The following is a 64,267-nucleotide window of genomic DNA, read 5'->3' on the forward strand; positions in this document are numbered from 1 at the left end:
TATTATAAATATTATTGGAATGGTTTAGTAGAAAAATTTTAATAATAATAATTATTATTATTATCATTATCAGTTTTATTATTATTATTATTTTTTTATGTATTCTCAATGAAATAAGTTTCATAATTCTTGCTATGTTAATATAATAAATAACAGTGAATAAAGGGGAACAACGTTATGCAGTGGAACAATTTTGACGGAAAACGTCATCATCATGTTTTGCGTATTTTTAGCTCACCTGTCACAAAGTGACAGGATGAGCTTTTGTGATCGCTTTTCGTCCGGCGTCCGTCCGGCCGGCGTCCGTCCGTAAACTTTTACTTTAAATGACATCTCCTCATAAACCACTAAGCCAATTTCATCCAAACTTCACAGGAATGTTTCTTTGGTGGTCACCTTTAAAAATTGTTCAAAGAATTTAATTCCATGCAGAACTCTGGTTGCCATGGCAACCAAAAGAAAAAACTTTAAATATCTTCTCTTAAAAAACCCTAAGAGCTAGAGCTTAGATATTTGGCATTAAACATCTTCTAATGAGTGTCTACCAAGTTTGTTCAAATAAAAGCCCTGGGGTCAAAATTGGCCCCGCCCCAGGGGGTCTTTGATTTTCCCTATATGCATATAGTAAAAACTTAAAATATCTTCTTTTAAAGAACCCTAAAAGCTAGAGCTAAGATATTTAGCATGAAACATCTTCTATTGAGTGTCTACCAAGTTTGTTCAAATAAAAGCCCTGGGGTCAAAATTGGCCCCGCCCCAGGGGGTCTTTGATTTTCCATATATGCATATAGTAAAAACTTAAAAAATCTTCTTTTAAAGAACCCAAAAAGCTAGAGCTAAGATATTTAGCATGAAACATCTTCTAATGAGTGTCTACCAAGTTTGTTCAAATAAAAGCCCTGGGGTCAAAATTGGCCCCGCCCCAGGGGGTCATTGATAATCCCTATATGCATATAGTAAAAACTTAAAAAATCTTCTTTGAAAAAACCAAAATAGCTAGAGTTAAGATATTAAGCATGAAACATCTTCTAATGAGTGTCTACCAAGTTTGTTCAAATAAAAGCCCTTGGGCCAAAATTGGCCCCGCCCCAGGGGGTCTTTGATTTTCCCTATATGCATATAGTAAAAACTTAAAAATCTTCTTTGAAAAAACCCAAATAGCTAGATTTTAGATATTAAGCATGAAACATCTTCTAATGAGTGTCTACAAAGTTTGTTCAAATAAAAGCCCTGGGGTCAAAATTGGTCCCGCCCCAGGGGGTCATTGATTTTCCCTATATGCATATAGTAAAAACTTAAAAAATCTTCTTTTAAAGAACTAGAGCTAAGATATTTAGCATGAAACATGTTCTAATTGGTGTCTACCAAGTTTGTTCAAATAAAAGCCCTGGAGTCAAAATTGGCCCCGCCCCGGTTGTTATTGATTTTCCTTATATTTGTATAGCAAAAACTTAAATATATTCTTTGAAAAAACCCAAATAGCTAGAGTTTAGATATTAAGCATGAAACATCTTCTAGTAATTGTCTACAAAGTTTCTTCAAATAAAAGCCCTGGGGTCAAAATTGGCCCCGCCCCAGGGGGTCATTGATTTTCCCTATATATGTATAGCAAAAACTTAAAAAATCTTCTTTGAAAAAAAACCAAAGAGCTAGAGCTAAGATATTTAGCATGAAACATGTTCTAATGGATGTCTACCAAGTTTGTTCAAATAAGAGCCCTTGGGTCAAAATTGGCCCCGCCCCGGGGGGTCATTCATTTTCCTTATATGTGTAAAACAAAAACTTAAAAAATCTTCTTTGAAAAAACTCAAATAGGTAGAGTTTAGATATTAAGCACGAAGCATCTTCTAGTGAGTGTCTACAAAGTTTTTTCAAATAAAAGCCCTGGGGTCAAAATTGGCCCCGCCCCGGGGGACATTGATTTTCCTTATATGTGTATAGCAAAAACTTAAAAATCTTCTTTGAAAAAACCCGAATAGCTAGAGTTTAGATATTAAGCATGAAACATTTTCTAGTAAGTGTCTACAAAGATTGTTTTAATAAAAGCCCTTGGGTCAAAACTGGCCCTGCCCCAGGTGTGTCATTGTTTTTAACTATATGTGTAGAGAAAAAACTTGACCAGCTAGACCTTAGATGTTTAGCATGAAACATCTTCTAATGGGTGTCTACCAAGTTTGTTCAAATAAAAGCCCTGGGGTTTAAACTGGCCCCGCTCCGGGGGCCTACATACAGGTGAGCGACTTCAGGGCCATCATGGCCCTCTTGTTTTAAGTTATAAGAAGATATGCAATCTAGAAGTCACCTCAAGTGTAACTCGACAGAGACCTGACCGCTCGGTTTTTGTCAAAATTACCCGACTATTAAAACGGCAGTTTATTCGAAATGAATGGATATTTTTTTGTATTGAGCATATAAATATATAACTCAAAATATATTATTGTTCAATCAAAACATCATTTTTTCCTATATGTCAAATTCCAAATCGTAATGCAATTAATGGTTCTGCATAGTGCTCTTCTCTTTATTTTTTTGTACAGAGTATTTTCATTAGTCTAAGGTTTTCACACGACCAATGAAAATTCTCCATACGAATGCATCCGTTTATACATGTGTACTTTCATTTTTGATGCAAAGGCGGCCGAGACACATTCTTCGAAAAAGGTATTCGGGCACAATGACATTATGAATGGAATTTCATAAATGATTGCCCCAACATTAAATGAGTCTGAGGCCAGAAAAACTGTTTTTTTTTCTGAAAGCAATACAAAACATAAGGGGTATTGCACTTCTGTGGTCTAAATATGCGTATTTTATCATTGACATGGTGGGGAATCATTGATATGGTGACCACGTTACATGGTATCTTAAAGTCCCATTATGCATTTGTAACTTTCATTTGAAATGAAAGAGTATTCACTCCATTGACATCAAGTAGAATTCTGATGTAACTAGAAATGTGTCCATAGGACAAGGATGCCCCCACATGCCACTGTTCTGTCAATCTTATGACTCTAGGTCAAATATTTTTTGGACTATATGTGCCACAAGTTGAAAACTAAAAATCAACAAAGGGCCATAATTCTGTTAAATTTGGTCGAAGCAAAAATTCCTTCCTTTACTACCATCTACACATTAAGGTTGTTCATCCCTGGAAGTTTAAGCAAAATCTGCCATCCGGTTTAAGAGGAGTTGCGTTCACAAAATTTCTACAAAGTATATAGTGAAAAAATCAACAAAGGGCCCTAATTAGTCCCCTACCGGTTTACCGGAGGGGACTTTAGGTTTACCCTCCGTCCGTCTGTCCGTCCGTCCGTCCGTCAGTCAGTCCGTCTGTCCGTCCGTCAGTCCGTCCGTCCACAAAACTGGATCCCGCGATAACGCAAAAAGTACTGAAAATATTTTAATGAAACTTGATATATGGATAGATGGCAGTATGGAGGTTATGCACGTCTTTTTCTTTTCTTCCTATGTTGAAAATTCTGGTTGCTATGGCAACAAATAGACTGAAAATATGACAAATTTTACACATAAACTGGATCCAGCGATAACGCAAAAAGTACTGAAAATATTTTTATGAAACTTGATATATGGATAGATGGCAGTATGGAGATTATGCACGTCTTTTTCTTTTCTTCCTATGTTGAAAATTCTGGTTGCTATGGCAACAAATAGACTGAAAATATGGCAAATTTTACACATAACCTGGATCCAGTGATAACACAAAAAGTACTGAAAATATGTTTATGAAACTTGACATATGGGTAGATGGCAGTATGGAAATTATGCACATCCTTTTCTTATCTTCCTATGTTGAAAATTCTGGTTGCTATGGCAACAAATAGACTGAATTTCAAGATTTCTTATTCTAGTTTTTAAGTTTTTTCACTATAAGTTCTTTATTTCTTAAGGTATTTTCTTCAAAATTTAAATATAAGTTGCTTGTCATCAGCCATATCATATGTGGCAAGGTTTACAACTCTAGTACAAAATTTATCAGAATTACCTCCCTTGAACTTAAAATTTTCATGAAAAAAAACATTGTTTTTTTTTAATAACTTCTTTTTCTAAATGTATCTACTTCAAACTTCATATAAATGTTTCTTATTGTCACTCAACATTTGTGAGTGTTCAATACTCTAGCAAGACTATTTCCAGAATTATGCCCCTTTTTGAACTTAGACTTTTTTTTGAGAAATTGGTAATTTTTACTCCAACTTCTTCAATCATGATAGGATTTTAAAAATGATATATTTTGATAACAGGGATGTTTAAAAAATAACTTTAGAGTGTCCTTCAGTACGTCTGTCTGTACATAAAAACTGTTTCCTGTGATCACTTTTAAAGAACTTTTTCAACAAATTAACTTAAAATAGGAACATAAGTGAATGGCCCTTCAGAATGTTGCTTGGGCTCTTACCGGTAGGGGACTTATGGATTGCTTGCAATACTATGATAATTGCTTGTTCTGTTAAATTTGGTCGCAGCGAAAATTCCTTCCTTTACTACCATCTACACATTATATAAGGTTGTTCATCCCTGGAAGTTTAAGCAAAATCTGCTATCTGGTTTAAGAGGAGTTGCGTTCACAAGATTACGGGACGTATGGATGGACAAGTGCAACGCTATAATGCTCCCACTTTGTGGGGGGCATAAAAATTTGCATTTGATTTATTAAAGACATGAAAGAAAATCTTCAAAATACGCGATAAATATATTGCGCCCATGTAGTGCAAATGTAATAATTGGAGGTATGTTTGGATAAAAATAATTTCTGACGAAAAGTAATGCGGAAATGAGCCATTTTCTTCAATAAGAGGACAAGTATGATTGAAATTTTACTCACAAAAGCATTATGTTCCTTTAAACTTAAAATTGGTGGATTCTCCTGAAAAAGTACAATATTATTTATAATGTCACTGATAGCTACTGCAAGTCCTGTCAGTTACGCATACTCTGCATGCTCTCAACAAAATATTTTCTGTTAAACAAAAGATATTGACAAAGATTTCTCACGTGGACACCTGAATCTGAAAGATTATCAATTGCTGCGATACCATGTCATGTGGTCTCCATATCATGTGATTACCCACCATAATTGAAAGATTTGTTTGATAGACTACTAGCAGATTTTTGAGAAAATTATGTGTTTTCAACAAAAACAAAAAACAAAATTCAGTACCATTTTTGTTCCAATAGAATTAAAAACAACCTATTGTTTTATCTATCAAAATATATGTTTGAAATCTTTGTTAAGTTGTGCTACTTAATTATTAGTTTTTAAAAAATCCAGACTCAAGCTGCTATCTAGGCTCAAGCTCCTTTCCAGGCTCAAGCTCCTATCAAGGCTCAAGCTCCTATCCCGGCTCAAGCTCCCATCCGGGCTCCTGCTCCGAACCAGGCTCTTGAGGAGAGTGCACCAGATTGTGAGTACACCATGCAACCCAGCTTAAGAAATTTTTTTCAGTTCTTTTTGTAGCTAAATTGTGTTCATGGTGAGCTATAATTGTTGTTTCTTCATGAAACTTGGTTATAATGTATGGCTGAAATCTCGGCAAAGTTCAAAGCTGGGTCATGTGGGGTCAAAAACTATGTCACCGGGTCAAATCTTAGAAAAAGAATGTGAACACATTAGAGGCCACATTTTTGGCCCATTCTTCATGAAACCTAGTGTAAATGTTCATCTCTATGAAATCTAGAACATGTTTGAAATTAGGTCATGAGGGGTCAAAAATTAAGTCACTAGGTCAAATCTTAGAACATTTTTGGTCCAATTTAAATGAACCTTCAGTGTTCCCACTTCTATTTTTCATTGTGGGTATTTTTACCCCTCACCTTTGAAATAAAAAATTTAGGGGGTTCATAAATTTGTACAATAATTATATGAAATTAAAGGATAATTCCAAAACCATACATCAGACAACTAATCTATTTTCTTCAAGATTCACTCCACCCACTCCCCACCCCCTTTAAGTAAAATTCATTGTGACCAACACATACTGGCATAATTATACCTCCATCTCAATAAATGTAACCATTATTTAAGTTATTTTAATTTATCAACAGCATATAAATCGTTACTACACACCTTTGAACAAAACAAAGCTTCCTTTTTGGATAACAAAATTGGCATCGCGAAAATATGTGACAAATGAAAATGTGTCTGTTTTCTGCAGAAACATTCACAATTCCAGTTGTTGCTGATTACAATTATATTAGAATTAATATTTTTTAATATTTCAAGATTGTTTTCATCGGCTATTCTTACAGGCATCATAAAACAAAAATTTCAAATTTGTAATTTACGGCAATAATTCCCAGTGGGGGGTCTGGCAACTTCATTTCGAATTTGGAGATTTTCTCACATTTCATCAATTTCAATGCACTTTAAGTGATTTTTGTTTGAGAAATTGCTCAAAATAATAATTTTTGAATTATACATGATTAAGTTTCCGACTTTCTGTGCGTATTTTTACCCTCTTGCCTAAATTTCTGTACGTGAAAATTTGGCATTTATGCGTAAAATACGCACATATGTGCGTAAATGGGAACACTGACCTTAATAAAGTCTGACACGCGCTTAAAGGTAATAAAAATGCCCTCTATTTCAGGTGTAAATGTGGAAGTGGTGTCCAGGTTTGACCGCAGAAGGAGGAAGAATGTCCTTTTTAATGACTTTTTGTGTTAAATTTAATGATAAAATTAAATAAGAAGTGTTGTAAGTTTTTAGCTCACCTGAGCTGTGAGCACGAAGCTATTGTGATTGGTGAATGTCTGTCTTTGCAAGTCTCAGGTGTCCTCAACTTTTAGTGTTTTAACACTCTAAGAGGCCACAGATATGGTTCAATCATAATTATGCCCCCATTTTGAAAAAAAGGGGGTATATTGCTTTGCACTTGTCGGTCCGTCGGTCCGTAGACCAAATGGTTTCCGAGTGATAACTAAAGAACCCTTAGGCCTAGGAACTTCAAACTTGGTATGGTGATTGGTCATGACCAGTAGATGACCCCTATTGATTTTGGGGTCAAGGGGTCAAAGGTCAAGGTCACATTGACCTTGTAGGTAAAAACGGTTTCCGATCAATACCTTAAGAACCTTAAGGCCTAGGAACTTCAAACTTGGTATGGTGATTGGTCATGACCAGTAGATGACCCTATTGATTTTGGAGTCAAGGGGTCAAAGGTCAAGGTCACATTGACCTTGAAAGCAAAAACAGTTTCGATCAATAACTAAAGAACCTTAAGGCCTAGGAACTTCAAACTTGGTATGGTGATTGGTCATGACCAGTAGATGACCCCTATTGATTTTGGGGTCAAGGGGTCAAAGGTCAAGGTCACATTGACCTTGAAAGCAAAAAACGGTTTCCGATCAAATAACTAAAGAACCTTAAGGCCTAGGAACTTCAAACTTGGTATGGTGATTGGTCATGATCAGTAGATGACCCCTATTGATTTTGGGGTCAAAGGTCAAGGTCACATTGACCTTGTAAGCAAAAACGGTTTCTGATCAATAACTAAAGAACCTTAAGGCCTAGGAACTTCAAACTTGGTATGGTGATTGGTCATGATCAGTAGATGACCCCTATTGATTTTGGGGTCAAGGGGTCAAAGGTCAAGGTCACATTGACCTTGTAAGCAAAAACGGTTTCTGATCAATAACTAAAGAACCTTAAGGCCTAGGAACTTCAAACTTGGTATGGTGATTGGTCATGATCAGTAGATGACCCCTATTGATTTTGGGGTCAAGGGGTCAAAGGTCAAGGTCACATTGACCTTGTAGGTAAAAACGGTTTCCGATCAATACCTTAAGAACCTTAAGGCTTAGGAACATCAAACTTGGTATGGTGATTGGTCATAATCAGTAGATGACCCCTATTGATTTTGGGGTCAAGGGGTCAAAGGTCAAGGTCACATTGACCTTTTAATTAAAAACGGTTTCTGATCAATAACAAAAGAACCCTTAGGCCTAGGAACTTCAAACTTGGTATGGTGATTGGTCATGATCAGTAGATGACCCGTATAGATTTTGGGTTAAGGGGTCAAAGGTCAAGGTCACATTGACCTTTTAATTAAAAACGGTTTCTGATCAATAACAAAAGAACCCTTAGGCCTAGGGACTTCGAACTTGAGATGGTGATTGGTCATGATCAGTAGATGACCCCTATTGATTTTGGGGTCTAGGGGTCAAAGGTCAAGGTCACATTGACCTCTTAGGTAAAAAGGTTTCCGATCAATAACTAAAGAACCCTTAGGCCTAGGAACTTCAAACTTGGTATGGTGATTGGTCATGACTAGCAGATGACCCCTATTGATTTTGGGGTTAAGGGGTTAAAGGGCAAGGTCACATTGACCTTGTAGGTAAAAATGCTTTCCGATCAATAACTTAAGAACCCTTATGCCTAGGAACTTCAAACTTGGTATGGTGATTGGTCATGACCAGCAGATGACCTATTGATTTTGGGGTCAAGGGGTCAAAGGTCAAGGTCACATTGACCTTGTAGGTAAAAACGGTTTCTGATCAATTAACTAAAAACGCTTAGGCCTAGGAACTTCAAACTTTGTGTGATGATTGGTCATGACCAGCAGATGACCCCTATTGAGTTTTAGGTGAAGGGGTCAAAGGTCAAGGTCACATTGACCTTTTAAGTAAAAACGGTTTCTGATCAATAACTCAAGAACGCTTAGGCCTAGGAACTTCAAACTTGGTATGGTGATTTGTCATGACCAGCAGATTACTCCTATTGATTTTGGGATCAAGGGGTTAAAGGTCAAGGTCACAATGACCTTGTAAGTAAAAACGGTTTCTGATCAATAACTAAAGAACGCTTCGGCCTAGAAACTTCAAACTTGGCATGGTGATTGGTCATGACCAGCAGATGACCCCTATTGATTTTTGGGTCAAAGGTCAAGGTCACATTGACCTTGTATGTTAAAACGGTTTCCGATCAATAATAAGAGAACCCTTAGGCCTAAGAACTTCAAACTTGGCATGGTGATTGGTCATGACCAGCAGATGACCCCTATTGATTTTGGGGTCAAGGGGTCAAAGGTCAAGGTCACATTGACCTTGTAGGTAAAAACGGTTTCTGATCAATTTACTAAAAACGCCTAGGCCTAGGAACTTCAAACTTTGTATGATGATTGGTCGTGACCAGCAGATGACCCCTATTGAGTTTTGGGTCAAGGGGTCAAAGGTCAAGGTCATGACCAGTAGATACTTTATAACCCTTATTAATTGTTTGATCACTGGGTCAGAAGTCATGCATAATAACCTTATCACATGACTAATTGGCTGCTGATAGGGGGCATACATGTTTTACAAACATATCTTGTTAAACTTGGTCAGCATGCTTACCATCCCTATAGAAACTGGGTCATGTGGAGTCAGAAACAAAGTTACTAGGTTTATTTTGTAGCAAAACTATTCTAGGAAAATATAACATTAATATAAATATTAAATGTCCTTTACTCCATAGATACGTGTTTAAACGCATATGCTACCAGTGCAGATCCAGATCAGCCTGCACATCCGTGCAGTCTGATCAGGATCTCCAATGTTTCTATTTTATATCCATAAAAGAATTTTTGACTGAAAAGAGTTGAGATCTTGATCAGACTGCATGGATGTGCAGGCTGATCTGGATCTGCACTGGTCGCATATGCGTTAAAACACATATTCATTGGGTAAAGGGTTAGAGCTTATACCATCGATTATGCGTCCGTGTCCGCATTGGTACATGTACATGTATTTAGTGGGACTACCACTACCATACTAAGATGCATTATTTTCAGAATTATGCCCCTTAAAGGCCTTTATTACTTGAAAATACCCATTTTATAAGTTTCTTCTAAGTCTAATCATTTGAATACTATCAAAGTTATTAAACTGAAATTGATACATATAAAATCAAAGGGCTGCATGCTCTGTGGTATTTTCTGATCTTTCCTGTATAAGTTTATTTTTTTATACTATTATTCATCTTACGCAGCGACTGCGTTTAACAGTTTGTGATTGATACATATGTAATTTTGCATGCTTAGAGTTGCATCAAAAATCATTTTTCATTTTTTATTACAGCCACACTTTATCCTTGCATATCGTGGCAACTTCCTTAAAAAAGACACTTCAAAAAAAAATGTTGCCTCGACAAGGATTTTAACTTTAGGCCTCTCACACCCTAAACGAGCGCGCTACCTCTGCACCACAGTGAAGTTATACATATGTAGCGTGAATAAAAACAAATATATTGTAATTCTAAAATTGAGAATTTTCATTTCGTATTTGTAATCCTTAATCATACATGCCATAATTTTTGGACAGCTTTCCGGGACACTTTTCATTGCGGCAATAATGGATGTGTAGGCAGTTGTGGGAAAGGGGGGGGGGGTGTTGGTGGGGTGTCAATCGTATAACGTAATTAAATTCGTACGACTTTCTCCTGAATTTTAATGATAAACAGTTAACTTACTAGTTTTATAAGTAGTCTTTTAGGTCGACATATTTATCATTTTATAGTATTTCTTTATTTCATTTATTATTCCCTAAAAGCAAGTAAGTTGTAAGTTATAAACCCGGTGAATGGGTGCAGCCATGTTTTTCACCCGTTTTATTTTAAAGTCGTGATAATTACTACATGTCACGTAATGCAATCCTTCCAGTCATAAAAAGAAACACAGCAATGACACCTTTAATTTTTTATTTGATAGATAGATATATTTACATTGTTTGTAATAATTAGACTTTCGGCAAGTTAGCGATTGATCTAAAAATTAATGATTATCGGGGATTAACGATAATTGTTAAGGGCCGTAAACCATTAATTAACCCGACCATTAAACGCTGCCGAATTCAACTTGCTGATGCATGAAGAAAGCTATTGCCGAGGGGAATCGACAGTCGATAATTGGGGGGCTGTATATTGTAAACTTGTAAACTTGTGTCAACGTTCCTGTGTATTATGTGTACCAGGTCAGAATATGTTTTATGATCGAGAGGTGAAATGTGCGAGATTTGATTTAAGAAAATTTATGAAAATTTTGCAAAATATAATGATTTTTTTCCGGGATCAAATCGATGCCCGGGACATCTCCGGGACAGACATCTGATTTCCGGGACAATCCCGGGCATCCGGGACGTTATGGCATGTATGCCTTAATAATTTCGAGGTATTTTGTTCACGATAAACCTGTTGTTAAACACTGATGAAAATAATTTAGCGAAAATCTTCTCGCCAAAACAGTCCGACATGTATATATTCCATTACTCGACAGTCAGATTTATTTGTGTACTACGCTCTGGAGTATTCGGTAATCGACATAGCTAAAAATAGCATTTTCATTGATTAAGCTTTACGGAAATAGTCGAACATTTTTCATTGGGTAAAAAAGATATTCATCCGCGAAATTTGTGATTGCAACCTCATATTTCTATTGACTAATGTAAACTTTTAATGCACTGTAATTCGTTCAATGCCTACATTAAAAATTATTCTTTCTTTTAAATTGCTGGTTTTAAGCAGTTTTGAGTGAGAACTACTTTGCGTTGTTAGGTCTGTGAGGAAATTTTGTGTTAGACCGTGGATGTTAGCTATGTATTTACTGATCTTGCGATCAGAAAATACAAAAAGTGTAATCATTGGGACTTTACCTACCATACTTCAGAGGCCCATTAATCTTAATTCATTATTTTCCTAATGATAAGCCTTTGTACTTATATTTTTTTCATTGTTTTTCACAGTTTTATTTATTGATTGATCTCTTAGATAGTTACCCTCTCCACTACCCCCAGGGCATTTGATGCACCAAGCAGGCTCAAGGGTGGGAATTTAGACAGAAATGGTTGTCTTTAGGGTGGGGATTTAGACTTCAAACATTTTAAGATGTCAATTTCCCCTGGATACAATTGACATTACTTAAACCAAGGTTGTAATTAAAGCTGTTCGAGTACACATCATGTCATTCTTTATTGTCTTTTGCATATTTCACTTATTTCATGAGTTATTTTTTTTGTAGCTTTACCATAAACAGCAAATAAACAATATTATCATAACAAATAAATCGGTTATAACATCTCTTATTTTGTATAAATTAACATTTATTGCCTTTGTTACGATCACAAGGTGTTAAAAACATGTGTTGCTGACTGTCATTTAAACATTTTGACCCAAATTTTTGTTGTCTTTTTGTGTTTGACCGAAAAGGTGTGATTTTCACTATATTTCTGCCGGGACCAGAGATCAGGTTTGAGAGTTCGAGCGATCGGTGTTCGAGCAATCCAAAGTAGAACAATATATATATATTATATAGGAATTTTGCCGGGACTAGCCGATGAGTTCGAGCGAAGGGAGGTATTCGAGCGATCCAAGTTTGATTGAACAAAGTTTATCTGTATTTGTTTGAAACTTGATTGTTTGCTGGAAATTTTTTCTGGGCATTTCTCTTTGAAAATGCAAAATTGGCCTTGAAACGATTGAAAAGTGCTTGAAGGATTTCTGTTTGAACCCTGACAAATGCACTGACTGTACTTCTGTTCTTTGATTTATAGTATATCTTTATGTACCGTCCATTTTATCATGATTTTATTGTCTATATAAATGTTCATTCTTTGATTAAGTTATGAGGAAAAACAATGCTTTTAAATTTTATTTTACAACAAATTACAGGAACACTAGGAGGATTCTGTTCAGATACAATACCCTGTAAAGGAACTTATGTAAAAAGATGTGTAACTGCTAATGCAGTGTGTGAATGTGAAATGACTTTCGCAGAATACAAGGGAAATTGCATTTCTGCAAGTATGTTTATTATTGCATTTTGTAAGAATTTTGTTGGGACCATAGTGTATTTTTCTAGAGAGGTGTAGTATGTGAACCCATTTTCAATTGCTAAAAAAACTGGTTTTCCCAAAAAATGATTTAAACATTTCCAATTTTTTTCTCTCTTTATTTGTTGTTTTTGTGATCTCCCAATATAAGGTATTTTTCCATTTATGTCAGTTCTAAGTATGCCAATTGTATACATAAATTCTTCACATATAATAATTGAAGGCAAGGGGGTACATGCACGCAGAGTAAAATCTTCGGAACCATGGAATTTTTTAATAAATGTTTGGAATTGAGAGTGTAATCTACATCTGCTTATAAAGCACTGTTGCAATCTACCTATTGTTAGGGACACTCTAAACATTGAATGGTCTGAATTGCATGTCCGCTGCCAAAAAGTCATCCTTGTTGAGTGTGATAAGTAAATTTTTTTGCCTCGTTTTGACATCATAAATTATGTGCTATTGGAAAAATATTTTTAGTTTCTTTAAAGATCATCAAAAAAGTCATTATTTTTTTCTATCAATTAACTTTAAATTTCTAGCCATGCAAATGCCATTTAAAAATATAAATTAACAATTGGCCTTTTGGAGTAATGTTATAAAAAATTTAGGATATTTGAAATAAGCATAAAAACTGAAAAGAAGATGAACGATTGTTATGTCAGCTATATTTAGGGCTATCATTAATTCAGTGCAATGTATATTGACAATACATCAATCCGATGATAAATATCAGTGATACACCAATATATAATTCGATAAATACTTGTAATTTTATGTATGTAACTCATTTCAAACCTAAATGATTTTAGTGAAATATATATTCTATTCATACAAATATATTTCAGATAAACTAGGAGGATGGTGTTCTATTGATGGTGATTGTACAAGTGATTCTAATCAAGCATGTACAAATGGGATTTGTGCTTGTAAGAGTGGTTTTACAGATACTTCAGGAACATGTAAAGAAACAGGTATGTTTAGCCTTATACATGTATTAAGAACTGATTTATGACATTGCTGTTACTGATCCTGAATTGATTCACATTGATTTTCATATTTGATATGTGACTTTATAAAAATGTATTGGGCTGGTTTGACTTAATTTGAGGCTGATTTGGCTAATTTTTGGGCAGATTTTACTGTGTATTCTATGTTTAATGAGGGTTCATTTGTCCTTTCAGACTCTGATTTGACTTATTTGTGCTTATCCTTAACAGAATTTCTACTTGTTAATGTTGTTTTATTGATTATATACCTTTAACTATTTTGCTATATTAACAAATAATTGACAATATACACTATAATATTATTATTATGATATTGATATAAATTAATTTTGATAAAGGGCTTATTAAGGTTCATGAAACATGTGAATTGGCCCAGCAAATTAATAAAATACAAAGACTAAAACTAATAACATAACACGCAGGCATGATACTTATTCATTCTAAATATGGTCTAAAATTTTTATTAAAATTCATTTCTGGAAGAAGTAAAGTACGAAATAAAAAGTCCTATGTTATACATTTCACGTGTTTTCGTCATTTTCGCCATATTTTTAAATGGAAAAAAATATGAAGCATTTTCCTGACACTTAGATATTTCACACATACTTTACATCTATCAACTAATTGGCAAACTAAATTTCAAGGTGTCGAAATAGTGCCTTCATTCTTAATTTCGATGTAATATACTTGGCCGATGGTCAAAGTTACGAGTGACTCGGGTCGAATTACAAGCCTTTGTTTGCAGGCTTTCCTTTCATTGGTTGCTATTGTATTTGTAAATTTTATTTGAATAAAATAAAATAAATGAGCTGTGTCATGACAAAACCAACAACATAGTGCGTTTGCGACCAGCATGGATCCAGACCAGCCTGCCCAGCCACGCAGTCTGATCAGGATCCATGATGTTTGTTTACAAACTCTATAAGAAGAAGAGAAACTGATAGCGAACAGCGTGGATCCTGATCAGACTGCGCAGATGTGCAGGCTTGTCTGGAGCCATGCTGGTCCAAACGCACTATTTGGTTTTGTTGTGACTTGGCAAATGACAGTAGCTAGAACTAACATGCATTAATGATATTTTCATTACTCACTCGCATGTATCCTGAAGTCTGACAATTAAATTCCGTGTAAACTTGTTATGCGTTAGAAGTAGTCTACACGATGCAAGGGGCACTACTCTTACTGTCAGTTCTTCATTATAAACAACGTGCACATTTTCATTGTTATGCGGCATTTGTTGAAATACTTGACGTACGTAGACATATAAAGGTATGTTAAACATATTCTTTATTATTTCATGTTTCTTTTTCTTTCGCAGTGCCAGTTAAAAGTGTTGATCTGCTTGCACTTGCAGACAATAAGCCTACTTCTCGTCCGTTAAATATGACTTGGTAAAAAAAACAACACGAAATAATGTTGTACTGTCGGAATAGATATTTGTGATCAAATGACAATCTATGAATCTGGGTGAATTAATTTCAAAAATACACAGTAGAATAATTATATAGTTATATTCATCTTCCTCAGATTATCCAAAGCCATCATGGCGCAGTGGATGTATCAATGAACTAGCAAGTTAGAGGATCAGAGTTCAAAACCTAGATGATGGAGGTACATTTTTTTTTTTTTTATATATATATGTCATACTAGATTTAATATTTCATAGCTCCTATTCAAATAATACTTTCATAATTTCTATAAACAAACTAGTGTTGGTTAAGTGGTAACCAAAGAAATACTACTTGTAATAGTTATAATCAATTATAATCAATTATTTTTAACTTATCTTTTTAATTGATAATGGAGAAATTTTAAACATAGATCTTTTTCATTAAACTAGATGTATCAATTGACACTGAATTTATTTAATTTAATCCTATAATGTTTAAATTCTATTCTAGTATGGCTCCAACTCCATGTATTTTGTGTGGGAAAAGACTAAAGATACATCAAAGGAGGCCTGTGAATTCACATCTTATTAGATATCTCAGAAAAACCTTCATGCTTGAAACTACAAAATCTAACTACATATGTGGAAAATGTAGCCGACTGGCATATCCATCTCAGCATAACCAAAGATCCATAAAATCAGCATGTCCTGTTCCTGTTGCAGCAGAAAAGAATGATATTCAACACTTGCTAAGTCCACCATCGGTTTCTTTGAACTTAAAAACAATTTCAAAAAGTCATTCATACTGTGTTATTTGTAAGAAAGTAGGATCTTCATTAATTGTTGTTCCATCAAAACTTAGAACAGAAACACTTGTGAAGCATAATACCCTAATAACAGCTGACAGTAGGTGTTGCCCCACTCACTTGAATAACAGTTGTGATGGTTTCTAAGCAAATGCTTTAGATAACGTAAAATCATTAGAGTCTGACTACAATTGAAAATGTTATTAATAATGTCAGACAGTGTATACCCAATTCATCGTCTAAAAGAATGTCATTTGACAATATTGATACATTTTCAAATGAAGATTTGTACAATCTAACAGGTTTGAACAAAGAACAGTTCTTAGATTTATGCTCTATTACTGAAGAACATGTTAGAAATACGCCAGTTAGAAGCCACATTACTACACTGGGTATATTTCTGTTTAAACTTAAGTCTGGATTGTCAAACAAAATTCTTTCAACACTTTTTGATGTATCTAAATCAAGCATAAGAAGAGCAGTACATACAATCAGAAAAGTGCTTGTTTCTGAACTTGTTCCTAAATATCTTGGCTTCCAGCACATATCAAGAGAAGAAAATTATAAAAAGCCATACTCGTTCCCTATCACAGTCACTACTTGCTAAAAATGCCAGCCAAGCTATAATTGTATTAGATGGAACATACATATATATATTAGAAAAAGTACAAACTTCAAATTCCAAAGACATTCTTATAGTGTACATAAAGGGCGGCCACTTGTTAAACCTATGGTAATAGTCAGCACCACTGGATACTTTATTTCTGTATTAGGACCATATCTTGCAATTTCTAAAAATAGTGATTCAGGAATTTTAAACCAATTGCAGTAAGGAAAAACATAGAGAGGAAATCAAAAATTGGGCTCAGCTAAATGATATATTTGTTGTTGACTGTGGATTTTGTGACTCCCTGCAAGTGCTGGAGGAGATGGGAATAAAAGCACAGATGCCAAAGTTCATGACGAAGGGTGCCAAACAATTATTAACCATGGACGCTAACCACAGTCGGTTCGTAACAAAGGTATACATGTATATAATTTACCACATTATTTTCCTAAATGACATTTAAACTGTCAAAGTCTGATCATTAAATTTTGCTTATATTTTCTTGAATTATTTTATCTTAGATTATTTATTGAAACTACATGTATTCATACTTGAACAAAATAACAAGTGTGACTGGACAGACATTTTAAGAATAAAAAAAGAAAACCCTTTTTTTTTTCTTTTTTAAGATTTGTTTTAACTGTTTGTTTGATATTTGAAAAAGTAAAAAAGTCGAGCGTTGCCCCCGCTCGCGGTGGCTCTTGTTATGATATCCAACTTTCTTTAAAATTAATATATCAATTCATTTGATTTTCAATTTTTAAATCACATATGTGTTTCTAATAATTGATATATTTATTTTGTTTTTTCAGGTCAGATGGGTAGTTGAAGCATCAAATGCTCGAATAAAGAGATGGAAGTATCTTGACCATGTATTGCCTACCAATCAAATTCCGTACATTGGTGATTATGTCCGCATTATTTGTGCCTGTATGTAACAAATATCTTTCACCTCTAAATGCAACCAAAGATTTAATAGATGACACACTTGTAGCAGAGAGAATGAGAGATAAAATCCTTTTGACTCTTGGTACCTACCAAATGAAACTTTGCCCATCATGTGCACAAGAGTACCTTGATGGAGATTGGAATATTTTGGTGTTTAAAGAATCAAAAGACTTGTTGAGAGTAAGGCTTCAAAGTTGTCATCTATCATCCAAGTCTTATTTTGTTTGGATTCAATATGATTCAGACCATGTCAAGGCTTGGTACTGCCAGTGCAGGGCTGGTGCATGGACAGTTGGAACATGTTCTCATGTAGCTGCGGTGATTTGGTATCTAGGCACATCTAGGCAGCACTCTGACAGGGACGGAGTCCAAGACTGGACTCAATACCTTGATGATGCTGCCGAGATGCCGCAGCCAATAGATTCATCTGACTCGGAAGACAGTATTGTAGAGGAATAATAAGTAAAGGGAATCATACCAGTAATATTGTCAGACTTATTGTTTACATACTTAACAATTGTAGAAGTGATGTATCCAATGATTGTTTTATTTGATTAAGTCTGCAAGTGGAAGGTTTTGAAGTTAAAATGCACTGTTACTTAATTACTCATAAATGAACATGTATGTTTTTGTTACCTTTTTATGAATCATTTTTGTGATCTGCATATTTTCATTTTAAAGACTGATTCATGTAATCATAGATGTGCAGCTTTCCTCTTTTTTTAAGTGATAATGCCCATATAGTACATTGTATGTTACCCAGAAATACAGGGTTGTCATTAAGATGCGGCAGGAGGCCAAAATGCCTGTCTCAAATGCATTATGGGCCGCCTCAAAATTAAGAAACACTCTTTGTTATGCATGATAAAGACAGAAATGACCGCCTCAAGTTTCAAAAAAAACCCACCTGTAAGTTTCAAACATATTAAAAGAAATGATGAACAAATGAAGTTATAAAAAGATATATGTGATGATCATACATAACATGCAACTATATTTATTGTACAAGTAACTATAAAGGGAATTATGTATTTATTTTTTTACATGTTGTATATTCAAAACATAAATATTTATATGAAACTAATTATTTAAAACTTTAAGAATGGTTGCTATGGAGATTATGATTGAATTTCAATTCAAAACATAATTTTTGATGTTAATAAACATGTAGTTTCTGTACACTACATAAACCGTTGTTAAGCTAAGATTGTTAATAGTGGTTGCAAGAGAGGTTATTATTGAATTTCAATTCAAAACATAATTATTGATGTTAATATACATGTAGTTTCTGTACACTACATAAACTGTTGTAACAGTTTTCAATATATGATACCATTTAGCTAAGAATATTAATAATTGTTTCTATATAGATTATAATTGAATTTAAATTCAAAACATAATTATTTATGTTAATATACAAGTAGTCTTTCTGTACACTACATAAACTGTTGTTTAGCTAAAATTGTTCATAGTGGTTGCTAGAGAGATTAGAATTGAATTTCAATTCAAAACATAATTATTTATGTTAATATACAAGTAGTCTTTCTGTACACCACATAAACTGTTGTTTAGCTAAAATTGTTAATAGTGGTTGCTAGAGAGATTAGAATTGAATTTCAATTCAAAACATAATTATTTATGTTAATATACAAGTAGTCTTTCTGTACACTACATAAACTGTTGAAACAGTTTTCAATATATCATACCATTTAGCTAAGAATATTAATAATTGTTTCTATATAGATTAGAATTGAATTTCAATTCAAAACATAATTATTTATGTTAATATACAAGTAGTCTTTCTGTACACTACATAAACTGTTGTTTAGCTAAAATTGTTAATAGTGGTTGCTAGAGAGATTAGAATTGAATTTCAATTCAAAACATAATTATTTATGTTAATATACAAGTAGTCTTTCTGTACACTACATAAACTGTTGTTAAGCTAAAATTGTTAATAGTGGTTGCTTGAGAGATTAGAATTGAATTTCAATTCAAAACATAATTATTTATGTTAAAATACATGCAGTTTTTAGCTCAACTTTTTTTTTTTTTGAAAAAAAAGTAGAGGTATTGTTATAGTCAGGTCGGCGTTGCCGTTGCCGTCCGCAAACTTGTACCTGGATCATAACTTTTTAGCTCACCTGTCACAAAGTGACAGGGTGAGCTTTTGTGATCGCTTTTCGTCCGGCGTCCGGCGTCCTTCCGTCGTCCGTAAACTTTTACTTTAAATGACATCTCCTCATAAACCACTAAGCCAATTTCATCCAAACTTCACAGGAATGTTCCTTTGGTGGTCACCTTTGAAAATTGTTCAAAGAACTTAATTCCATGCAGAACTCTGGTTGCCACGGCAACCAAAAGAAAAAACTTGAAATATCTTCTTCTAAAAAACCCAAAGAGCTAGAGCCTAGATTTTTGGCATGAAACATCTTCTGGTGAGTGTCTACCAAGTTTGTTCAAATAAAAGCCCTTGGGTCAAAATTGGCCCCGCCCCAGGGGTCATTGATTTTCCCTATATGCATATAGTAAAAACTTAAAAAATCTTCTTTTAAAGAACCCAGAGAGCTAGAGCTAAGATATTTGGCATGAAACATCTTCTAATGGGTGTCTACCAAGTTTGTTCAAATCAAAGCCCTTGGGTCAAAATTGGCCCCGCCCCAGGGGGTCATTGATTTTCCCTATATGCATATAGTAAAAACTTAAAAAAATCTTCTTTTAAAGAACCAAAAGAGCTAGAGCTAAGATATTTAGCATGAAACATGTTCTAATGGATGTCTACCAAGTTTGTTCAAATAAAAGCCCTGGGGTCAAAGTTGGCCCCACCCCAGGGGGTCATTGATTTTCCATATATACATATAGTAAAAACTTAAAAAACTTCTTTTAAAGAACCCAAAGAGCTAGAGCTAAGATATTTAGCATGAAACATCTTCTAATGGGTGTCTACCAAGTTTGTTCAAATAAAAGCCCTGGGGTCAAAATTTGCCCCGCACCCAGGGGGTCTTTGATTTTCCCCATATGCACATAGTAAAAACTTAAAAATCTTCTTATAAAGAACCAAAAGAGCTAGAGCTAAGATATTTAGCATGAAATATCTTCTAATGGATGTCTACCAAGTTTGTTCAAATAAGAGCCCTGGGGTCAAAATTGGCCCCGCCCTGGGGGTCATTGATTTTCCAAATTTCCTAATATGTGTATAGGAAAAACTTAAAAAATCTTCTTTGGAAAAAACCAAATAGCTAGAGTTTAGATATTAAGCATGAAACATCTTCTAGTGATTGTCTACAAAGGTTGTTCATATAAAAGCCCTGGGGTCAAAATTGGCCCCACCCCGGAGGTCATTCATTTTCCCTACATGTGTAAAACTATAGCAAAAATTGAAAAATCTTCTTTGTAAAACCAAGAGGAGATGCGCATATCGTCGGCTTGTTCCGGTCAGACACTTTAACACAGAGGTATGGCCCTTGATTAGTTATGCAGTATGCATATGGAGTAAAAATCGTTTCCACGCTACTTCTTTGCAACTACTGGCTGGAATTCAACAAAACTTTATGGGAACCTTCAATACCAAGAGGAGATGTGCATATCTTCGGCTTGTTCGGGTCAGACACTTTAACTCAGAGTTATGGCCCTTGATTAGTTATGCAATATGCATATGGAGTAAAAATCGTTTCCGGAGTAGTTCTCTGCAACTACTGGCTGGAATTCAACCAAACTTTATGGGAATCATCAATATCAAGAGGAGATGCGCATATCGTGGGCTTGTTCCGGTCAGACCCTTTAACTCAGAGTTATGGCCCTTGATTAGTTATGTAGTATGCATATAGAGTAAAAATCGTTTCCGCACTACTTCTCTGCTACTACTGGCTGGAATTCAACGAAACTTTATGGGAACCTTCAATACCAAGAAGAAATGTGCATATCGTCGGCTTGTTCCGGTCAGACACTTTAACTCAGAGTTATGGCCCTTGATTAGTTATGCAGTATCCATATAGAAAAATATTTGTTTCCTCGCTACTTCTCTGCTACTACTGGCTGGAATTCAATGAAACTTTATGGGATACTAAGAGGAGATGTGCATATAGTCGCCTTGTTCCAGTCAGATACTTATAACTCAGATTTATGGCCCTTGATTAGTTATGTAGTATGCATACATCTCATTGGCATTTCCAGATTTTACTATTTAACACAAAGTTATGGCTCTGTTATTGCCCTGAATATTTATCAAGTTCAAAGAATATTACTGTTTATGCCATGATTAATATATAAATAAAGCCTTATGTCTTCAGTTGTTGTGTTAATAATAACCAGTACTCGGCGGGGGATATAAATTCAACGAATTTGCTTGTTATGTTTAGAATAGTTGCTATGGAGATTATAATTGAATTTCATTGTAAGAAACTAATAAAAAAAAAAATTTTTTTCAAATAAATAAATGAAACAAATGTGAATCTTTCAATGAGAAATTTACCTAAATGGAGAAAAAAGATAATTTTAAGTATTCTGTTTTGCGTTGCCATGGAAACAAAAATATAGTTTTGAAAACCAAAATTTGTATGTTTTACTTTCAAGCCTTCCCGGGACAATCATATTGCAAAGTTTGAAGAGTTTCTATGATAGAGCAATTTTCAGTACTTCGAGAACCTAGCCCTTTCTTTATTGAACCTGATTATGTTAAGTTGTACACATGCCCTAACTTTGATATCTACTGTATATAATTATTAATCATATGATAAATTCAGTTTTAATATTGATTTATGAATAATACATAAATTTATTGGTCACACAAATTATTATACTAAATTGTCAACATAGCCTGGATGATGTTGAGTCAAAGTCTTGAATAAGAGTTTTTGAAAACACAAGGCATGTTTGATAGAATACAATGTGACAGAAAATCTAGAAACTCCATTTTATTTGTGTAAAGGGTTGATGTCTGGTACTGTTGTTTTGTAAATAATAAACTGGGATATTATTTATAGTATTAAAGTTCTGTATGCTCAACAAACTCTAAAATATTATCATTAAGAATTGACTCACATGTTTTTTTTAAAATTTATATCTATCAGCTATAAATTATTTGTTCAATAAGATTATTTGAGAAAGATGTACTTGTAGCAATTGAGTCACCGGAGGGGAAATTAGAATATCTAAAGGTACGGCCTAGTTTTTAGTTCAAAAAAGTAAAATAAAACTACTGCAAATATATTTAACTTTATAATTATAATTTGTTTTAGAATTCTAAAAAACACAGAATTTACATTTTGATAATATTCTTTCAGGAAAGTTGGAGGCTGGTTGTTCCACTGATGCCGACTGCAGCACGGTAACTAATGCAGTTTGTACATCTAATGTCTGTGCCTGTGGAACTGGGTACACTGCAGATTCTGGTGCATGCAAAATAACTGATGGTTAGTATTTTTTTGTTGTTATATGACATGTTTGGAATTTTTCTTTATATTATCTTTTGTCAAGACATATATACATGTCGTACTGAGAAGTTGACAAACATTTTACTTCACAGTAAAGCTACAAATACGTGTGCCTCGCTTGAACCAGTTTTTGTTGTTAGAGCACAAAACATTAGAATAAAATGTACTGTCCATGTTATGAATTTAGCTTAAGATAAGCCCATTTCTAGTAGTAGCAAATTTGTTGCTATTATTTGTACTACATGAAGACGAAAGAAAGTCTAAATCTCTATAAATATTGAAGCTTACCAGCTCCACAAATTCTACTGGTATAATGTAAAATTGATTTAAATTATTATTTGAATAGTCGTGGAACTTTGGTTCTAGCACGGTTTTAATGAACCCTGAATGTGACCCGTCCCCAAACCCTTTCCCTCTACCAATGTTTATTGAATTAACCCTTTCGCTGCCAGAGGGTTACTTATTTATTGATCACCTATTTGCCAGAAGGTTTTCTAAGAAATTACTATATTATTTATTAATACAATCATTATTATTTGTTATTATACCCCCAAAAACGAAGTTTTGTGGGGGGTATATAGGAGTCACCTGGTGGTCGGCCAGTCAGTCGGTCGGTCGGTCCAGATGTCCGTTGCATTTTCCTTGTCTGGAGCATAACTTGAAGACTAATGGTTGGAATTCAATACACTTTCATACAAATAAATTTGGTCAAGCACATTGAGAGGAAAAGCAGTGCACAAGAACCATAACTCTATTGTCATGAAATTAAGATTATTTGCCCTTTGTTACCTTTCCTTGTCTGGAGCATAACTTGAAAACTACTGGTTGGAATTCAAAAACCCTTTCAAACACTTCATACAATGGTTCAAGCACCATAAGGGGAAAGTGCCGTGCACAAGAATCATAACTCTATTAAAAGTAAATTTCAGAGTTCTTGCCCTTTGTTACTTTTCCATTGCTTTCTTTTGTCTGGACGGCAAGAACTTGAAGACTAATGGTTGGGAAATTGAAATATAACTTCATAACAATGGTCAAACACATTCAGAGGAAGAGCAGTGCACAAGAACCATTACTTTCCATCTGACTCATTATAGAGTTATTGCCCTTTGTTACTTATCTTGTCCGGGGCATAAACTTGAAAACTACTGGTTGGAATTCAAAACAACTTCATACAATGGTTAAGCACAATAAAAGGAAGTGCAGAACACAAGAACCATAACTCTTTCTAAAGTAATTACAGAGTTATTGCTCTTTGTTACTTTTTCATTGCTTATTTTTGTCCGGAGCATAACTGGAAGACTATTGGTTTGAATTCAATACAATTTAATACAATGATCAAGCATTATTTGAGAGGAAGTGCAGTGCACAAGAACCATAACTCCATCTTGACTAATTTCAGAGTTATTGCCCCTAGTTACTTTTCCTTGTCCGGAGCATAACTTGAAAACTACTAGTTGAAATTCAACACAACTTCATACAATCATCAAGCACACTAAGAGGAAGTGCAGTGCACAAGAACCATAACTCTGTCTAGAGTAATTATTGAGTTACTGCCCTTTGTTACTTTTCCATTGCTTTTTTTCATGTCCAGAGCATAACTTGAAAAGTACTATTTGGAATTCAATACAATTTCAAACGCTGGTCAAGTATATTGAGAGGAAGGGCAGTGCACAGAAACCATAACTCTTTCTTGACTCATTTAAGGGCAGTGAGATGAAGTGCAGTGCAGAAGAAGCATAACTCTATTTTGACTCATTACAGTTCTTGCCCTTTGTTACTTTTTTTGTCCAGTGCATAACTTGAAAACTAGTAGTTGGAATTCAATACAACTTCATACAATGGCCAAGGGAAATATGAGGAAGTGCAGTGTACAATAACCATAACTCCATCTTCAGTATTTGAAGTGTTATTGCCTTTTGTTCCTTTACCTTGTCCGGTGCATAACTTAAAACTAATGTTTAGAATTCAATGCAACCTCATACAATTGAGAGAAAGTGCAGTGCTCAAGAAGCGTAACTCTTTCTGGATTTATTACAGAGTAATTCAATAAAACTTCATCAGTGGTCAACCATATTGTAAGGAAATGCAACATACAAAAACCACAACTATCTTTAATTGCCCACAACCATAAGTCTATTTTAATTCTTTAACAAGGTATTCTGTGACCTGTAACTTCCTCATTTTTGAAGCAGTCTTGCAGGGGTATTAATCACATTTAGTGATAGTTCTAGTTAGTAGTATAATAATTATATATGTTTCCAAATCTGCTAGTATAATAATAATATTGATGGTATAATTATCTATATATTTATTATTATTATTATTATAATTATTATTACTATAAATATTATCATTATTATAGAAACGGCAAAAAACGTCCATATGGCAAATACGCTGAAAATAATAGGGACGACATATGCCGTCCCTATGGCAGTGAAAGGGTTAATATTAATTGATATAATTCAGGACTATTAGGAGGGACGTGTACTGTAGACGGTGATTGTAGTGGTGATAATCAGGCATGCAGTGCAGATAAAGTGTGCGTGTGTGCAGCCGACAATACACTCTACAACGGTGCCTGTGTACATGATGGTATGTAAAAATATGAACATATTAATCACATAAACTGCGTTGCAGGAGTGAAATAAAGCAATTTAATAAAAGCAATATTATACTAGTGTTACATGAAGCTCACATGATATGATTTTATTCAACTTGTTTAATAAATGTAGTAATTTAAACCTGCACTCATTCAATAATTCCTCTATATATCTCACCATTTTAACTTTCAACATCATCATATATAAAGAAGAGTCTCTGCAGCAAATCATCTGCCTGGTTGTGAATTTCTTTTTTATGAGGAAGCTTAGCATCTAGCATAAAGAAAGAATTAGTTCTTCTGGAGGTATCTTTACATGTTTAAAATTGGAGTTTTTCACACTTAAAATTTTGTATTCTGTATAGACAGTAATAGAGATACTAAAGTAGACTATTGCATAATTTTTGTCCAGACTAAATCTTGTAAAAGGTTGTTGGGGCCAAGTATGACAACTCCATTATCATATAGTTACTGTTTTGGAGTTTGTATTTACCCTTTAATCTTTATATAAAAAAAGAAAGGATGCATAAATTTTGAAACAGTTTACATTCAGTATTTAAGCTTAAAAATAACATTTCAATTTGGGTATGTTTTTTTTCCTGATTTTACCAAAAATTACCAAAATCCATCAGGTTGAGGGAACATACAAAACAGAAATTACAATGAGAATAACAATTGATTTAATAAGTCTTATTATTTATATTATCAGTGCTTTTTCCTCCTAAACTTTTTTTTTGCCATTTTTGAATAGGTCACCTTGAAAATAAAAATTCTTGGAGTTTTCAAAAAAGGACTCACATTATGTTATTTGATATTTTTTCTATTATTTTTAGGTCGAGGGGTGGGGTGGGGGGGTAGGTAAGGTGGGGAGGCAATGTCCTATTTAAGAGAAAGATCAGTATTTCAAGAAGACGCCTTCAATGATTATGCTTGTTTTCAATTCAGACTCAGATCAGCCTTTTATTGATTTATAAGGTGTTTATAAATATTGAATAACAAACTTTTATGTTTGTTTATATTTTGCAATTTTCAGGAACACTTGGAGGATCATGTTCAGCGTCAGTTGCATGTGCTGCAAACTCTAATCTAAAGTGTTCCAGTGGAGTTTGTGCATGTAAAAATGGATATACACCAAATAGTGGCAGCTGTGTTGTCACCCCAGGTCATTGTCATATTGTTTTTGTTTTGTCAAATGATATTTAAGTTAGTTAAAGATAAAAAATGTCCACTTATTATCTGTAAATTTTGGTAAAGATATGAAAAGAAACAAAAGAAACAAAGGGAAAAAAGACATACTGTACATGATTTTGCTGCTCACAAATTTTAGCTCTTTAGTGTAACATGCAAGGTATAAGTTAGATTTAAAGATAAATACAGTCGAACTTCGTTCGCTCGAACTTGGGGGGACTATGCAAATTTGTTCGAGAGATCGGTAGTTCGAGCCAACCGAGGTCGAACTATTATTACGTTGATCAAATGTCTAAAGGTTTTCTAGCATACATTGGTCAAATGATAAATACGTCAATATAATTGTTTGTTAGTACATCTGTTCGTCGAATATGTTATATTCAAAATTATTATCCAAGTGTTTTCAATTAAGTATTAACGGTACATTGTGTTAATCTATATTCATGCATATTGTAATTGGTTGAGTTCGATTGAGCAATCAGACCAAACTTGTTGAACAATGTTCAAAATATATTTATATGTTTATAATAGGATTAATTATTTAAAAAAATAAAGTAATGAAATATTTAAGAAAAAGTTTTACAGCAGCATTTATTTGTAGTCATTTACTAAAATAAACACACAAACAAGTATCAATCTATTAAAAGATAACACTGTTACAATTCACTTTACATGCACTACTGTTGTAATTAAGGTCGTCCGGGTAAACGTCATTCGGTTGATTGACTTTTGCATATTTCACTTATTTCACGAGTTATTTTCTTTTTATCGTTACCATAAACTGCAAATCAACAATATTATCATAAACAAATCGGTAACAACACCTCTTATTTTGTTTCAATTAACCTTAATTGCCGTTGTCACGATCACGAGGTGTTAAAAACATGTGTCATGACTGTCATTTATTTAGGACATGTCGCTTTGTCTTTTTGTATTCGACCGAAAAGGTGTGATTTTCACTATATATCTGCCCAAGGGACCAGAGATCAGGTTCGAGAGTTTGAGCGATCGGTGTTCGAGCGATCCGAGGTAGAACAATATATATTATATAGGAATTTTGCCGGGACTGGGCGATGAGTTCGAGCGAAGGGAGGTATTCGAGCGATCCGAGTTCGAGCGAACGAACTTTAACTGTATCATTTTTCCTCTTGATTAGTTACAAATGATTGGAAAATCTTATAGATAACTCAAAACCTCACTATCAAATGCAGACCGTTTTATTGATACGTTCTGAAGTACTAAATTTATGTTTAAAAGAAATAGTTTTTCTTGTAGTACTAAATTCATTAAAAATTCTCCTCGGCTACATGTACATTATGATTACTTAATACTTATATATTTCTTAAACTGAAAATATATTTTCTTCAGTCATTTTGCTTATCTGAAGGGGTACAATGATTTTGTTTTCATTTATTCCGGTAAAAATGGCATTAATCTATCTCTTAAATATTTTGACACTTTATGTAACATGCCACTGATTTTCATATATACCTTTCAACAATATTTCAGGATTGCTAGGTGCTGCATGTTCCTCTCAAGTCACTTGTTCTGGATCTGATCAATCATGTACATCTAATGTGTGTGTATGTACAGCTCAACACACGGCATATAAGGGTGCCTGTGTAGACGATGGTATGTTGCTAATTTTGTTGTTTGTTTGAAGGAATCAAAATGATTTATTAAGTGGTACTTAAATTGTTGGTTATTATCCCCATATTGCTTTTTATACCCCCGAAACGAAGTTTTGGGGGTATATAGGAGTCACCCGGTGGACGGTTGTCTGGTCGGTCCAGCGGTCCCTTGCATTTTCCTTGTCCGGAGCATAACTTGGAGACTAATGGTTGGAATTCAATAAAACTTCATACAATGGTCAAGCACATTGAGAGAAAGTGTATTGCACAAGAACCATAACTCCATCTTGACTAATTACAGAGTTATTGCCCTTTGTTACTTTTCCTTGTCCGGTACATAACTTGAAAACTGAAGGTTGGAATTCAATACAACTTCATACAGTTGTCAGTCACATCGAGAGGAAGTGCAGTGCACAAGAACCATAACTCCATTTTGACAAATTACAGAGTTATTGCCCTTTGAGACTTTTCCTTGTCCAGAGCATAACTTCAAATGTACTGGTTCAAATTCAATACAACTTCATACATTGGTCAAGCACAATAAGAGGTAGTGCAGTGCAGAACTATAACTCTGTCCAGAGTAATTATAGAGTTATTGCCCTTTGTTACTTTTCCATTGCTTTTATCTTATCCAGAGCATAACTTGAAAACTACTAGTTGGAATTCAATACTATTTCATGCAATGGTCAAGTATATTGAGAGGAAGCACAGTTCACAGAAACCATAACTCTTTCTTGGCTCATTTGAAAGTTTTTGCCCTTTGTTACTTTTTATTGTCCAGTGCATAACTTGAAAATTAATGTTTGGAATTCAATGAAACTTTATGAAGTGCAGTGTACAAGAACCATAACTGTATTTGGACTAAATACAGTTATTGCCCTTTGAAAGTTTTTTTGTCCAGTGCATAACTTGAAAACAAGTAGAAGGAATTCAATACAACTTCATACAATGGTCAAGCGCAATGAGAGGAAGTGCAGTCTACAATATCCATAAACTCATTAAAAGGAAATGCAACATACAAGAACCACAACTATCTTTAATTGCCCACAACCTAACTCTGTTTCAATTCTTTTACAAGGTTTTCTGTTACTAGTAACATCCTCATTATACCTCCACACAACTAAAATTGTAAGAGGGGTATACAGTATACTGGAATCAGCTTGTCCTGCCGTCCGTCGGTTTTTCCTTGTCAGCCCAATAACTTAAGATTCCTTTGACCCACAGTCTTCATATTTGGCATGCAGGTTTGTCATGACTATAGTCTGTCCCATCAAATTTGAATACTCCATTTTTTGTTTAATATAATAGTAAAATCATTTAAATTAATGTCATGTTAACCCTGATTTCAATATCTCTAGGCATGTTTTTCATTTTTTTCATAAAGTCATTAATATGGTCGAAATGTTAAAATTATATTTTTCCCCGTATCTGACGTGACGTCCATTTCAAAATGGCGGCGCCCATATAGACGTCATTTAGGGTTCGTCTCACAATTAGCGTGAAATGTACTCGGTAATTATAAAAAAATGATTATTCTTATTTACTTACTGATCAATAGCTAAATGTTCTCATTAAAATGAAAAATGAAAACAAAGTTGGTGTCAAATAGACAATTTTACTAGCAAACCATTATTTAAAATAATCAAAATCATTTGAAGTGAAAATATCAGTAACCGCTTTATTAATTCTAACACACAAATATTTCTATAATTACCATGATATACTGTCGTATTTTATACTGTCGTATTTTTATATTCTTTTTAAGAGAAAAAGAACAACGAAGTGATTTGATTAGATAGCTTTTCAATCAAGCGCGTATCTTGAATACCGCAACGCGTCGAATGGGAGCGGGAACACTAGCAAGAAGACTATAAAATGGTTATTCGCTAATTAATGTTTAATTTACATAATTCTGTAGTTGTCTGAATTCTGTCCATTAGTATGAGTCACGTCTATTCAAAAATAATTAAAATTGACCAGGTTCGATGAGATACAAAAATATGATACCCTTCTTATTTCGGTGCTAAACCTTTCCTTCACAAGAAATCGCCAACAAATACTGCATTATCATGCAAATCTGACAAGAAATATATAGAAAAGAGAACTGATTCACTATACGTTCAGCATTGGTTTGCTTGTTACCACAGTGTCTACTTTAACTTACCCCCTCGCTAACGAGAGAACACAGATTCGCGTCCGAGGAAAATGTAAATTATAAGAATATAATATCATGCTTTCTAGTTTGAGCAATCAAACGTAGGCCTATACACTTTAAGCTCGTAAATACAGATTTAACTTTCCGTCTCACAATTCAACAAAATGTCCAGAAATACCGGCAGTGATTTGATATTATTAAGAATAAGTTTGAATTGGAGTGTTCAATAAGCGACAATAAGTGCGGTTTTTATTGCAGACTCAAAGTGTTACATATAATTATTATGTTAATATGAAGGGGAGGTCGAGTCAAAGAGAACCTCAATAATTTTAGCCTTCCTAAATTTTGAAAAGATTCAGTGAAAAACAATAGATCTAGCATATTTTTCGCGGCAGAAAAAAAAACGCGTATTGTATATTTTGTAAATTAAAGAGTAGGATTTACAGAAGTCTTTAATAATAAGGGATAATATGTAGGGAAATCATTTCTGAGAAATATATAAAATAGTTTAAAAACATAAAATCAAAACGAATGTTATATGTAATTAATGGAAGAAGTGTTATACTGTTATAGATTCATGTCATTAAGTGAGTTTAAATTATTTAAATGTTATCGAAAGTTTTATTATTAATATATGAATTGAAGGTGTCATTTTTACAGTTAAGTTGCAACATTTGGGTCTACAAAAATTATTTGAAATGCAATCAAGGCATATTTATCTCAACGCTTGAAATTATTTGTTTGAGGTTACATTGGCCTAACCGCCCTCTGTCAATGCCGCAACTGGAAGCGCGAGGCATTTTTGTTACGTCATATATTTCGTAAATTGTTGTTGACGTAATAATGTTTTTTCGTCAGGAATCCATTTTCAAGAGTTATAAACATTGTGATGTTAACAACTAAAATTGATGGGCCGTTCTTGAATTATGGATTTGGAACATGCTGAATTATGATATGTTTCATTTACATATTTCATTTGCTAACCCAGATAACTCCACAAAATTAACAATGTTTTAATAAAGAGACGGATTAACAGTTAAAAAAATCTGGATCATCATAAGTGTAGGAGTCATGTCATGCAGGATTTTTGAAGCTACGGAACTGGATAGAAACTTGCAATGAAGGAATCTTCAGAATGCGAATTTGTGGTGACGTGCATATAAAGATCTATTTCGAAATTCATAGGGATTCTATTCAGCTTAAAAGTAAGTGCAATTTCTTTTCCTACTCCGTGTGACTCGGTGTTCTTGTTGCTTATTTTTCATTTTTTAAAGTTTTCCATCATGCATTGCAACTAAACTGTTACATCTTGTAGATCCAGCTTTGTAAAATAATCATGAAACGACCCCGAGAACCTCATGTATATTTTAGAAACATAACACGTGCTTTCTCCCGTTCATCTTCAAATGAAGAGTACTTCGGCAATGGCTACGGAAAATAAACAACAGAGATTTACCATAGAGAAATCAAAATTTGCTTTCACAAGAAAATTAGACACTTTAGAGAAAAATCCTGAAAAATCTCGAGGGTGACTTTTTTTTAGTTTACAAAAATAGTTTAATTTTTATTCAACCTCGTTTTGTTAATTCACACGAGGCAAAAGTTCATTTCCATTTTTAATGGGACAGACTATAGTAGATGATCTCTATTGATTTTGAGATTGCTAGGTCAAGGTCACAGGGGCCTTGACTAAAAAAAGCTTGTCCGCCCAATAACCTAAGATTTCTTTGACCCACAGTCTTCATATTTGGCATGGAGGTTAGCCATGACTAGTAAATGACACCTATTGATTTTGAGGTTGCTGGGTCAAAGGTCAAGGTCACAGGGCCTTGACTAAAAAAAGATTGTCTTCCCAATAACTTAACATTCCTTTGACCAACAGTCTTCATATTTGTCATGGAGGTTAGTCGTGACTAGTACATGACCCCTATTGATTTTGAGGTCACTGGGTCAAAGGTCAAGATCACAGGGACTTTGACTTCAAAAATTTTTCCGCCCAATAACTTAAGAAACTTTTGACCCACAGTCTTCATATTTGGTATTGAGGTTGTTTATGACTAGTAGATGGCCCCTATTGATTTTGACTTGACTGTGTCAAAGGTCACAGGGATTTTTACTATGATAAGTTTGTCTGCTCAAATGCTTAAGAATGCCTGTCCGCACTGCGCAGTGTATTGATTTTGACATTTTCACATTTAAAGCATGTAGAATACATAACTTAGCAATGTACTGGCTTCAAGTAACCTGAGATTTTGCAGTTAGGTTGTCCTTGAGCTCTAAATGGCCACTGTTGATTCTGACAAAGTGGTATGCCGGGGTATTTACGCCATGACAGTGGCAGTTCTAGTTTCAGAAGCAGTCTTGCGGGGGTATTAATCACATTTAGTGATAGTTCTAGTTATATTAGGGCTGTCCTTGAATATTGCAATAGATGCATGAACCAAGAATCTTTTGATAATTTGTGTACAATCATGTAAGAATCTAATTGAGACTCTCTCAAAGAGCAAAGCGTACAAAATTTATAATCCATAAATTCATCATATGAAAAACATGTGATAACCTCGAGTTCAACAAATGTTTGTTTACATATGTTTTTCAATAGGTCCTGGTTAAAAATGTGTTATTTTACATATGAAAAACAATTATATTTTTAAACACATGTTTTCCAAAACATATGGTGTGGCAAAGAAACATGTGATGCATTTTTACCTGTGTATCCTGGAAATTGGTTAGATAAAGTGTTTTGATGATTTCTAGCTCAAGTTCAAACATAGGTCAGCTGGGGTCAAAATCTAGGTCACAGCCCATAAATGGAAAACCCTTGTAAATACTCTAGAGGCAACTGTTTCGATCCTAATGTCCTAACAATTGGTCAGAAAGGTTGTGTAGATGATTTTAAGCTAAAATTCAATACTGATTGGTCACAGAGCTCAAATTTGGAAAAAAAACCTTGTTAACACTTGAGACTACAGGCAATATTTAAAAAAAAATGATGATTGTTTCAAACACTCACAGAGTCAATGAATTTTCAAGGTGTTCCAAGGAGTATGACTAAATTTTTACCAATATTAACATTTTAACACCTGTCACATGGAAATATGCAATTACTGTGAAATATAAGTGATGACACAGAATTGATGATGTTGACTATGATTCAGTTATACATGTAGTACTTAAGTATCCTGTTTATATCAAATACTGGTATGCATCTCTACCCTTTTACTATAATATTCAAATTATTCTTTTACTGATGAGTTTGGCTTTCAAAATAAGAAAAAGTTGAGTGTGCCCCCCCCACCAGGTGGTGGATCAAATGTTTCATTGTTTGCAGTTGTTAATGGTACATCTGGTCTGTTGCTTTTTTTAATGTTTTGTTTTTTTTTAGTTATCAATCTATGCTAGAGGCTACAACATGTTATTTACAATGTGAATCAAATTAAGAATATTCTAGACAGGTCATTGCCTGATGAATCTCACATTACTAGTCAAAACCTCTAATGTTTTACTTTATCATATTACTTATCATATATGTTTAACTTAATAAACAGCGAGAAGTTGAATTAAAGGATTATTTAATCAAAACTAATATATAGTCATATCTTTAGTTTGACCAACAGTATATTTTGATCTCAATACAGAGTGCATGCCGTATTGCTATATAAACATGTAACACAAAAAGACAACAGAGAAAGTGACCAGGAATGTTTTAGGTGCATTTTACAATCATTAAAGATTGGACCGACATTGCAATATTTCTACAAATTAAGTTCAAATAAATTAATGTTTTAAGCAGCATAGCGTCAAGAAAGTTGAAGCTACAAACCATAATTTTTAGATACTATAATACCCCTATGAAAAACATGTAGTCAGGGGTAATTAGACTTAAGTCACAACAGTTAAGGTCACAACCTTAACATAATTGACATTTCTTGTTTTACCAGAATAAAAACTGTTTATTAAAGAAACTTTTTTTTCCCAATGATTTCCAGGAAAACTTGGAGGAGCCTGTGAAACACATGATAGTTGTAAAGTTGCTCACACAGAGTGCAGTAGCAAAATTTGTGTTTGTACAGCAGGATACAAGGGGGTTGGCACTGCATGTTTAAAGGAAGGTTGGTCTCATTTTACTCAAGCTTTAAATTGTTAACTTAGAGTGTCGCTGCAATTTTTTTTCAGGCTTTAATGTGACATATATGAGCCCCGCCACAACAAAACCAACATAATGTGTTTGCGACCAGCATGGCTCCAGACCAGCCTGCGCATCCGCGCAGTCTGATCAGGATCCATGCTGTTCGCTTACAAACCCTATAACAAGTAGAGAAACTGATAGCGAACAGCATGTATCCTGATCAGACTGCGTGGATGCGCAGGCTGGTCTGGATCCATGCTGGTCACAAACCCATTATGTTGGTTTTGTCGTGACGGGGCTCATATATAATTCCATCAACTTAACTTGCTTTGAATTTGGAAATGTTAAAATTTTGTTCAATGATAAACAGTAGACGTCACAATATCAAAAAGTATAAATGTAATTAAATACTGTTAAATTTAGAGCCTATTAGACAAAATATATTTGTACGACTACTGGTGGCCTAAGGATTATGATGACATCACCCTTTTGTTCTAATAGAGGTAACCCAAACCTGCTGAATGTGTGTAATTGATTTGTTCTGCTTTAAATTTAGAACAGTCCATTTGAAAATTAGGGGATCACATATATCAGATTAAAACTTCTAGTTGTCAGTGTTTGTATTTGGCTGAATTTTTGGCAGGACAAGTAGAACAAGAGCTGTTGGTAGGACAACAACGCTCGACTATTCTAGGTGCTTCATAGTCAAAGAGCCTTAATAATGTGAAATTTCTTAAATTTTTCTTTAAATCCATGTTACAGTTATAGGCCTTAGATAGAGTCCTATAATGCTCTCAAAAAAGAGTATAAAATTTCAACTTGTTTCAAAGCCAGATGTCAATAGAATATGAAAATATCTGAGGTGGTATGCAAACTAAAACGTAAGTTCTAAGTTGAAAAAGGGGCATTAGTCTGCCAAATGCTTGATAGGAAGCTGTCTACAGGATGGGGTCATGATGGTGAACAAGTGTGCAATGTTTCAAAGCCACATGTCAATGGACTTTGAAAATATTTGAGGTATTACAAAAACTTAAATGTAAATTCTAAGTCGAAAAAGGGGCATAATTCTGTCAAAATGTTTGGTACAGTTACCTCTTCCTGTCTACAGGATGGGGTCATCATGGTGATTAAGTGTGCAAAATTTCTTCATATTTGAGGTATTACAAAAACTTTCACATAAGTGGTTCGGTTGACTACAATAGCTCTACTTATTCTGATCAAATAGTCAAGCTAAAAATGAAGCCTCTTGTCCAATAATACAAGTGAAAATCAACAGTAAAATATTGCTAGAATAATCATTAGTCATTGTGTATACATTTTGCATTGACAATGAAACGTGGAACAAAGCTAGTGTTTTAAGGTATATGTATTAAAACATGGACATACAATTTATGCTTGTGTAAGAACAGTTTATACGGTGCATGTGTTATACTTGTCCAATATAATAGGTGTAAAGAGCTAGTTATAGTTTATGATGGGAAATGCAAAGCAAAATAACTTAATATCATGTATATGCATCTTCATGAGCAAATTGCCAACTTAGAAACACTCCTTGACACTTTCTTTATGGAAGATCCATCTGGAGTTCAAAGGTCAAGGTCACCCTGGGGCATGGTTTTCATTCAAATATAGCTGAAATCTTTTATAATCATTTTTGTAATTTAGTCACTGTTATGATTTAATATATGTACTCATATATTAAATTTTATCATTTTTAACTATTTTCAGGAGCTGTCGGATCATCATGCAAAGAAGATGCTAATTGTACAGTTAGTCATTCAACATGTGATACAACTGACGGAGTTTGTGAGTGTGTAAAGGGCCGTATCGCCTACAATGGTGATTGCTCTGTTATAGGTTTGTTTTTATGCTGTCTCCATGATCTCATTAATTTATTTTCCAAGACTAGATAATGTGAGTGTGATATAGGGCTTACTTTTGTTGGCGGTGTCGGCAGCCTCCCCTAAAGCTTGTCCGGAGCATTACTCAGTCACTATAAGTCAGATTGACTTCAAACTTGGTATGCATGCTTCTTTAAATAACCCTAAATGCAGTGCACAAGGACCGGTACTCTGCATTTCTTAATTTTTGAGTTATTGATATTTCATTAAGAAGATGCACAAGAACCGTTATTCTGCATTTCTTATTTTTTGAATTATTGCCGTTTGTTGATTTTTAGCTCGATTATTCGCAGAATAATCGAGCTAATGCAGTCACCCATTTGTCGGCGTCGGCGTCCCTGTGGTTAAGTTTTTGCGTGTAAGCTGGTATCTTCATAACTACTGAAGGAATGGCAGTGCAAAGACGGTACTCTGCATTCTTAATTTTTGGTTATGATATTTATTAGAAGTGCACAAGAACGTTTTATGTCTTATTTTGAATTATGCGTTTTTGATTTTAGCTCATTATTCGCAGAATAATCAGCTATGCAGTCACCCATTTTCGACTGTGGATCCTGTGGTTAAGTTTTTGCATGTAAGCTAGTATCTCCATAACTACTGAAGGGAATGGATAGAAACTTCACACTCTTGTTGTCTGTGATTATCTTAGATGATTGGCACAAGTCCCATAACTCTGATTTACTTTTTTGCATAATTATGCCCCTTTTTTGACTCAGAAATTCTTGGTTAAGTTTTTGCGTGTAAGCTGGTATCTCCATAACTACTGAAGGGAATGGATTGAAACTTTACACACTTAGTCTCTGTGATTATCTAAGATGATTGGCACAAGTCCCATAACTCTGATTGCCTTTTATGCATAATTATTCCCCTTTTTCGACTTAGAAATTCTAGGTAAATTTTTGCTTGTAAGCTGGTATCTCCATAACTACTGAAGAGTTTGTACCTTTTCGAACAATTTTGTGTATTCATATAGGTAAGCATTATTATACTCAATGAAACACCCATGTGACAACTTTTCGAATAGTTGGGCGTTACTGTCCTCCGACAGATCTTGTCATACTTTATTTTTGTCTGGGCCATTTCTCATGATTTATAAAAACTATGGGCTTGAAACTTCGTAGGATGGTAGATCTCATTAAGAAGAAGTGCAGTGCACAAGAACTGGCACTCTGTTTTTCTTTTTTTTTTTGAGTTATTGCCCTTTGTTAATTTTCATACTTTTATTTTTGTCCTAAACTATAAAAGCTTTGTACATGAAACTTCATAGGATTGAGATGAAGTGCAGTGCACAAAAACTTGTACTCCATGGTTTTTGAGTTATTGCCCTTTGTTAATTTTCATACCTTAATTTGTCAGGGCCATTTCTCTTCAACTATAAAAGCTATGGACTTGATTATCTTCATAGGATGATAGATCTCATTAAGAAGTGCAGTGCACAAGAACTGGTACTCTGCACTTCTTATTTTTTTTAGTTATTGCCTATTTAGCAGTGTTTATAAATAACCTACATTTAAGAAGAAAATGCTTACGTTACAACTATACTGTTCACAAGGTGACACATCCGACCCTCGGAGTTCTAGTTTTGGCAAAGACTTGAAAGTATGGTCCTTTGAAATTATGAGTTTGAATCTAAGCATAATTTGCTCAAAAATTGGAAATCCACGTTTGTTGTGAGTATAAACATGCTGTCTGTATCTCAGGTTCCAGGACTTTTTTCCTCTATTTTGGGAAAACGCCACATGGCAAAATTGGGAAATTTGTTTCCTAAAATTTTCCATATTTTGGAAAAAAAGGTTATTGTGAAATTTGCCAATTTGGGAAAAAATGCTAGCATTCAAGGTGTTACAATTGTTAAAATAAATCTTACTTTAACTGTTCAGCTTTTTCTGTCATAACAAAAATGTAAGGACAGGCTAAAATGTGTACAAATGTAAAACTGATATCAATTAAAAATCCTGTTTTTATTCACAAAACATGTATATATTCCGTAACTCTATTTCGTTATTTCGTAATGCACTTTACAATAACATGTTTGGAAGAAGGTATATATATAAAGCATTTATATGCCTTGAACAACATTTAAAGTATTGAACATTTAGGCAGCTGTTTGTTTTGACAAATGGTCTTGGAAAACCAGAAAATCTAGTCTACCACTAAATTTTAAGATGCAACAGTTCCTCCTTCAGTAATTGTACCTGCTCAAGTGGCAATCAGTGGTTTTTGTATACATTGCTTGCAATGTATACAGAGTTATAGCTGCATTTCAGAAACCAATAGGGTCGACTGTTTTGCTGAACAACATCCACTTTCGGATGAAACCTCCTTAAAAGTAGATCCTCATTTTGCAGGATTGTCACATTTAGATCCCTTTTTATTAAAAATATTGTTTGCATAGTTGTCAATAAGCTTTAAAAGTTCAAAACTATGCACTTTCAGTTTAAAGAAACATTTTTAAACATGAAAGCCAAAAATATGAATTTTACTATTTAAAAGCTTTGTGTACACCTACACTTCAAACTTTGTATCCACGCATGCGCGTGCAAGAATGAATGAATTACGACTGACCCTGTATAAAAATATGTCAAACATCCAAAATAAATATTAAATCAAACAAATAAACCTTATTAACTCTTAAATTTACACTTGCATATTTTTTCTGTTTTACAAAACGAGCATATACAGATATATATCTTATTAAGTGGTATGTAACATTGTAAGCGTCTGTATGAATTGAATAACAGTTAACGTTCTGAAAACGTATTGTCATATAATTGCATATAATAGAACCCTATCAACAGGGTGGCATCGGAGGAATATGCAATTATTTGTTGCACACTTGCAGTGTTAAGTATTTCTGCCACTTAGGTGAAATATATCGGCCGAAAGCCATTTTCTGGAAGGGGAAGATTCCTACTCAATATTATTCGAACTAAGGATTCGTACTCAATATTCGAACTTAGCCTTCGTAATCGGTATTATTCGAACTGACAATCATGGCAAATTATGAGATACGTTTAGACCCCATGGACATTAAGATGTTGAAAATGGTAACATATCACATAACTTTATCAAATGGAAGCGCCAACTGGAAGATGAAAAGATACTGTAAGTAAATATCCTATTACACTGTGCTGGACCTAAAGTTATAGAGATTTATGATCAATTTACATGGGCAAATGCAGAACATAAACTGAAAGTGGACAAAGAATTTGACAAAATAGAAAGCTATAGCAATCCAAGAAAAAATGAAGTGCTAGAATCACACAGATTTTGGGTAACAAATCCAGATGAATATACATCATTTGACAGTTTTCTTACATAGTTTTGAAAGCATGTTGAGTCTTGTAATTTTGATACACAGAAAGACAGAATGCTTAGTTAGAGATAAAATTGTGTTTAGCAGCAACGGAAAACAACAAGAACTGCTGTAACTATAAGAGAAGAAAATCTTGGCTTTGAAAAGGCAATCAAAATACGGACCCATCAAAATATGCCGAGCTTACAAACAATCAAATAAAACATGTGAAAGAAGTTCGCATTACAAATGATCAACCAATCCACAAAGTTGAGAAGACATATTCATCTTATTCTCATTCAGGCACCCGTCCAACACAACAGTTGAATCATCCTAGTCAACCGCGTCAGTATAAACCACCAGTGGTAAAGAAACAACAACGTCCACATCAGAATCGATCACAATTTTAATATTGTGGATATAAATCACGATTTCAGAAAAGAGAAGTGTCTGGGTTGGGGTAAATTATGTGAGGGATGTGGCGGCAGACATCATTTCATAGAACAGATGTAAGAAAATACACAAAATTGATTCAATTGAAATTGAATCATCAAGTGAAGATGAATTTTGGTTACAATGTGTCGAAATAGGCCAAAAATCCAAAATAAAAGCAAACATGATTGCAAGTTGATTTTCAAATTGATACAGGTGCAGAGATAAATACAATCAACAGAAAATATGTAAAGAAAAGTCAAAGAAAGAAAATTTTCTGTAAACCTAAAATGTGGAATAGGTCAACAGTAAGTTCACATGGTGAAGTATACTGACTAACAAAAATCAAGGTGGTATCACAGCTTTGATTGTATTGCTTACTGTAAATAAGTATATCTACGTGTTAAAACAATTGAATACATTTAATTTATATGCAGAAAAATGCTTATCTATAAATGCATATATGCAGACAGACACTTCCAATTCTACATGTATTCTTATTATTAATAACATATTAATATATATTGAAATGTCTCAGCATGTAAGGGACTCGAACACCTAGCTAACTCTCGGAATACCATTCTTCCAACTGAGCTATCCGGCTGGTTACACATAATTATCTCCCCTAAATAGTAAACAGTTTTATTTATGCATGTACATGTCTTTGGACAGATAAGAAAATAATATGGTGGTAGATTTGTGCCTTGGCATTTATTTGTTTCGCAAGGCAAAAACACAAAAATACAACAAATTATTAACCACTTTGTCATTCTTTCCTGTTTACGCCTGACACATAGCTAACATTTTAGTATTTTGCCTGGCGGGTTGGCTCTTTCCGAAACCTGGTGGTTCAGACCCGTGTGCCTACATTAAAAAAAAATAAGAAGGGAGTTGCCCTTTACAAACTATAGACACATATTAGAATTAATAAGATATGAATTTAGTATTTGATATTTTTGAGACCTGATATTTTTTCTAGACCTTTTCTTCCCATTATTTAAGGACCTGTTTAATGGTGTTGTAGTTAAGATTTCTGTTTGCTGCCCTGTGTGTGTAAAATTCCATCATGGGCCCTGTCACCACTAGAAATGTTCACCAATTTAACCTCAGGTCTGTCACAAGTTAAGGAATATATTTTGAAATATATTATTTACAATCAAATCACTCAGTCAGGCTGAGCCACCCTTAACATTTTTTCCATAACTCTTTAGACTATTGATATATATAGGTAAAATTATTAGCCATAAATGAGCTTATGATTGCACAGGTAGTCAAATTAAAGCCATTAGTATAAAAAGGGTTGACCTGGGATAACCTCAGTGAAGAGTGAAAATGACAACACCTACAGGTACATTCTAAATATTTAGATTGGTGTTTATGATCAGTTTTAGCACAAATAGTAATTTAACTTCCCCTGATACCACAAATATATGAATTTATTTAGAGGCCTGAAGATCACTGAAAAACCAGGTTTAACTGAATAATTATAAAATTCCTTGCCAAGGTACACAAAGCCAGTCAAAAAAAATATTTCTATTCATATTCATCATTCCTGTACCTCTATCCATTTGATGAATTTCTCCAAGTGATAAATATTTCATCTTATTATGTTCTGTTTGTTAATATAAAAGAAAATTTCTTATGTTTATATACAGCTAGAATAGTCTGTAATGACTAAGATAGACAGATAAGAACAAACTATTTAGTAAGCATGAGTTACATCCCTTCAAATGGAGAAAAAGATGAAACCCATAAGAAATTGCTATGTCTGACAGACAGCAAAATTATAAAATTCTGCAGGCTCGGTTTGATAAGGTCCATTAGGAGGTAGTGGTAATAATTGTGGGTCAAAAATTAAATGATATCATTTTCAAGGGATGTTTCTGATATGATTTACTTTTAATAATGGGTCATTATCAATGAATGTTTCTTTGACGTCTATGCTCATGTATAATAGATTATTGACATTTCCAGCTAGATAGCTCAGCTGAGTGAGTCAGTACAGCCCACATACATGTATAATATTCTGATTCAGGTTTGATTCCGGTCAAACTGCACATTTTTTCTCACCCTGTGACATTTTCACCCAGCTACTTTTAGGGTCCAATATACAATTTAAGTCTATGATGGTACATAACTCAATCATAAGTCAATTCACTTTGTTACTTAAGAGTTCTAATGAAAAAGGACAAATTTCAATATACTGGGGATTATGTCATTGTATAGAACAATGAGACTGAAAATGTTTAAGCTGTGGAGCTGCTGTATGGTATTCCAAGGGTTCTGGGTTTTTTTTTGGTAGTGCTGAGGTATGGTATTCTAAGTGTCTCTGGTTTGAGTTTTAGTCAGGCTGCATTTTATTTTCTCACTCTTTGATATTAATAAATATTTTCAGCTCATTATTGGCTGGACTGCATATATTAATGATTTATTTGTATTAAATCAATATTGTTAAATATTTAATTATTGTCTATACATGTATATGTGACTTTATTTTTGATAAAGCATTGTAACAGTACTACTTTTTTAATTTGACCTTTTTTGTATGATGGGGAGAAGCCCTTAATTAACTCCTTACCAGTAAGTTTTATTTTGCGTGCTAATGATAGCTTGAAAGGATTTAGATTAATAAAATACTACATGAATCATTTTTTCCTATTTGATTGTAAAATATTTATGGATTGTCAAAAAACTATATGGAGTTCTCCTCGGTGACATTAAACAGTCACAACTGGCCATACATGTAGGAACTTGCAGACCATGAGACAGGGTGGTCTGTACCAAGACAGACCCGATATCAAGACAGGGTGAACAGGACAGGCAGTGATGTTCAGATCCCCCACTCAGAAAGGAAGTACACTAAAGGTCCTGGTCTTCAATTACTTCATTTGCTTACTTTGAGTAAAGGTGCCGGAAACAATAGTATTTGTATCACAAAAAGCACAGACTGTAATAAAAGTCAATCCAAAAATGATACTTTAAACTGAATTCATAGATTATATAAAAGAAATTTATAAATTCTTTATAGTAAACATAAAAATAAAGATATTTGGTATTTAATTAATTGATATATAGCATATAAACACATATAAAGTGCATGATGGCATATAAATTTCAACTTGGTGCTTAAATACTTTCTGATGCACTCAATAAATTCACAATAATTATTGCTTTAAACATGATTTACTAATCTTTGGATTCCCACACTCCTCCCCACCTAGCTCCAATGAGATCTACTAGGTTGACCATACCATGTAACTTACCTTTTATTGTTTGATTACAGTTTGGAATAAAAAATGAAAGCTTATTCTAAATATGACAAAGCTTTTATTAAATTTCACAAGGCTTTCAAGAGTGGACACATCAACAATGTAATTGTCATTTTATTTTTTGAAAATGTGTTTGACTGCCGGTCTGATGCATGTAGATGCTGCGTTGGCATATAGCGATTCCCCTCTTTGTGTGTGTGTGCATGCGTGCGTGTGTGTGTGTTTTATACATAATATAGTAAATATCTTTTGAAAAACAGCTTGTCAAATTTCAACCAAACTTGGCAGGGTTGTTCCATGAGTGAAGGGCTTCCAAAGTTGTTCAAAGACTTAAATATGGCTAGAGCTTAGATATTTTGCATAAGGCATTGTCTGGTAGACATTCACAAGATTTTCACATTATACCCCTTGGGTCAAAATAAGCACTGCGCTATGGTTCATAGATTTTCCTGATATGTATGTAGTTAAAACTTAAAATCTTCTCCTTTGAATTGACAAAGGCTAGAGGTTAGATATTTGTCATGAAAAATTGGGTAGTGAACCTCTACCAAGATTATTCATGTTACATCCCCAAAATTAGCTTCACCCCTGGGGTCATATATTAAGGTTTACCTTATATGTATATAGCAAAAACTTTTAAAAAAATCTTCTTATCAGAAGGCTTAAGGCTTAGAGCTTAGATACTTGGTAAATAATATCATCAGTACGTCCTTTACCAAAGTTGTTCAAATGTTGCCCCAAGTGAAATAGCACCAGGGTGTCATAGGTTTTCCTTAAATGTATAAACATGTATAGAAAAAAACTTTAAAAATATTCACCTCTGGATTGAGAAAGGCTAGATGTTTGATATTTGGCATGAAACCTTTACCTGTGTAGTAGACCTCTGTCAGTATTGTTCAAATTATAGCCCTGGGGTCAAAATTTGCACTGCCAAGGAGTCTTCATAGGTTTTCCTTATATGGTATGTATATAGTAAAAAAAAATCTTGTCTTAAGGTACAAGGTTTACAAGGCAACAGGGTGTCTTAGGTTTTCCTTAAATGTATATACAGTAAAAACCCGCTTTACGACCACCCCGTTTACGAGACCAACCCGCTAATACGAACGATTTTTTAAAGACCCGATTTTTTTATTCTTTAATTTAATGGTCGCTAACCCCGATTTTGAGACCACCCTGTTATTCCGTAATACGACCAGTAAATTCAGTCCCATTTTGTAAATTCTGTACATTTAAAAACCCATAAATACGACCGCAGGCACTTTCTCACCTTGATATTGACATGCATGTATATTGCTGTAATCTTTTTGACACGTAGTGTAAACAACAGTTGTCCTAGTTTTACGACATTTAACGACATCCAATTTACGGAACGACATCCAATTTACGGCAGAGGTCAAGGTTACTTTGTATCAAACCCGGAAATTATCAATAATATTGTCGATAATTTCTTAATTTCACACCTTTAATGTCATAACTGAAGGATTAAAACAACAAAATATTGAACAGAAAACTTTCAATAAGTTTTTTAGAGGTGTTGCTGCTATCATTATCTCTTTCGTTCCATAATTTTAAACAAACATAAACACGATTAGGTTTTTGAAGTTGTTATCGGCGATGAAAACTGTGAAAATAAATAATTGAGTAAGTCATGTCATTCTTTTAACAAGAATGTAAAATATGTTTGTGTTTTAAAGACATTCATAATACATTTTGTACCTCTAAAGAAGTTTAAAAATTTATAATGTTAAAAGGTAAAAGAAAATAAATGAAAATAAAAAATAGTGTATGCTTTATATTTTCTCATTTGAAATAGGTTAGCCCAGAATTAAACATGTGTACAGTACATGGTATCCTTAATATATTGCCTGGTTTTCTGTTTGACCAAACTCATTAATGAGACCAACCCGCTATTAAGACAGATTTGTAAAGTCCTTCATTGGTCTCATTAGCGAGTTTTTTACTGTACATGTATAGAAAAAAACTTCAATATTCTCCTCTAAATTGACAAAAGATCTTATGAGTAGATTAGTGTGGCATGAAACAGTTGTGTAACCCTACCAAGTATTGTTTTAATTTAGCCCTGGTGTATAATTTGCTTGTGCGAGTTTTTGGAGTGATGTCATTAATTTTCGTTATGTACTTGTATGTGTAATTAAGTTATTTTTAATGAAGTTACAAGTGTGCTATGTATAGTCTTTAGTTTTGTATGTCCTAAATTTGTCAATATCATTTAATATCTTTAATTTGATATTCATTTATTTATTTCCGCTGTTGGTCGTTGCATTTATTTTTTCCTATGAATTGTGTGTTTTTCATGTTAAACATAATAATGTTTCATCTACAAGTTCTTTGCTGAATGATTTCATTCCACATTTTGTTTTATTTATAACTTACAGAACCTGCTATGTTGCGTCTTGTAAAGAGTTAAGTATGATAATATAAGTTATTTACATTAATATCTCGTATTTGTTACTATTTCAATATTGTAGTACTGCAGTATAATAAAAGGTCTTGCAAAGTGCTGATTCGTATTGTTCTTCAGTTCGTCAAACCATATATCTAGTATCCTGTGCTGATTAATAATCATATATTCGTATATGTTTCTTATTGATTTATCTATACACTCTTTCTTCTTTTTCTCTATTTAATTATACTTTAGAATGATAATTAAGTCCATTGTTGTTCTTTAAATGACTTAACTTCAGATTAGATCGACTTCTTATTTTGCAGTTTCATAGTAAAATCATCAATTTTCTGATTAATCACAAAATATGGGACCGTTGCAATCCAATTATATCTTTCTTCTATGCTTTGCATGCGCTTGTATTCTTATATCTTTAACTCATATTCTTTGATTATCAGTTTTTTGTTGAATAAGTATAGATATATCTCTGGTTAATTGCTAATTTTGTTGAAGTTAATATAAATGTCTTGTAGTGTTGATGTTTTTTTATATTTATTTTTTGGATATAAAGGCAATGTTATTATTAATATGTATATTATTTGATTTCTTTATTTTGTAAGTATTGCTCTTTGTTATTGTATCCTTTTTGTTAAATAATAGTTGTTATTAATAATACCATGCATCTATTACTTCTATTTTGGTTTAGATCTGCTGGAATTTTTATCTTTATAACTTATTTATTTTTTCATTTATAAAATAAATATGGGTGGTTTCTTTGTGGCTTTGGCTAGTTTTTTTTTTCTTTTTTTGTAAATATATAAGAAGTGTATTGTTATATAAATAAATTATTTTGGGTATTGTCTTTTCTGTAACGATATAGATTAATTGTTGTATTTGTGTAATATGCGTTTTCCAGGTATTTCTATATATTATTGTGTTTTGAATATTCGTTTTGTTACATTTTGTCTCAGAATTCTCTCACGTGATACGTAATTCCGAAATTGATTTGTGTGTCGATATACTATATATAGTTTTAATTTATTTCTTGAATTATTATCGTTATCGATAAATGATAAAACCTGAGTTGTTACTATGTTAATAGTTGTTTTTATTTCTATTTATGTTAAATCAATTAGATATATGATTTACTTTTAATAATTTTATAATGATGTCCTTGTTCAAGTTAAATTCACTACTATCGAGTGTTTCTCTTGGTTGTAGTTGTTATCTCATATCCTGACTTGTTACTGACTTTAATTAATCATTGAATCATCGTAGTCCTTCTTTTAGCCCCAATATACAGATTATATTTATATCTGCTATCTTAAACTTGTATTTATAAGTTATTTTTCGTGATTTTATTATATTATAAATTATTTTATAGGTTTAAGATATTTTCTGTCAGCTTAATCTATAGTCTTAGAAACGTCAGTATAATATTTTCACACGTATGGTAATAAATTATTTTTCAGACTACTTCCATTGCGTTTTTTTTATTTCTGTGATTTTAATCAGTTAATTTTAGTTTTTTTAACTTATATTTCTCTATTAATTATGTTATTATTAATTGCTATGTCTTTATTGCTTGTATTTTTTATTATTTGTTACATTTTAATAATATCTTTATGGATGAGACGTAATATAATACAAAAATCTAAACTAATACTGTCTTTCATGAACTCTATCCTATTAAACATGCCAATTATTTGCTCTTTCACACAATTTAGACAATTTATTAATGTGATCTGTAATATCTAGATAAACTTATATTAAGTATATTAATAATATAATCTAGAAAAAATTTTACATTAGTTAACTGTAAATCAGGTTATAATTGCATTATATCTGTTTGAACGACTGCCCTTTTTGATTCATAATATCTTTATATCAAAACTTTTTCACTTGTTATATTTCTGCGATTACTCGTTGATCACCTGCGTTCTTATCATGAACATTATTGATACTATCCTTGGTCCTAGTATAAGTCATATGGTTTAATTACGTAATTCAGTTTATGATAATGTTTTAATTAATAATTTTATTAAAAATAATAAATTTTTCTAATATCGTATTCGTTTTAAGTTCTATATTTATTTCGAATTTTAATATGATTTTTATGTTCCTCGGCTCCTTAATAAGTTTTAATGTTATATATTCATTATTATTTCCTTTATAGGTTATTTATTGTATTTGTTAACCATATAATGATATGTTTTATAAATTTCGTCATTAGCCTGTGACGCATTATTGTTATTGTTTTGTCTTTCTTCCATTTCCCTCTTTTTCTTCATTTATGATTTTATAATATATTTGTATTTCTATTCTATGATATGCAGTGGAAAGCTCTCTTTGATGTTAGTTATATAAATACTTTTTCTATTCTTTAATTAGATTTTCAGGTGTGCTCTTCCTCAGAATTTGAACCGACATGTTGTACTTTTACCTTTCATGGTCACTTGATGTCTGGTTCTTATGCAGCATTGTTGTTTAGTTATTACTAGATATTTAATTGTTGATATTATATCTTACATACATGTTTTGTTTATGATGTATATACATATTGATTGTAATTATTATTTTTCTTCTTGATCCTCTCTAAATTGTCATGTCTTTTTTTTGTTATTAAAGTTCTAATGTTAGTTATCGTATCATCTTCTATTTCATATTTATCTTATTATCATATCTTTATTTATTTTCATATTTTGTTATAAATATTATTATCTTTATATATCGATGTTTTTATTTACTTGTTTTGTGTAGTGTTAGTGTAGTTCTAAATTAGCCTCCCGGATCATTTAAACTCCTCTCTTGTTTCATAATTATGGCTAATGCTTCTTGTGTTTTTGTTATAGTTATCTTAAAAGCTCTCCATAATAATTGACTAAGGCGCTGATATCAAATTTTATTTCTTTCTCTCCATTAAAATATATCAGGCGACAATATAAGGCTCTGCCTCTTTATGCATATATTAATCTATGTTATGTTGGACAATTAAGTTCTCCTCCTCTGTTATTATTGTAAATTTGAGTTAGGCGGACAGTAATTTAGCCCTGTCCAGTTTTGTATTTTTAACTATAGAGTACATTATTATATGCCCTTCCCGCATTCATTAATAATACGATAGGTGACATAATGTTATGACGAGTGTGCATAGTTTGTTATTTTTTTCTATTTCGATTTCAATCATATCAATAGTAATATTTTTAATTCATAATTATTTTTTGTTTTCTCTATTAGGTCATTTTATAAGCTATTGTTTTTGTATGTTACTTGTGATCACTATTTCCTACATGGCTATCTGTAATAATAGGTGCTATTATATATCTAGTTTTTCTAGTTGCTCTATTTATTATGTAATTCTACGTTAAATAATATGAAGGGTGGTTATTTTTTACTTCCCATTGTTGTTATTAATAGTATGATTTGATTAGGATAATTAAGAGTGATTGATTATTATATGAAAATGTTTTAAATTTAATGCTTATTATTGTTATATTAATTATATGTTCCTTATATGACGATGCTATTGAGTGTGTCAATTATGCTTTTAAAAGTGTACTTGATGTGAAAACGACATTTTTGTGTGTGATTAATATAGTGATCCTTGTTGTATATAAATTTCTGAAATGTATATTCTGTTAATTGAATATGGTTGTTCTTAGCTTCATGTTATATAGAATTTTACTGTATCACTGCAATAGATACACAACATATATGTTTATTATGTTACATATATTGTATAGTTATGTTAAGTTTCGTTGTTATAAGATCACAGTATTTAATCTAGTTACATTTTACAGTATTTTTTTGGCTATCGGAGGTTCTTTTGTTGCCTGCCGTTTTGAATCTAGGGAGTCTTGTGTCCACTGTAGTCTATTTTCATGGGTATGGGCTTTTTATATTTCCGCCCTCATTTTTCACGAGGCTTTTTGTCCGTCTGTTCATTTTTTTCTATTGGGTTAGTTCTTTTTGTCCGCCTGTTTTTATTCAGCGTAAGGTTTTCGTCTTTGCTCTTTGGCATTTTATGGTGAGGCTTTTGTTCCTTTGTGAGGGCTTTTGGGTTCTCGTTCCTCCTTTGTGCGTGTGTTGTGTCTATGATTTTTTTTTTGTTGATGAAGAGAGAGAATGGCGCGTGTGCGGCGGAGCGAATAGACCGACGGGTAAGTGTGCGACGGGAGCGATGGATCGCGTATCCGCGTCAGTGCTGGAGGTCAGATCCGATGTGTGTTTGCTGAGCAGGAACGTGCGGTATAACAATATGAGAGAGCGCGATAGAGGGCGAAGCGAGCATGGATGCGCCTGAGTGCGGACTGCACGGGGATGCGCAGCTTGTTTGGATCCGTATGTGGGTCGCGAAAACCCACGTATGGTGGTTTGCATGACAGCAGGCGAGAAGTATTGTTTAAAGAGGGGCTGTCAGCTGTTGTCTTGAAGGTGTAAAAGTGATGTTGAGTTGGAGAGTGAGGAATATCCGGGTGTTCGAGTTGATAGAGGTTGGTCGGATTTCAATAAGAGGATGTAGAGGGGTGGATAGTTGAGAGAGTGTGTGGTGGCCGAGAGTGAGAGACGGTAGCAGAACAAAAGAAAACCTCCACCATACCGCTATCTACTGTTTGCTCTCTATATGTAAATTAGTAAAGCGGAGGATTCATTTCCCAATCTGCTATTTTTAGAAACGAACGTCACTGCATGCTATAAAAAGCTCTCAGCAGTGCTGTTTTGATGAAGCTTAACAGTGATATAATGCATTTGGTAATATAACTGAAATACTTAGTTGAAACATCAGGCCACTTTAAATAGTTTTGTGAATTTTACAAGATTTGTGACTTCAAATTTTTTAACAAAAAAATGATTGTTACATTGTGGTACAGCACAAGTTGTACATGTCTTGACCATATGACTTGTTTAATCAATGAAAGGTGACAGAATTAGGCTTACTCACTTTGCTTATCAATTCACCTGAAATAAATGATACACGATTCTAAATTCATCTGTTATAATCAATAAACAAACTGTTTAATGTTGAAAAAAAAAATTGCATTTAGTAAAGGGAAAACCATGAATATGGCTGTAATAATCTACCATCAACATACCACTGAATATGAAAACTTTGATTTTTAATTTTTAAACATTAAACTACAAATACTTCGCTGTTTGATCCAAGTTTCATTTGGAGAGAGTAAAATAAATGTTGATACAAATGTATTTTGTCTCATAAAGTGTAAAAACTAAGGTAACAAAATAAAAGTTTTCAAATGTATTTACCAGTTTATCATAAATACCATATCAGTATAATAAAAAGTACAAGTACTTGCATTCTATAACTAGGATTTTCACATTAAGTCAGCTCCATTAAAGGCTTTTGTTTTTAGTTGAATGAGATATTGATGCAAATCTTTTTATCTATTTAAGATGAATTGTAAACTCCCCTAGTCATGAATCTCATTTTGGATATTATTTACATTTATAAAATGTATGATGATAACCGGTCTATTCTGTATTAGATAATAGGAAATAAATGGATGATTCGGACTATTTGTTTTCTATTTTTTATATTAAGTGTTAAAACCTCAGGTACTGCTGATAAATACAAGCATATATCTATGCAGACATTTTCACAAAAAATCTTACGACAATTTTTGTCGTAAGAGAAATCTTACGATAAATCTCCTTTTCACAAAAAATCTTAAGAAAATCTTAAGTGCAAAATCTGTCGTAACTTTACGATAGGTCTTCCCCGTTCGTAAGTGTATTTTTTTCTCTCTTAAGGGTAAACTATCATGTATCTCTTACCTAAACTGAATAAAAACAAACAAAAAGTTGGAGGACAACTAAATATTAAGCAAACAGTATGCTATAAATAACACAAATTGAGGTATAATTATTTTTCAACATGTACATTTGTGACGTCATGACTTGATGACGTCACGATGGAGAGGGTTATGAATAGTTTAAAATAATGTGAACTATATTGTATACTAGTATTATTGAAAACTTATAATTTGTACAATTGGTGAGTTCGATTTCATTGCCAGCATGTACTAGTGGTACCTTTTTATTTATTAATAACATAGTAGACCTTCTTTCTGAATCTTTTAGATATATATAATTATCTTCAATCAAGATATAAAGTATATCAGTTTGAATCATATTTTTGTTCTTATTGAAATTTGATGTGTTCAATAGATATTTCAAGCTCTTGATTACTTGATTTTAAAACCGGAATTAACTATAGAGCATGCACATCAATATCAAATGAACGTTGCTATGGATGTTTTTATTGTTAGATTTATCGTAAGTGAATTTTTTATCTTAAGATATAATTTTAACTTACGAGTGGCTTTGTGAAAATAACTTAAGATTTAACTTACGATCATCGTAAGTGAAAAACTTAAGATAAATCGTAAGATTTTTTGTGAAAATGTCTGCTGTATTCTAAGTTGAATTTTTTATCTCTTTAGTCTTAACCGGCCGTCTGCAGCTGATTCTACTGTGACTTTCTTCAATGAGATGTTTCAATGTATTAAGTTTCATGTTGTTTGATCCAAGTTTCATTCAGAGAGATTATATAATAAATGTTGATACAAATGTATTTTGTCTCATAAAGTGTAAAAGCTAAGGTAACAAAATAAAAGCTTTCAAATGTATTTACCAGTTTATCAGTGTAGTAAAAAGTACAAGTACTTGCATTCTATAACTAGGATTTTCACATCTAGCCAGTTCCATAAAAGGCTTTTGTTTTTAGTTGCATGAGATATCGATGCAAATCATTTTATCTATTCAAGATGAATTGTAGACCCCCCTAGTCATAAATCTTATTTTGGATATTATTTACATTTATAAAATGTATGATGATTACCTGTCTATTCTGTATTAGTTAATAGGAAATAAATGGATTATTCTGTCTATTTGTTTTCAAAGTTTTATATTATGAGTTTTGAATCCTCGTACTTCTGATAATTCAAGCAGATATCTCTGTATTCTAAGTTGAATTTTTTATCTCTTAAACTGCCGTCTGCAGCTGATTCTACTGTGACTTTCCTCAATGAGATGTTTCAATGTATTAAGTTTCATGTTTACAGTGTAACTTCTGAAAACCGAACACCTGTGGGACTAGCCAAAAAGTTCGGAATTTGGAAGTTTCCGGAATTGAGAAGTTCAGAATTATCTGAACAAATAGAATTAAAAAACTTTAATACTATATTTCATTATCACATTTAACTGAATTTTATGAAACAGTACCATAATGTTTATTATCACAGTTTATCCTTTAGTATATTTCATTTATTATATACTTATAAATGAAATATTGATGAAATAAAATGCATCTTTTCATTTTCTGTATTTTCACTGTAAAAATTTATTTTTCACTGCAGTGAAACATATTTTCCGTATTTTCACTGGTGTCTTGCCAGACTACTTTCTTTTAAATTCTGCCAGTACACAAACTTTAAGAATCATGTATTTATAGAAAGAACTTGAATATCCTCTATGTAGTACCAGCTAATAATTTTTGCTTTCATCATATTATACTTCTCGGTTTCTTAATTTTAACAATAACAGGTTGATTGTAATAGGTGTCAAGATAAATGGTAGGTTACTACTTGTTTTTATGCCCCCTTTCGAAGAAGAGGGGGTATATTGTTTTGTTAATGTCAGTCGGTGTGTCAGTTTGTCCGTCGGTAGACCACATGGTTTCCGCTGATTATCTTGAAAAATATTTATCACAATGTCTTCATATTTCACATAGTGATTGGTCATAACTAGTAGATGACCTATTGATTTTGGGGTTACTACATGTAGGTCAAAGGTAAAGGTCACAGGGCCCTTACATGTCAAAATGGTTTCCGCTGATTATCTTGAAAAGTATTTATCACAATGTCTTCATATTTCACATAGTGATTGGTCATAACTAGTAGATGACCTATTGATTTTGGGGTTACTACATGTAGGTCAAAGGTAAAGGTCACAGGGCCCTTACATGTCAAAATGGTTTCCGCTGATTATCTTGAAAAGTATTCATCACAAAGTCTTCATATTTCACATAGTGATTGGTCATAACTAGTAGATGACCCCTATTGATTTTGGGGTCACCCAGTCAAAGGTCAAGGTCACAGGGGCCTTAAATGTCAAAATGGTTTCCGCTGATAATCTTGAAAAAAATTCATCACAAAGTCTTCATATTTCACCTAGTGATTGGCCATAACTAATAGATGACCCCTATTGACTTTGGGGTCAAAGATCAAGGTCACAGGGGCTTTAAATGTCAAAATGGTTTCCGCTGATTATCTTGAAAAGTATTCATTACAAAGAAGTCATTTTCACATATTGATTGGTCATAACTAGTAGGTAACCCAGTTTGATTTTGGGGTCACTAGGTCAAAGGTCAAGGTCACAGGGGCCTTAAATGTGAAAAGGGTTTCTGCTGATTATCTTGAAAAGTATTCATTACAAAGTATTCATATTTCACATAATGATTGGTCAAGGTCACAGGGTCTTTGAATGGTAGAATGTTTTCAGCTCATTATTTTGAAAGATAATATTCACAAAGTCTTCATATTTCACAAAGTGATTGGTCATAACCAACAGATGATCTGTATTGTTTTTGGGGCCACTAGATCAAAGGTCAAGGTCACAGGGGCCTTAAGTGTCAGAATTGTTTCTGCATATTATCTTGAAGATTTTTTATCACAAGTAAGTGAACCTATTGATTTTGGGGTGAGTAAGTCAAAGGTAAAGTTCACAGGGTTCTTGAATGTCAGTTTGGTTTCTGCTTATTATCTTGAAAACTATTTATCACAAAGTCTTCGTATTTGTAGTATTGATTGGTAATACCTATTTGATGACCCCTATTGATTTTGGGTCACTAGTTCTAGGTCACAGGGGCCTTAAATACCTCATTATCTTGAAAACTATTTATCACAAAGTCTTCATTATTTTTCTTTTTTCCATAATTGAACACTTCCATGTACCCATTTTTGGCAAGTTTCTGTAACAAAATTACCAATTATGTGAGTCAAGGGCTAAAAAGGGGGGTATATGTGTCCGACATTCTTGTTGAAGGTTTTATTTTGAAGGTTTCTTGCTGGGTCGGTTCATTGAACGCCGCCTTTCCTTATTGATTTTGTTTGTCATATTTTATAATCTCAAGTATAATTTTCCTTCACACCTTTTTCAATTCCGGATTTTGGAAATAAATCTTAATTGATACAGCCCAAATTTTACCAGAAAATCGTTCGGAATTTAGAAGTTCCGGAATTCAGAGGTATTAATTAAATAGAAAACAGAAGGAGAAATTTCGGGACCCTGAAAAATGTTTCAGAAGTTTCCGGATTTTAGAAGTTCCGGAATTCGGATTGATTGTAATTTATTTTTATTTCCTGTTATCAACATGGTCAGTCTTACTGTCTTAGTGTATAAAGCAAAGAATGGTACACAGTTTCATATCATCTATACATACTTATTATTTTGAATGTTCATTTAAAACTTAAAGATTGTATACTTGTGTATGTGTTGTCAATTTTTTTTGTGATTGAAATAAATATTCTTAAAGTGGCCTTCATTTTTTCTAAGGTTAAATATGTTATTTTTAGATGAAACCGGTTCATATAATAAATTGTCCATTCAATAAAATTAAGGTGTATATGAAATTTGTTGCCAATAAAATACAGAAAAAATAAGAAAACTCCACCATACCGCTTATCTACTGGTTTGCTCTCTTTATGTAAATAAGTAGAGTGGATTTTTTTTCCCAAATTTTTCTAATTTTAGAAACGAAAATCACTGCATGCTATAAAAAGCTCTCGGAAGTGCTGTTTTGATGAAGCTAAACAGTGATATATTGCACTTTTCCTAGGAAATATTACTAAAATACTTAGTTTGAAACATCACAGAATTGTTTTATCAACAAAAAATAAAAGCTGCATGCCACTTTAAATAGTTTTGTAAATTTTACAAGATTTGCAACTTCAATTTTTTTAACAAAAAAATGATTGTTACATTGTGGTAAAGCACAAGTTGGTTTGTATATGACTTGTTTAATCAATGAAAGGTGACAGAATTAGGCTTACTCTACTTTGCTTATATATTTCAATGTGATTCACATTCCGTTTGATTAATTCATTAATCATTAATTTGCTGAATTTACTACATTGATTTGTTTTCATTTTTTTTTCAATTTTAGAAATATCACAAGAAAAATTTATATCAAAATAAGTCAGCCACCCGAGTATAGGGCATAGTCAGTCACTGCATGAAATAAATGTGCAAACTGACCTGACTATGCATGTTGGAAACAAGCTTTCCTGCCTCTTACAGCATTGATTATTCTTTTAGATAATTTATAAAAAATGGATTTTATACCTACAGAAAATTTACAAAATAACACTTGGAATCAGCAAAAGGATGGTAAAATTTGTTACTATTTATAGATGTTACTTATGAGATCCCTGAAAATTAAAAAAATAAAGAAATCAAGAAATTAAACTTAATCTTCTCTTTTTCAATAATTCTATAAAGAATGAATTAAATGGATTTTTTTTTCTGTTCTCCAATTTGTTTTATACTTTCTTTTAAAAGTTTTTTTCTCTCGTATTTAAACTTAAAAGAGAACTGCTTTTCCCTTATTAAAATTTTCTGCTGGGCAGTATTTTTTAACAATGTACAGAATCAAGATACTTATTTGGATGATAATGTACATGTATTCCCTTGTATGAATGTGCAGAAGAACAGTGTGGCCTGACTTTATACAGGTGGCAATGGTTTCAGCAGGGGGATTTCTACATTTTAAATACTTTTTTTCCCTAATTTTAAAACTATGATTGTAATTTTTACAGAGATAACTTTTCTTTCATCTTCACATCAAGAAATATTTTTTGTCTCTATTTCTGATGGTGTTTTCCTGTAAGTTATTTTTTTAATGATTCAGTATTTACCTGGTTAAAGGTTTTGATATTAGATTCTGAAGTTTTTAAATAATGGAGGTTTATTATCTATTCAAAAGAGTAAATATGATGTGATTTGAGATTAATTCTTACAAACTTGATTGAGAGTGAGTTATACTGTACAAACATGCTAATTTTAATATTTAACTAATATTGCAGTTTTACAAATAGATGTAACAATAATTTATTAGTGAAAGATTCAGTTAAAAAGTATGTTTAATGCACTCGTCAGTTGTAATGCTTGCCCTGTAGGGTATAAGCTAGGGTGAGTCTGTATGGGCACCCATCTGCCTCTGCAGTGGGGGCCAAGGTGGTTGCTCTGTTTTGGTGCCAAAAAAACTGTCCCAACTTTCAATAAGGGGGTGGGTGTGGCATTAACAGACTGGCACATATATCTGTGGTAACAAATGACTTGTGCATTATTTGAAAATGTTTGAATTACTGCCTTAATCAACATTATCATTAACTCAATTTATGATTTTGCTTTTGTTTTGAACTTGGCAATATATTTATCTTTTTCATCTTATTTGTAATAGATTTATTAATATCTTTCATTTCTACATTTAAAGAATAGCAAATAGAATATATTTTAAACCACTTTGCTCTTGGTGTATGGGAAATTCATAAAATTAAAAGTAAATGTAGTTTTATTAATATTTGTTTAAAAAACTAATATTTGGTAAAATGTGAATATCTGTATTTATCACATAAACCGCGGCGCAGGAGTGTAATAAAGCCATTTAATAAAAACGATATTACACTAGACGATATTACACTAGTTTATTTAATTTTACCCATGAAATATGGTGCTATATCAGTCAAATATATTTCATATTTTTTAAAAATAAATATGAAATATAAATATGAAAGTGGGCGGAGTCAAAACTCATATTTATTTTAAGGGACTTCTTTCGCCGTTTTGTTTGAAAAATCTGATAAATACAAAACAACTTTTTCTTGAATATTGTTTTGAAAACTATCTAGCATGATAGAAAATGGTCTAACTAAGAAAATTAATCCGAACACCAATATCTTTAATTCAGTAATTAACGCTGTACAGACGTTTAAAGAGTTGTTTACATGACGTCACATTGTAGCGCCAAACAGCGCGTGCTTACGCATAAATTACTGCGCGCTGTACAATTGCAGTTGGTAGCAAGCAAGGGAATTCGTTACCATTTTCTTTGATAATGAAATTAAATAAAAATGTTATTTTTTCGTTTTTTGTGAAATATGGTATATATTTTCACTCAACATGATAAAATGCCACATATTTTCACTCGCCGTACCGGCTCGTGAAAATATGTGGCATTTAATCATGTTGAGTGAAAATATATTCCATATTTCACGCAAACGAAAAAATATCCTCTTTAGTAATAACACTTTGACGTCACGTCATTTGCACTATAAACATATAGCGTTAAAGCGCGCTAATGTTAGCGTTACACTATAGGCGCGTCAAAGAAAAATGACTCTTGGTAACAGTTTACCGTTCTTATTTTATATATGTGATAAATAGAATATTATATTCGTGTAGATTCAATACTAAATTTATTGAACTCGTTGAATAAAACAATATTATGCTCGCCAGAGGCTCGCATAATATGATTTTATTCAACTCGTTCAATAAATTTAGTATTAAACCTACACTCATTCAATATCCTCTATATGTACTTATGCTGTAATTCATTTGTATTATTACAACACTGATTTGTGTATATGAAACTGTCAAAGCCCAACCCTGTGTTCTATAAGTATTCATTTGGTAGCTTGGTTATTTATTAGAATTTAGATTTTTAATTCATTTTATTTTTTGTGATAAACAGATTTTCCTATTTTCAATTTTGTGTTGTTTTTTTTCTAGAAATTTTATGTTATACAGAGTTGTAGTTTTATTTTAATGGTAGATTGTTGACTTATCTTTAAGGAAAATCATTTAGAAAAAAAATAACCTAATGAAATTTTTGAAAGTTTGATGGTTCTACCAGTTTCCTGCTTTTATATGTATAATAGATACACATTGGAAGGAGATAAGGATAGGGCATCTATATAATGTCACCATATGACTTTTGTATTGTTGGCGTAACTTTAAATCCAACACATTAGTTGAACCCAAGTGGCTGATTGGTTAGGTTCAGTATCTTTAAATCACTAGCCTCTCATGGCTATATGGTTGCATTAAACCATTGAGAATTGCTTTCAAGTTAGCACATATTCATCCAAGGGAGATGCTTTGGTAGTTTAGCACGTAGGAAGGTAGTCTAGTACTGGTGTAACTCTCCAGGAACGATGGTTAGGAAACTACCCGCCTATATGACTGAAATACTGTTGAAACAAACAAACAAAAGCACATATTCAGGTGCTGGTTTGGCCTGTAGGCGCAGAAAAGGTGCATCTGACCAATAAAGGTGGAAATTTGCTTGTGCAGCATGAAACCCAATCAACCAAAGCAAATTGATAATTGACTTGCAAATTATATGGCAGTACTAGCTATTATTATTTTATGTTTACATCATCAAAGAGTGGCTCTTCAATGATGCATTTTGTTTTTATTTTTAGGACAATTTCTTTCAAACAGCTAGTAGGCTTAATGAAACAGCAACAATTAAATGGCAATAGATGCATTTTCTGCATGTCAAATTTTATGTTTTTTAATAAGAAAAAAAATCTAGTATAATGCTAGAGCAAGATCAAAAATGCTTTTGAAAAAACTTGAAGTTTTAATACCTTACAGATACAAGCATCTTTATTAGATATTTTAATTATCAAATAAGCATGTCAGTAACTAAATTATGTAACAAACAATTTACTATACACAGGTTACCCATGAAATGGTGTAGGTCAACACTAGCATATTTGAAGTTTGCAAAAGGATAGATTTAAATTTCTAATGATTATGTCAGTTGAAAACTTTAAGGGGCTTTAAGTTTTCAGCTGGCAATTATTTAAAATCTAAATTCTATTGTCAACCAAATTATGGAAGTTTTTATGTTTAACTTGGTCAAACTGAAGTTAAAAAAGAAGTAATGCTTGGTTACATTTTCCTGCGGCAACTTACAAACATGACTGAATGAATCCTACTGGTGATGCAAAAGCAAATAAAATGGGTGATGCACTCTCGGTATAACCCCACTTTCACATAAAAGGATGAGATCACTGAATTTATCCCTACTTATAGGATTCCCATCTTCCCGTAGAATTTCAAGCTTAATGTTTTCTGGTCTGAGAAAATCTTTTGACCGCAGTCTCTTACATAGATCAACACACTTTATAGGCCCACAGTACTCGTCAGTTGTATATATATGAAAAGTTTAAATCAGTCAGATATTAATTTAAGGATCTTCATACCATGCCAGTCAACTTTTTCATTATCTGTACTGATTGTGAAATTTTTCAATTGATTGCTGAAACCCTTAAAATCAAGGAAATCTAAGAGACTCATTTCTTTAACCTGGTTAGGTTTAGAGCTTCTGGTTGCTCTTATTGTTGCCGCCCACTGAGGGGTTGTAAAAATTGACAATTTCCTGAAGGATGCCTCAACTGCAGCATGAATGTTATCTGCCTCATTTTTGGGTATTGCTGTTAATTAGGTATTTGTGTTCAATAGATAGCAGATTAAACTTTTGCAGGTAATACCATAACATTGAAACATAGTGCTTATTTTTATTTTGTGCTGCACAATTATCAGAATAAAAAATGATTCTTTTTGCCTTCCTTACATTTTGTTTGAATGAAGTCAAACAGACAGGATGAAATTTCACATGTTCCCCTACTTGCTATAGCTTCATTCCAAATATAACAATCACCTTACTTGGATCCATATTCATAAATTGTAAAAATAAATGTGCAAAGACGCCTCTTGTAGTAGAGACAAGATCCATTACTGTGTGGTGTATAAGCAACACCTCTTCCAAATCAAAACATGCCACAACTAGATCATCATACCTTAAAGCCAACCCTTTGTCTGCATTTTTGTTCCCTCTTGCCTTTTCCTTGTTAAAAAAAATGACGGTCAAATTTCTTTTGCATTTCTGGCTGAACATTTAGAGTATTTTTGTATGAACACAGAAATCACACCTGTCTTTTATTGGTGTATGGAAAGCAAGATTGTACTCTGTATCAAACTTCTTTCTGTAAAAACTCAAAGTAACTGGCATTACACAAGAACATTTCTCTATATATACATTTTCTTAAGATTTAGATAAGCTGGTAAGTATGTCTAACTAGAGTCCCTACGACAATCATGGCTCTCTACGCATTGAAAGGATTCGACTTTTTCTAACATCTAATACTTTGTTTTTTCTGTTAACATGCTTACCTCTCATGCAGCCATTCTCCTATAATTGAAGCACTTTTTAATAATTCCTGTCTCCACTTTTAAAATCGTAGTAAAATGTACAGACGAGCTTAATCCTTTGTGACAAACATTTAAATAAGTACACTGGGATGTTCTCAGCAGCTTAACTTAAATTTTGTAGCGTGGATGCTCCTTGTTTTTTTCATTTGTGTTAAACTTAAAAGCTATAGTAACTGCAAAAAAGCGCTGTCGCTTGACCAATTAAAGTTTTAGATTGGTGAAAAAAACAATCCATTTCTATGTTTTCCAACAAGTTTTTTGCCTAAAATCAATACAGTATTGATAATAGATTAAGAATTACATAAGAAGTTCGAGACAGAGACCCTTATTTTCCATGATTTTCTTTAAATGCTGCCGTCGCCGAAATGCAACTATGGTACCGTAACGATTTTAAACTGGAATGTAACGATCTTGAGATGCGTTATATTCTTTTAAATTTGTACTCAAAACAATATCAAAAGACTATATTTGGAATAAAAATTGATAAATTAGACTCCTGCGATGATACATTTTAACACAAACCGTTTTATTGTAAAATAATTCAAATGTCGCGTTTAAAATGCTATGCCTCCGTAAACGGGCGTATACTTTTTAAATATACATTATACCAATCAAATAAAAATTTTAAAATATTGTTTTGTATTTCTTTAAATGAAAAACACCAAAATGAGATGTCGTTTGCACAAAAAATATGATAATTCTGACCCGTAGAAGTCGAATTTCACTATGTTTCCATAACGACTATTTTCCGTAACAAAAACGATCATCGGAATTTCGGTACAGTATACGGTTCAATTGACGGTGTGACTTTTTTGCCTATCACCGCTCCCAATGATACGTCACTAAGAGGTATGCATGCAACATCTTAATTGACTTTCATGATACAATGAGGCAACTGGAGGGTAATTGGCAATCACTGTACTTTATTTTGGCAACCACTGTTTTTGATTGATAATGATGTTTTCACAATTATGTTACTTACACGAGAAATTTTACTGATAAAAATCGATTGCAAGCTTTATTTTCAGCAAACCACAGAGTCAAAAGTAGCAAGTTGATGCTATTTATAATTTTTTTACCTGTTTGAAACATTTGTTACGGAACATAGTTAATTATTTTGAGATCGTAATCTGATGTCATATATGTACTTTATCCATATTTATTTAACAATTTGAAATGAATGATTGGTTTCAAACATGGAACACATATTTCGATGAAAAAGAAGTGAACAGATTATCAAATAGTCAAAGGCAATTTGTTACGGAAGCATAGTCTTCTATCATCTGTTTTTAGCACCATAATACATATCTTCAGTTTGTTTATAAAAACTGTTCCAGTGTGTTTTTTCATTATAAAGATATATGAAAATGGTGTCCAATATTAACTGGAAGTCTAACATGATTTGTATTGTGTTGTAAGGTTGCAGTTTTCCGTTACGGAACATATCAAATTTGTTACGGAACTTAGCATTCATAAATGTTTGAATATGATTTTTTATGTTTTTTTACTATTTATAAAATACCAAAATTGTATCATTATGTCACTTACATTATCTAAAAGTTTTAGAATTACGATTATCATGAAAAAAGTAATATTAATAATGATATTAATGTAATAATGATAAAAATGATGATTATTATGTAATTGTTATATTAATAATAATCATGACAAAAGTAATTATTTTAATGATGTTCATGTATCAAGGTTAATAAATTTATAATAAGCAACGATTTTCTATTTTAGAATGGTGCTTTTAAAAACAGAAATACAGGAGACTAAGCAGAGAGGGGAAAACAACAAATCATTTAAAAGAGAAAGAAAGCAGAAAAAAATATGTTCCCATTTAAAAAGAAAAAGCACTGGTGAAGAAAATGTAGAGGAAACTACATGAAACGTTATAATATTACAACAAATTTGTGTAAATTAGGGCAGAAATAAAGCAAATAAAAGTGAAAAAAAGAATTCTTGTTCATTTTCAGTGAAAAACATAATATTTTATTTTCCATAACATATGTTCCGTAACAAATATCTTTTCCTGCACTACTCACTAAATTAAACTGTTGATGTTATTTTTAATTGATACAGTGTTTTATGATTGATGTTGTTTGTGAAGATACCACATTTGAATTGTTTAAGTAATGTTAAAGAGTGAAAATATTGAGTTATAAATCCTATGTTTTATAATTTTTCACCTATGTTCCGTAACAGATCATAAGGTCTGTTTGATGATCATTTATGAGGCGAAGTTTTTTGGTAACGTTACACAGATTAAAAGTTATGCTTGATTTGTTTTCTGCTTCTTTTTTAGATATAATTCGATAACTTTTATGACAGTATTTGTTTGTGCATTGTATCGAAACGATGTCAATCTTAAGTTACGAAAATATTTGCTTATACAAGCTTTTCAAATACGAAGTATGCAAGTTTCAGAATAAGATATGGCATAACATATTTTTGCTAAAGGTAACCATTGGTCTTCAACTTTACAATGCATATTCTTTTGGGTTGTTTAATTTAAAATCTTAGTAAAACAATACCTCCAAAGTAATTCCTATGGTATATATATGTTCCGTAACAATGTAATTCAGTAACTAACTTCAAAAGCTTTCAGTATACAAACGGAGCGAATGGTGTGAGTTAAACTTCCACACAATATGTCCAAGGTATTGAACATTAAATACAAATCATAGAAAACGTTGTTTATGAAAGTCAGATTTTTCATTTTTTGTGAACCAAAAGTGCTTCAATTATGGGAGAATGGCTGTAATGAATGTCATCTTCAAACACACCAGAGTTCTGTTCCTTCTTACAAGTTGTTCTCACCATAGTTTCTGACACACTTAATGTATGAAGAAAAAAGGTTTTTACAAACCTTAATTTGTCCTTTCTCTTTCGACGGCATAGTCCATATTACACGGTAAGCACGGTTTCTGAAGGAGGGTTGATTTTTTT

At 32.8% G+C, this 64,267-nt stretch overlaps 1 protein-coding gene and 1 long non-coding RNA gene across 4 annotated transcripts; both read left to right on the forward strand.

Annotated features, from left to right (window-relative positions):
• The first annotated feature begins 4,881 nt into the window (after nucleotides 1–4,881).
• On the forward strand, nucleotides 4,882–36,642 carry LOC132723402 (platelet endothelial aggregation receptor 1-like). Of its 3 annotated transcripts, XM_060708115.1 has the most exons (10): nucleotides 4,882–5,423; nucleotides 6,609–6,633; nucleotides 12,659–12,790; nucleotides 13,668–13,793; nucleotides 22,863–22,991; nucleotides 25,479–25,604; nucleotides 26,645–26,773; nucleotides 28,309–28,431; nucleotides 34,575–34,697; nucleotides 36,443–36,642. In XM_060708115.1, the coding sequence occupies exons 2-10, from the start codon at nucleotides 6,615–6,617 to the stop codon at nucleotides 36,625–36,627; spliced, it is 1,092 nt and encodes a 363-aa protein (XP_060564098.1). In that variant the 5' UTR covers nucleotides 4,882–5,423; nucleotides 6,609–6,614; the 3' UTR covers nucleotides 36,628–36,642. The 3 variants fall into 3 exon arrangements, with proteins under 3 accessions (XP_060564098.1, XP_060564100.1, XP_060564097.1); XM_060708117.1 differs by lacking the exon at nucleotides 6,609–6,633 and having other exon boundaries at nucleotides 4,888–5,423; XM_060708114.1 differs by lacking the exons at nucleotides 4,882–5,423; nucleotides 6,609–6,633 and having other exon boundaries at nucleotides 9,641–12,790.
• LOC132723401 (uncharacterized) lies at nucleotides 15,160–18,062 on the forward strand. The gene is made up of 3 exons (XR_009624740.1): nucleotides 15,160–15,440; nucleotides 15,731–17,047; nucleotides 17,445–18,062. It is a non-coding gene; the product is annotated as an uncharacterized LOC132723401 (long non-coding RNA).
• Nucleotides 36,643–64,267: the final 27,625 nt, after the last annotated feature.

The sequence above is a fragment of the Ruditapes philippinarum genome, unplaced genomic scaffold (genome assembly GCF_026571515.1).
Source record: "Ruditapes philippinarum isolate M1 unplaced genomic scaffold, ASM2657151v2 ctg8502_1_1_1_1, whole genome shotgun sequence".
NCBI lineage: Eukaryota > Metazoa > Mollusca > Bivalvia > Venerida > Veneridae > Ruditapes > Ruditapes philippinarum.

Bases quoted from the DNA above. Each gene is read 5' to 3' on its own strand.
- LOC132723402 (XM_060708114.1), top strand. From the start codon at position 12,625: ATGCTTTTAAATTTTATTTTACAACAAATTACAGGAACACTAGGAGGA. The intron at 13,794-22,862 runs GTATGTTTAGCC...ATATTCTTTCAG, and splicing joins AGGAACATGTAAAGAAACAG to GAAAGTTGGAGGCTGGTTGT. The intron at 25,605-26,644 runs GTATGTAAAAAT...TGCAATTTTCAG, and splicing joins CGGTGCCTGTGTACATGATG to GAACACTTGGAGGATCATGT.